We start from the raw sequence: 72,089 nt of genomic DNA, 5'->3' as shown, positions 1-72,089 counted from the left end.
TTCTAAGGTTTTATGTTTCTCATCTGGAATATGGTCCCATGCTTCACTTCCAAAAACACAAAAGTGACTTACGTATGGTTTAATTGAGCTCCATGCTTCTTTTGGAGTGATATTATTCAAAGCATTAGTAGGAGTGCAGTTTACTATCTAATTTGCACAATTAATTTCTTCTGCCCAAAAATTAAGACTAAGTCCTTTAGATTGAATCATACAATTAGCCATTTCCTTTAAGGTGCGATCCCTCCTTTCAACTACACCATTTTGTTGCGAAGTATATGGAACCATATGTTGCAATTGAATTCCATGCTCAGTGAAAAAGTTGATGAATTTGTTGTTAAAATATTCTCCACCATTATCAGATCTTAGCTTGAGAATTTGATGTCCATATTGTTTCTCAAAAAAGGCCTTAAAGGCCAAGAACATGTTAAAGACTTCACTCTTGAGTTTTAAGAAGTATACCCAAGTGCGTCTGGAGAAATCATTAATGAAAGTTAAGAAATACTTGTAGCCAGAGAATGAAACAACTAGAAGTGGACCACATAAATCACTATGCACAAGCTATAAAGGGGCTGAAGCATGCCAAGAGGCATGTTTTTCAAAATTATCTTGATGATGTTTTCTGAGTACACATCCAGAACAAACAAAATCTCTGCAAGATACCATAGGAAGACATGTCTCCATATTTTATTTACATAGATTTTGAAGGGATCGATAGTTTAAGTGACCAAATCGCTCATGCCAAAGTTTTTTCACTTCATCATTATGAGCAACAAATACCAAGGGAAGAGTTGATGACCCAAAATTGTTAAACTTATACAACCTTGTAGAATCATCAACAATGCCAATAGCTAAAATCTGTTTAAGATCTCTTAGGTCCTTAATTACAACATCATGAGGTGAAAATTCAATAGTTTTACCTTCACCTGAATGAATTATGTGATATGCAGTTAGGCGGTTGTAGGATAAAGTAGGAACACATAATACATCATTAAATTGACCATTTTCTAGATGAAAAATTTTAATACCTACAACACTAAGAGATCTGTCATCACCAACATAAATATTTTTGGTGTTACAATCATATAAAGAAGAAAACCTGGCTTTTTTTTTTTCCATTTGATAAGAAGGTCCAGAATCAATGAGCCATTCATGAGAATGAGAAGAAGAATATGCATTTAGTGCATAACCAAGCTGAGATGCTTGACAACCACATGTATAAAGTGTTATTCCCCAAGATGAAGTTGAAGTTGAAGTTGAAGAGTGGTCCAAATGGATGTTATACTTTTTCATGGCTGCGTCCAAGGCTTCCATCTTCTTAAAGCTTTTGGATTTTAAGTGGCCATCATGATTACAAAGGTTGCAATTTCTATCAGTCTTCTTCCCTTTGCTTTTATTTACCTTATCATTTTGTTGAATTGGTTTTTCATTTTGAGACTGAAATTTCTTAGGACCCTTGTTTGGTTTAGGACCATTCTTTTCAGGATGCTGCTTCTTAGGATTCTTTGAATTTGATTACTGATCGCTTGCTAAGGCTTTCTTAGAAGAATTTTCAGTATTAAGAAGACCAAGATGTAAGAGTTTTTCTTGTTCTCTAAATTAAAGAATCGCAAAAGGCATCGAAAGAAGGGAACTTGCAATCTTGTCCTTGAGAAATAAAGGCTTCTCTAGTAGAATGGAAGGTCGAAACAAACATAGAGTAGACTAGTCCTAAATTAGTAAGAATGGAATAGATAAAGCCACCATATTCTTTCTTAATTTTAACACCTTCCAAAAGAAATCTAAGGGTCTTGAACTTGGACAAAAAATTTTCAATGGAAGAAAAATGATTGGGGTCCAACATAGGCAACTCATTTTGAAGTTGATGGGCTCTAATTTCATTTTTTAATTCCAAAAGCTTTATTGAGTTGCTTCATTGCTTCATTAGGGGTATCAATTTCTGCGATATGGAATCTAAGGTCTCGAGAAATATACATCCATATCATCACATGTGCTTGATCTTGCTTATTTTCCCATTTGGCTTTCTTATCTTCATCTTTAGGTTTAGATTCTTAGCCTGAGGTTATTTGTTATGAAACCAACTCAAGAAAAAGATAGAAAAGATAGATCAATGCCTTAGAATTCAGCCTCTTCGAGGGGGAAACCTCCTTTACATTACATAAATGAAAAATTCTTTGATGATTCAAATGACAAAGCCTCCTTTCTATATATAGGAGTCTAAGGAGTCACAATATAACCCAGCCGACCTAACAATAATAATATAAGGCCACAAAAATAACAATAGAGGGATTCTATGGGGCACAGTAATAACAATATGGGGATAATAGGGGCACAACAATATTAATAAGGGGTACAACTACAATAGTAATGGGGTAATCACTAGTATTATAGGGACCCAACATGCCCCTCTCCTTCAAAAAAGTGTTGTCCTCAATGCTTGAGAAGTTCTGGATGCTTTTGTATAAAATTCTCATCCTCCCATGTGGAATCTTCAGCGGATAAGTTCTTCCACTTGATAAGATACTTCGAAATTGATCGATTTCGTAGCTGTCAAGTTCTTGTTTCTGTGACTGCTTCTAGTTCTAATATAATTTTTCCTTCCTCATCAAGTTTTGGCAATATTGTTTGAACTGGGAGCTTGTCACCAATAACCTTCTTTAAACATGAAACATGGAAAACTGGGTGCAATCGAGAAGCTGCAGGAAGCTCCAATTTGTATGCCATAGTACCAATCTTTTGCAACACCTTGTATGGACCATAATACTTTGGTGATAATTTATTATCCTTCTTAGCTTGCTTGAGGGACATTTTCTTATATGGTTGTAGCCATAGGAATACCCAATCACCTACATCAAAACTTCTTTCGCTACGATGTTGATCTACTTGTTGTTTCATTCTATTCTATGCCAACACGAGGTTATCCTTTAAGAGTTGGAGGACTTGTTGTTGATGTTCAATGTGATGTTCCACTGCTTGAACCTTAGAATTTTCTCTTAAATATGATGTGATGGATGGTGGCTGATACCCATAAAGTGCCATAAATGGGGTCATTTTTGTTGTTGTGTGGAAGGAAGTGTTATACCACCATTCAGCCAGAGGCAACCATTTGACCCATTGTGTTTGTTTATCATATACAAAGCAACGAAGATATCCTTCCAAAAATTTGTTTACTATCTCAGTTTGCCCATCAGATTGAGGATGATAAGATGAGCTATGAGCTAACTGAGTACCAAGACAAGAAAATAATTCTGTCCAAAAATTTCCAGTGAAAATGGGATCTCTGTCACTTACAATAATCTTTGGGTTTCCATGTAGCTTTTGAATTGTTTCCATAAATGTAGTAGAAACTGTACTGGCTTTAAATGGATGTGATAATGCACAAAAGTGTGCATACTTGGTAAGTCTGTCAACTACCACCATGATGACACTCTTTCCCTCAGACTTGGGTAAACTTGTGATAAAATCCATTGAAACCTCCTCCCAACGTTGGCTTGGAATGGATAAAGGTTGTAATAGACCCGGTGTCTTAATTGTTTCAACTTTATTTTGTTGGCAAACCAAACATTCCGCCACAAACTTTTGAATATCTGATTTAAGGCCATCCCAAAAAAAATCCTTCTTAACCCTGTGGTAAGTTTTTAAAAATCCTGAGTGCCCTCCTAAGGGAGAAGTGTGCATTTCCATAAGAATCTTTTGTTTTAGCTGGGAATTCTTACAGAGGTATAAGCGATCTTTGTACCATAATGAATCATTTTTCCAGCTAAATGTATCAGACATACTGGAATCTTGTTGTAACTTTTGAATAAGTGCCCACACTTCTTCGTCATTCTTCCATTCCTCCCTTGCTTCGTTTATCCAATCTGGTTGGATAATAGAAATGGCGCACAACAATGCTTCCACATCCTCATCCTTTTTTGAGAGTGCATCTGCCACCACATTTTGCTTCCCTTTTTTGTAGATGATTTCAAAGTCATAACCCAACATCTTTGTGACCCACTTTTGTTGCTCTTCAGAGGATAATCTTTGTTCTAAAAAGTATTTAAGGCTATCATGATCCGTTTTTACCTTGAAGTGTCTTCCCATTAGGTAGGGTCGCCATTTCTTAAGTGCATGGAGTATTGCCAACATTTCCTTCTCATAAATAGCTTTGTGTAAAAACTTTCCCTTGATTGGACGACTTTCAAAAGCAATGGGTCTTTCATCTTGCATTAAAACAACACCAATTCCATTTCCTGAAGCATCACATTCCACAATAAAGGTTTTTGTGAAGTCCGGTGTAGCTAAGACCGGTGCTTGGCACATTGCCTCTTTAAGATGTTCAAAGGCCTTTGTTGCTTCTGGAGTCCATGAAAATGCATCTTTCTTCAATAATGTTGTTAGAGGTGCTGCTATTCTCCCATAATTCTTAACAAACTTGCGATAATACCCTGTCAACCCGAGAAATCCTCGCAGATGCTTTATGGATGTGGGAATTTTCCATTCCTTAATGGCTTTAATTTTTCTAGGGTCTACCTTAACTCCTTCATGAGATACAATATGACCCAGATATTCCACCTCTTTGTACTCCAAAGAAACATTTGGATCTTTTTGCATATAATTGTTTCTCCTCCAATAGTTGTAGCACCCTGTCAACATGTTCAACATGATCCTTCCAAGACTTGCTGTAGATTAGTATATCATCAAAAAATACTAACACAAATTTTCTAAGGAATGGTTTGAAAATTGAATTCATCAAACCTTGAAATGTTGAAGGTGCATTGGTAAGGCCAAAAGGCATGACCAAAAATTCATAATGACCCTCATGAGTTCTAAATGCTGTTTTCAGAATGTCTTCAATCTTCATTCTGATTTGATGATATCCTGAACGAAGATCCAACTTGGTGAAGTAAATTGATCCATGCAATTCATCCAGTAATTCATCAATGACAGGAATGGGAAACTTATCTTTAATAGTGAGCTTGTTGAGCTCCCTATAATCCAGACACATGCGCCATGATCCATCCTTCTTGTGCACCAATACTACTGGAGCAGAGAAAGAACTTTGACTTGGTTGAATTATACCAGCCTCTAGCATTTCTGCAACCATACGTTCAATTTCACTCTTTTGGGCATAGGGATATTGTACGGCCTGATGTTTGGAGGAACACTTCCTGGAATCAGATGAATAGCATGATCATGATCACGAATAGGTGGGAGACCTTTGGGAGTCTCAAATACCTTGGAATGATTGTCCAAGACTTTTTGGAGATCTGGAGAAATAGATGATTCCACTGTGGAAACATCTAGCGAACATAATTGTGCAATTACACCTCTTTGTTCCTTTTTTAGAAGCTTTTTCATACCGTTAGAGCTAATTATCTTTCCCGGTTTCCCTGCAATACCCCTTAATTCAACTTCCTTTCCTTCCACAGAAAATTTCATGAAAAGTTCTTGAAAATTAAAAGCTATTGTACCCAAGGATTGTAGCCATTGGACTCCTAGTACAACATCAGCACCTCCCATTGGAATGGAAAGCATTGGGCTAGTCAATACATATTCTCCCATGGATAGCTTGATATTATGGCACTTTCCCGAGCAATTTATTGTTCCTCCATTTGCAACCATCACTTGACACTCTGGTGCTAGATATAAGAAGCAATTCAATTCTCTTGCTACCTGACAATGAATAAAATTGTGGGTACTTCCTGAATCAATCAACACTATTACCTTTTTCTTCTTGATTTGTCCTTCTATCTTGATGGTTTGAGGAGTGGTAATTCCCGCCAATGCATTACAAGATATGGTCGGATTCATTTCTTCTTTATCTAGGCTTTGTTCCTGGAGTATATCCTCTTCTTTTGACCTTTCTTGCTCCTTTTCTTCTTCCTCTTCACAATCTATGTAGAATAATTTCTTCTCAGCACACTTATGACCTTTAGTGTATTTGCTATCACAACTGTAACAAAGCCCTTTTGCTCTTTTTTCTTCCAATTTTTGTGGTGTCAACCTTATAGGTTGTGGAAGACTAGCGGCAACAACACTTCTGTCTTTATAGTTGTGAGTGGTATGCTTCCTGGTTGCCATAATTTTGCTTTCCATTTTTCTTGCTAACCTGAATGCCTTCTCTAATGAATCAGGTTCCCAAAGGTGAACATCATGTTGGATATTATCCTTTAAAGACCCTATGAACACATCAATCCTATGCTCCTCTGGAATATCTTTTACCCTTATGTTCAATTTTTGGAACTCCTCAATGTGCTCCATTATTGAACCCTTTTGTTTGAGACCTATCAATTGGCTAAAAAAAGTGTTGCTTTTTGTATCCTCATAATGTGCTATCAATTCTTCCGTAAAAATTGCCCAAGTGATAAATTGTTTACGAGATCAAAGCCATTGATACCATACAAACTGATTTGGTTCCAAATTTAAAGTTGCCATACGTACATTTTGTGTGTTTTTCACATTATTGAGATCGAAAAATTGCTCGATCTGTAATATCCATGTTGCGGGATCCTTGCCATCAAACTTCCTCATATCGATTTTTGGAATATGGTGGGTCTTTGATCCAACATTAGAGTCTATGGAATCATGATTAACATTTCTTTTGTTCTCATCATGAGTTTCCTTTACTACCCTTTCACCATTAGTGACCTTTTCTTGTAGCAACTTATTCATATTTATCTTCAATTCTTCCAGGTCTGTCTTCAAATCTATCTTCAAATCACCCATCTTAGCTTCCACGTCATTCATCTTAGCTTCTACACCTTTCTTTAAACAATCCATCTTAGCTTCTACGCTTTTCTTTAAACCATCCATCTTAGATTCTGCTCCTTTTTGTGCAAGGGACAGTTGTTGCACTTGGTATTGTAATTTTGATATATTATGTTGCATTTCTTCCTCTTCTTCATGAGTCATGCTAGAGCTTTCAGGTTCCTTACTAGGTGTTTGCATTTTCTTTCCTCGGGGCATCAGTTACCGATAAGAATGCTGTACTATGCCCTTTGAATTCCTTCAAAATAATTTTTTGAACCAAGCTTAAGAAAAAATTTAAGAAAATCTACACACCTTTTTTCACTTTGTAAGAGCTCGATATTGCATCTGATGCATCTCTGTACTTTCCAATCATCTAGATCTGAATTTGTGACCTGCAGTAGCCCTCTGTGTCCTCTTTCCATTGCCACAAGTCTGACCCAAATTGGATTCTCGAAGGAAGAGTTATGCGAAATCTCCCACAGTGACTTGATTATAGACTAGTTCAGTAGAGCGAACTTGTACGACTTGCCACGAGTCACTGTTTCGACCGTTGGATCTGAAAAATGCATAAAAGAAACTACAGTTCGTCCTCTTTCTGTACCTTCTTACGGAATTTCAATCCTATCCCAGAGAAAAAGTTAGGATGCTTTTCCCCAGGTCACCTGTTTGGAATGTAATTCAGGAGTCTGCAAAAATACCAACTTCCTCAGATCATATCTCCATAAATATAGTACGAACAACTCTGAAATTTGGACCCGAGGTTCTGCGCGATTTCTTCTCAAATGGATTTTTTTGCAACTTCTGAAACATCGCAGAAAAAAAGTTATAGCGAAAATGCCATGATGACCTGTTTGGAGCAGCGAAACCCTAGAATCCAAAGCTCTGATACCAAATGTTATGAAACCAGCTCAAGAAAAAGATAGAAAAGATAGATCAACGCCTTAGAATTCAGCCTCTTCGAGGGGGCAACCTCCTTTACATTACATAAATGAACAATTCTTCGATGATTCAAATGACAAAACCTCCTTTCTATATATAGGAGTCTAAGGAGTCACAATATAACCCAGTCGACCTAACAATAATAATATAAAGCCACAAAAATAACAATAGAGGGATTCTATGGGGCACAGTAATAACAATATGGGGATAATAGGGGCACAACAATATTAATAAGGGATACAACTACAATAGTAATGGGCTAATCACTAGTATTATAGGGACCCAACATTATTCTATAAAAGACCTTTACTTCTAATTAAATCCACAATGTAGGATAGTCAATGGAAGTAGTTGGTGTTGTCAAGAATAACTAGGCATGGAATTTCCATATTAAAATAAACTAAAGCTATATATGATGAAACTAAGTGTTCCAATGGAAATATCTCGAAAAATTATTCTGGTTAATAAAAACCGGCTCTGAAAACAACTTCCGGATAAAGAAGTTATGACTTTCTGAATAAAAGTTGTTGAAGTTGTTGACAAACTATGTGAATGTTGGGAAGTGATTTATAATGTTATATTTAAAAAAAATGCCCCCCTTTCCAGACTTAATCTAATTAGCTCACTTTAGAAAAAATATTACTTTACATGACCCACTTTTATAAATAAATGAGTCACTTGTACAATGGTATTTTATGAACTATCCACTAAATTGTAATTTAAATAAAAGATAAAGAGACTTTAGATTTATAAGTGACTCACTTTTTATAATGGATGAGAATACTTTTACATAAAATAACTTTAAAAATAAGTTGCATGTGCTTTTTGAAAAATTAACTCAATAAAAAGGAAGGCTTGAACCCAAGACATTTATTCTCATAAAGTAACTTTGGACCAAGTGAGCTAGTTTAAAGGGTTAGTAATTTTGGGAAATGAGGAAAGGAAGTTTTTTTTTTGTTTGCTCGCTGAAGCTTTGGAGTGCATGCTTGCTTGAAAAACCCCCTTTTTGCCTACAAAAAAAAAAAACCCACAACCCAAAACGAACAAGAAAAAAAAAAAAACCAAGCCTTACGACTTAGAGTTAGATTTGACCGAAAACTAAATATTTTTCTCAATGTTTTTTATTTTTCGAGATCACACTAAGACGCAGCAAAAAATAGCATATGCATGAGAAAAATCCTTTCTTGATGTTTCTAGTTTGCCCAGATCGCATAGAGTTTGAGGCAAAGAACATACACATAAATTAAAGGTAGAGATACGGTAAATAAAAAAATTATAGAGGACTATAAGTCGAAATAAACAGAGAGATAAATAACTATAACTGCAAATAAGGACGGTATACCTCCATATCTTAAAAATGACGTAGCTAGGGCTACTAGAAACCTTTTCGCATCAAACGAAAGGGGTTCCTTACTAGAACATATGCTCCTAACACAATAGAGCAATCCTCCCAGCCGAAAGCAGTAAAAAACAATAGATCTAGGAGATTACAGTCAAATGCAGTTGTACCGGCTTTGGATTTGGATCAGTAATGCATGCAACCCTCGAATAGCTCTGATACCATGTAGGAACTTATGGACACCACTCACAAACAAATCACAGATCAATACATCAATATTGTTGTCGTGGTTAAAACCCTAAAAAAGGGAAACAATCCACGACCTGAGCCAACGTAGCCACTTCAAGAAATTTATTAATGTAAAAGAAAGAAAATTTACATAAGCTTCTCTCATGAACGGTCAGCTAACAGATGTCCCTCCATGTTCTTTAAATAGAGATCATGGACCAATCGGGTGTTAAGCCATGGATCAAATGTCAGTGATACCAAGGAGAGAATGAATCGTCGGATCACTTCATGTCTTGAACATCTCATGATCGTCGGATTGTAAGTTACAAAAAGTACATACTAAAGAAGCACACTTTACCTAACTATACACTAGATCAAGTTATACTTAATTATTTCCTTTGTGTTGGAATATCCTAACAATATTATTTATTGTTATCATTTGGTAGAAGATGGTTTTAAAATTGTTGAAATTTTAATGCCTCAATAAAAGGGACACTTCGTTTTGATGGTTGATTTTTAGGCTTTTGTTGCAATAGGATAAGTTGTCTTAGGCTAAAATTTGAAAAGAGCTATATTTTTAGCCTTTAAAATAAAAATTACTTTTGGAATAATGAATCTTTCATTTACTTGTTCATTTTTTAAAATTGTTTTAGTCATATAATTTGTCCATAATTTTATGGTTGAAATATGTTAAAAGCTGAAGGTTTTTAATTACAAGGTTGAAAATTTGTCAAAATCTTAAGGTTTTTTCTGAATTATGATATTTTATCTTTAATGCTATGGTTGAAAACAATTACAATTTCAAGGTTTTTTAGAGTCAAGATATTTTATCTTTAACAAAATGGATGGAAATTGTTGGAATTATGACGATTTGAGACATGATATTTTATCTTTAACACCATGTCCGAGAATTGTTGGAATTTTATAGTTTTGCAAGTCCAAATATTTTATCTTTAACTCCATTGCTAAAATGTCAAAATTGTAACCCGTTTTTTTTGTTATTCCAAAATCAACATTTTTTAAGGGTGTTTTTTTCATCAATTTTTCAAAAAAAATGGTTTTTACTTCCATTTAAAAAAAATGTTGAAAATTTACCCTAAAACAAAACGTCGTTCTAGAATACACAATTTTCATTTTTGGGTTGTTTTTTCATGTTTTTTTGGGGGTTTTGGGCTCGAGTACTTGTTTTAAGGTAATAGTTCTCATTTGATTGGTATCTATGTTATCCATTAGAAGTGCCTTAATTGTTGCAACTTTGATTGAGATTGCAAGTATTGCAATGGTTGATGATCAATGTGCATGATTTTTTCCTTACCCATCAAGTAGCGTTTCCATTTTTTCACACTTTGCACAAATTCACACAATTCCTTCTCATATGTAGCATAGTTAATCACTGTACCATTGAAAGTTTCCAAATGAGAACAACTAGGCTTACCATGTTTCATGAGAACTGCACCCATGGCGTAGTCACTAGCATCAGTCTGAATCTCAAATGACTGTCTCAAATCTGGAAGAGAAAGTACTGGAGTTGAACTAATCTTTTCCTTCAATGCATCAAAGGATTTTTGTTGTTTTCCTCCCCACTGAAAAACATTTTCACACTTGTCAATGCATGCAAAGGAGCTGCGATTGAAGAAAAGTTAGCAATGATTTTCCTCCAATATTGGGTTGCTCCAAAAAAAATTCTTACCTCAGTAATTGTTTTGGGCCTTGGCCAATTCAAAATGACATCAACCTTGGAGGGATCTATTTTCAACTCACCTCCTCCAACAATATCACCCAAGTAAACTAAAGAAGTTTTTTCAAAATCACACTTTGACATCTTAAGGTACTTCTTTATTTAAGACATAAAGTACTTTTCTCACGTGCATGACATGTTCATCACGATATTTACTGAAAATTAAGATGTCATATAAGTAGACTATAACAAGCTCATTAAGAAATGGCCTCAACACATCATTCATCACACACATGAATGTAGCAAGAGCATTACATAAACCAAAAGACATAACTAGCCATTCAAACAAACCTTGTTTTGTTTTGAATGTTGTCTTCCAAATTCTCCATCAACAATTCTAATTTGATGGTAGCCGCCCCTTAAGTCCAAGTTAGTAAATACTTTTCATCTTTCAATTGATGAAGTAATTCATCTATTCTAGGTAGTCGGTAATTATTGTTTACCACAATTTTGTTCAACGCACGAAAGTCCACACACATGCACCATGTTCCATCCTTCTTTGGCACCAAGAAAATAGGTGAACCACATGGCAAAGAAGATGGCCAGATGATCCGTTTATCCAACAACTCTTGAATTTGATTTTTAATTTCTGCATTCTCCATCACTGACATCCTATACATGCCAATGTTAGGAAGAGGACAATCTTGCTACAACTGTATCTCATGTTGGATTCCTATCTTGGGAGGCAATCCTTTTGGTTCCTGAAACATCTCATCATATTGGTAACTACATAAACCAACTCATATTTAAATTTTAAATAAAAACCTTTAAAAGCTTCATTATCAACATCTTTCTTGGGTTTGATCGTTAGAAGCACAAAATTATTGCTTGAATTCACTAGTCTTTTCATTTGACCCACATTAACAAGTGACATATTTAGTTTCTTGCTATGAGCTCTCACAATATATTCTACTCCATATTTGAACAAATGGTATTTGTTTTCATGTCTATGGAAGATAAATTTTCTGTCATAGAGGTATGGGCTTCCCAAAACTATACCACATATGTCTGATGGAACACATCAAGCTCCACTTCATTTATGAAATTTGCAATAATGGAGAATTTCAGTTTACACATTCTAGTAACCTGAAATTGTGCATTGTCACACACCCATCCAAATGGATATGGTTTATGATGTGGAATGACTTCCAAGTTTAAACTTTTGACAATGATTTCATAGATAAGATTGGCTTGAGAGCTAGTATCGAAAAGTGTATCAAGTTTACTATGTTTTGAGATCATGCTTATGTGAAATATCTTTATCCTCTTCTTTTCATTTGGAGTTTCAATGTGGGAATTTGAAGTACTAGTGCTAGCAATGGATTCTTTTCCTTTCACCCCCACGGCTATAATTTTAGTTTCATCACCTGAATCAGATCCAAAATCCTATTGAGTGGCTGCAATCATCTTTTGTTTTCCCTTGTTGTTGAATTTCTTTGGTTTCATTTCAGGATGAAACTTCCAACAATGAGCTTCATCGTGGCCCTCTTTGGAACAATGCTTTCATGTTAATTTCTCTCCTTCCTTCCTAATAGATGCATTTTTCTTTCCCTTCCCTTTGAAACCCTTTTCTTTTCCTTTACTCCTAAATGGATTTTTACTACCTTCTTCTGGAGTGTTTTTCCCTCTTGCCTCAAGATGAGTGGCTTGCACACACACATCATCTAGATTATTGGGATTAAACATTAAGATAATATGTCTAAGGTAACTGTGTTACCCCCTATGTACTTCAACAACGTGTCTTGTGATTGCAAATCTACACCTAACATTAAAGTGCTTTTCTGAATTCTTAGGTGTAATCTTGCACATTTTGACCTTTAAGTTGTCTAAAGTTCTGCCAATTCATGATGGATTTCTGTATATAAGCTAGAGGGTAGAATTGTATTTTAATTGCAACAATGAAATCAGACCAAGAAATTGAGATATTACGATTTTTTTTTATCTCTTGTGTCTTTGATTCCCACCATACTAGTGTTGCTCCCTCCATTTTCAAGGAAGCTAACTGAAACTTATGTCATTCTCTTGAAGGTTTTAAATGTTGCAATAGACCTCCAACCAATGAATCCAATTATCAAGCTTCTCTGCATTCACTTCACCATTATACATGGGCAGTTCAAATTTAACATCAAGTTTTAGTAGAGTAAGGGTTGTGTTAGTGGAAGAGGGTTAAGATGTCCGTGAAGAAGAAGATGAAGAAGATGGTGGAGAGGGTGGAGGTTTACCTCCATTTCCATTACATCCCCCTGAAGAACCTTCTCCTTTGTGGGGTTTGGAACTTTTACCTTGAAGCCTAGTATTCCTCTCTTCATATAGGACCTTCACCATCTTTGTCATATCAAAGAAATCCTTCCTGAAGACCTTCTCATCTTATATCATGTTTGTAGGTTCTCCTTCATGAGACATACTCACTGGAGTCTCAACTGCAACTTGAGGATGAACTCACGTTGGAGATTGTGGAAACCTTTCCCTCCTTTCCATTAACCCAACTTCAGGGCTTCCAACCAGCTTCCCTTCTCCTCTTTTGAGTTTTAACCTTGTAAGCATGACATAAACTTGCAAACAGTTAAATGCTTCTTGCACAAAGAAAACCTAGTGCTCTTATACCAAAATGATCTGATTAAGAATATTAGTTTTGTTGTGTTAAGATCCTCCTCAAATTATAAATAAGATGGTATTCATGTGCTTAAGGATTCATTAGTTTTGCAAGTGAAAAATGAGTTTTTATGTTAATTTTATGAGCAATTTAACATAAAGTAGAAACTGAACATCGAAATATAAATGTATAGAACATCAACAAAAACACATTGCAATAGCAACATGATGAAGGAGTTCACCCCTCTTGGGTTAGTTGCCGAATTTTGGGCAATTTATGGAGCGAATAGTTGGGAAAACTAGGAGAAGTCATAACTTCTCCAGTTTTCAACCAAATTGGGTGTGGAAAGAGGTTAGGTATCTATTTGTTAACATTTTGGACTTATTGGAACAGGTTTTAGGAGAATTTAAGCATTATAAACACATTGTTTTACAGATTCGAGCATAATAGAGAGGCGCAAGCCATTAGAAGCTGGACCAAGGAGACGTAGCCCAAGAGGGGTGAACTCCTTCATCATGTTCCTGTTGTAATGTGTTTTTGGTGAAGTTTTGTAAATTTATATGTTGTTGTTCAGTTTCTATTTTATGTTAAATTGATCATAAAATTAACATAAAAACTTATTTTTCACTTGCAAAACTCATGAATCCTTAAGCACATGAATACAATTTTATTTTTAATCTGACGAGGATCTTAGCACAACAAAACTAATATTCTTAATCAGATCATACCCATAATTTTATTCATTGTAAGATAGCAGAAGAATTGAATTTCTTCCTATATCCAACACGAGAGTGTCAAGTGACGGTTGCAAATGGAGGAACTATAAATTGCTCTCGAAAATGCCATAATATCAAGCTAAGTATCAAGCTAACCATGGGGGTATATGTGTTGAATAGTCCAATGCTTTCCATTCCAATGGGTGGTGTTGATGTTGTACCAGGAGTCTAATGGTTACAATCTTTGGGGACGATTGCTTTCAATTTTCAAGTACGTTTCTTGATTTTTTTTTTGGGAGGGAAAGGAAGTTTAATTAAGGGATATTGTTGGGAAACCAGGAAATATAATCAACTCTAATGGCATGAAAAAGCTTATGAAGAAATAACAACATGGCGTAATTGCACAATTATGCTCACTAGGGGTTCAAACATCGAAATCATCTATTTCTCCAGATCTCCAAAATGTATTGGACAATCATTCCAAGGTGTTTGAGACTCCCAAAGGGCTCCCACCTATTAACAATCATGATCATGCATCACTTGATTCCAGGAAGTGTTCCTCCAAATATCAGGCCTTACAGATACCTTATGCCCAAAAGAGTTAAATTGAACATATGGTTGCATAAATGCTAGAGATTGGTAGAATTCAACCTAGTCAAAGTTCTTTATCTTCTCTATTAGTATTGGTGCACAAGAAGGATGGATCATGGCATATGTGTCTAGATTATAGGGAGCTCAACAAGCTCATTATTAAAGATAAATTTCCCATTCCTATCATTGATGAATTTTTGGATGAATTACATGGAGCAATTTACTTCACCAAGTTGGATCTTCATTCTGGATATCATCAAATTATAATGAAGATTGAATACATTATGAAAATAATATTCAGAACTCATGAGGGTCATTATGATTTTTTGGTCATGCCTTTTGGCCTTACTAATGCACATTCCACAGTTCAAGGTTTGATGAATTCCATTTTCAAACCCTTCCTTAGAAAATTTGTTTTAGTATTCTTTAATAATATATAAATTTACAACAAGTCTTGGAAGGATCATGTTCAACATGTTGATAGGGTGCTCAAACTACCGGAGGAGAAAAAATTATATGAAAAAACCTCCAAATGTTTCCTTGGAGTACAGGAGGTGGAATATTTGGGTCATATTGTATCTCATGAGTATGTTAAGGTAGATCGTAACAAAATTAAATCCATTAAGGAATGGAAAATCCCCACAACCATAAAAAATATTCAAGGATTTCTCGGTTTGACAGGGTATTATCACAAGTTTGTTAATAACTATGGGAGAATAGTGTCACCTCTAACATAATTACTAATAAAGATGTATTTTCTTGGACTCCATAAGAAACATAGGCCTTTGAACATCTTAAAGAGGCAATGTGCCACCAGTCTTAGCTATGCCAGACTTCACAATTTTTTTTATTGTGGAATGTGATGCTTAAGGAAATGGAATTGGTGTTTTTTTAATGCAAGAAGGAAGACTCATTGCTTTTTAAAGTCATCCAATCAAAGGAAAGTATTTTCACAAACCTTTTTATGAGAAGGAAATGTTGGCAATACTACATGTATTAAAGTAATGATGACCTTATGTAATAGGAAGACACTTCAAGGTAAAAATAGATCATGATAGTCTTAAATACTTTTTGGAGCAAAGATTATCTTCAAAGGAGCAGAAAAAATGGGTGACAAAGATGTTGGGTTATGACTTTAAAATCATCTACAAAAAAGGGACGCAAAATGTTGTTGCAAATTCACTCTCAAGAAAGGATGATGATGTGGAAGAATTTCTTTGTGCCATTTCTATCATCCAACCTGAGTGGATAACCGAAGTAAGGGATGAATGGAAGAATGATGAAGAGGTTTTGCCACTCATTCAAAAATTGTAGCAAGATCCTAGTACATATGATACATTTAGCTTGAAAAATGATTCATTATGGTACACAGATCGCTTATATCTATGTAAGAATTCCCAACTCAAACAAAAGATTCTTTTGGAATGTAGATCTCTCCCTTAGGAGGAACTTAGGATTTTTAAAAACTTACCATAGGGTTAAGACAGATATTTTTTGGGATGGCCTTAAATTTGACATTTAGAATTTTGTGATAGAATGTTTGGTTTGCCAACAAAATAAAGTTGAGACAATTAAGACCAAAATCTGTTGCAACCTTTAGCCATTCCAAGTCAAAATTGGGAGGAGGTATCAAAGAATTTTATCACAGGTATACCCAAGTCTAAAGGAAAGAGTGTCATCATGGTGGTAATTTAGATGCTTACCAAGTATGCTCACTTTTGTGCATTATCTCATCTTGTTAAATCCAATACATTTTCTACTGCATTTATGGAAAAGATTCAAAAGCTTCATGTAAATCCAAAGATTATAGTAAGTGAAAGAGATCCTATTTTCATTGGAAATTTTTGGATGAAATTATTTTCATATCTTGGTACTCAATTATCTCATAGCTCATCTTATCATCCTCAGCCTGATGGGAAAATCGAGCTAGTGAAAAAATGTTTGGAAGGATATCTTCGTTGCTTTATATCTAATAAACAAACACAATGGGTCAAGTGGTTACCTCTAGCTGAATGGTGGTATAACACTTCCTTCCATACATCAGAAAAAATGACCTCGTTTATGGAACTTTATGGAGATCATCCACAATCCATCACATCATCTTTAAGAAAAAGTTCTAAGGTTCAAGAAGTGGAATATCACATCGAGCATCAAAAACAAGTTCTCCAACTCTTAAAGGATAACCTCACTCTAGCACAAAATCAAATGAAACAATAGACAGATCAAAATCGCAATGAAAGAAATTTCGATGTAGGTGAGTGGGTATTTTTATGGCTACAACCATATAAAAAAAATCTCTCTCAAGAAATATAAGAAGGATAGTAAATTATCACGCAAGAACTATGGTCCTTACAAGGTGTTATAAAAGATTGGTACTATGGCATACAAATCGGAGTTGCTTTCATATTCCCTAGCACACCCTATTTTCCATGTGTCATGCTTAAAGAAGGTTATCTGTAACAAGCTTCCAGTTCAAATAGTGTTTCCAGAACTTGAAAAAGAAGTAAAAATCATATTTGAGCCTGAAGCAGTCACAAAAACAAGAACCCGACAAATACAAAATCGATCAATTTCAGAATTTCTCATTAAGTGGAAGAACTTACCCATTGAAGATTCCACATAGGAGGATGATAATTTTATACAGAAGCATCCAAAACTACTCAAGCATTGAGGAAAACACCTTTTGGAAGGAGAGAGGCATGATAGGTTGCTATAATACTAGTGTATCCCGCTTATTATTATTATTATTATTGTGCCCATGTAACCCCCATATTTTTATTGTTGTGCCCCATAGAAGCCCACTATTGTTATTGGTGTGCTCTCACATTATTATTGTTATGTATGCTCTGATTAGATTGTGACCCCTTAGACTCTTATATATATACAAATGAGGCCTTGTCATTTGTATCATCCAAGAATTGTTCATTTATGTAATGTAAAGCAAGCACCCCCCTCGAAGAGGATAACTTTTAAGTCGTTGATCTATCTATTTTTGAGTTAGTTGCATAACAAATTGGAAGAATGTTTTAGATCCTTAGAGCATAGTTTAGTGAACTTACAAATTTGGCATTTAGAGGCAAATTCAAAAAACTTGAGACAGTGACGAAAGAATGATTTTCAAAGGTGATAAATATTGGATTGAATTAAAGAAGAATGTTTGAGATGAAGTGAATAAATTTTATGAGAAATTTTGTTGAGCTCATACCCGATAAAATGGATTTCTGCACGAAGAATTACAATGTTAGTTTGATTGAGGATGTGTGAAAGATCTCATCTTTTTTATATATTGGATTTTGGTGAAAGAAGGAAGAATTCCAATGTGTGGATAGTACTTGAGAAAGGCCAAATCAAAAACCTGTGTTTTCAACGTTATATGTAGCTTCTCGAATAATCTTAACTCTTTGAGATATTACTCTCCATCATTGGATAGTAATAATTGGGTGTATATTTTCACAGTGGTCCATGTTGCGGGAAATTTTTGAAATAAATAGTATAAAGTATTTTTAATCCATCTGACTTCTCAAGTGGGCACTCCACCCATCATCAGGGACCAAAGATCTCATTGATATCAAGAAAATGTTGAGGAGCCTTAAATAGATAAGCATTCAAAGTGGTCGTTAATTCCAAATACTAATAAATTATATAAGAATTCAAAGTAGGCATTAAGGATTTTGAAGTAATCATTAATGAATATTAATAAATTAAGGAAGAATTCAAAGAATCCTTTACGGAATAATAATAATAATTAAAAGGGTAATTGTTAAAGGTAATAGGTTAAGGGATCTAAACAAAAGGTGAAGGGACCAAGTTAAAAGGGGTTGAAAATATTAAATTATCGAAATTAAATAAAATAAGGTGTAAACATGAGCGATAGGATTGAGAGATTCAATATAAGAAACAAACTAAAAAATAATATTCAATTAATAAGGAGGGAAAAACTCGAAGAAGGAAACTAAATTAACAATATAATTATATCTATCCAGAACTATATAAATCCAAACAAAATCAAAGGATCGAGTAGAACATAATGGAGAGAAAGGGGGCAAGGATGAAATGTTAAGTGGGGAATATTGAAGTAATGAAGAGATATAAATTAGAAATGATTAAGAAATATATATGAGAAAACATAGATGAAGAGAAAGGAATAAGACATTAAGATCCAAATGAAGGATAAAAAGGGATAAAAACAGAGGGAATAGAAGAGAGGACATGAGAGAAAGATAGTGAGGTGGGAGGGGAGGTTGCATATAAAAAAGTGATTCTATGGATAATTGGGTTCCATGAATGCCTTAGTATATAGCCATCTTCCCTATTGAAGTTGTTAGAGTGTGTTTCAATCTCAAGCACCTCAATATATATTAGTGTAGTTGTATAAGTTAAATAGTACATGAATGTTGATAGGCGTCATGAAATTACTAACATTTATTACATTACAATTACATTTGAGAAAAAACATCAAATCATATCTCCTCACATGAAAAAATTCATCATCTAATATTGTTCAACCATATTTAAGAAAATACATGTGAACGTATCTCCTTACATAGAAAAATCCATCATCTGATGTTTCTCATATATATAGATGAATCAAAATATAGACATATGATTTTAAATCAGCCTAAATCCATATCAACCCCAAATATATCAAGCACCAAGAGGGATCAAATCTCTTGAGGTGAAAACCTCTTTTTTGAGTGTAAAACTTGAGGAAAGTTTTGCACTTGAGAGGTTTGATCCCTCTCAGTGGTTAATAGATCTGGGGTTAATATGGATCTAGGCCAGTTATATCTCCCTCCATTTCTCCTTATTCGTCTCATGATATCATCCCCCCAAATTCTCTCTCTCTCTCTCTCCATATATATTTATCTCTCCCTTCCTCCCTCTAAATCTCCCTTATTCCCTCTCGCCCCCCCTCCATCTATATCTATACCTCCCTTTGTCTCTCTATCCCACCCTCCAAACAAACACTCTCTCTCTTCATATCTATTTATTTCTCACTCTCTCTCCATATCTATATATATCTCTCTCCCTCCCTCTTCCTCTTCCTCTATCTCTCTTCCCATTGCCTCTCTATGTTCCTTTTCTCTCTCCCTCTCCATCTCTCCCTCCTCACCCTCTCTCTTTCTCTACACCTTTCTCTCTTTATGTCTTTCTTCTTCCCTCCATCTCTATACCCTTCCCACTCCATTTCTCTCTCCCTCCCTCTTTCCTTCACTCTCTTTTCCTTCATCTCTCACTCACCTCCCTCTAGCTCACCCCCCATCTCTCTCTCTACCCTCCAACTCTGTCACTATCTCCCTCCTGGTCTCCTTCTCTTTCTCCTCTTCTCCCCTTTGTCCATCTCTGTGTCTCCCTCCTTCTCTCCTCTCTCACTCACTCTCTCTCCATCTATCCCTTGTTACTCCCCCTCTCTCTCCACCTCTATATATTTATGTATTTGTTCTTACCCCTCTCTCCACCTCTATATCTTTATGTTTTTGTTCTTCCCCCGCTCTCTCTCTCTCTCTCTCTCTCCCTCTCTCGCTCTCTCTCCCTCCATCTCTATCTCCTTCTCTCTCCCTTTCTCTCCCACCTCCCTCTATTTCTCCCTCCATCACACACACACACACACACACACACACACACACATAAACACTTTCTCTCTCTTCCTTCCAACTCTCTTGCTATCTCCCTCCCTCTCTCTCTCCTCCCCATCACTCTCACTCTCTATATTTCTCTCTTGCCCTCCAACTTTGTCACTATCTCCCTCCCTTCCTACCCCCTCCCCCCCTCTCGCTCCATCCATATGATCAATAATTATCACTCTATGCACAGTGATGTGTGGTTTGACGGTAACTCACATGGGCGAAGCCCGGGGAGACCGAAGTTCAAATCTCATTGAGTACAATGACCTGCTGTGGTGGTGGCTAGAGGGGCGGATTCCCCTTTCCCATGAGTCTGCTCTTGCCAAAATCATAGGAACTTAGTATACCCGACCTGCGGGTGGTTGGTTATGCTCTTGGGGTTATAGTGGCAGCTATGAGGTTTGATCCCGGGTCTCCCATAGATTAGGCTTGGCAGTTACCGATTCACCATGTGGTTAAAAAAAAAAATTATCACTCTATGTAATCAATGATAAATGTAAGTTTTAATATATTTTACATTTTAATTTTTTATTATGAAATGAGTTATGGTTTTCGGGCATGTGGTATTGATAAGACATGGTATTGGCCCATAGTTTTGTAACAAAATATATTTACAAGTTGATAATATCCACGCTAAAATGGAGGTGAATATTCATGGTTAAGAATATTATTATATTGTAAGTATTATATTTTTTGTGCTTATTAATTAAATTTAAATATAGTTATGGAATCATTACTAGTCCCAGTAGGACTCTAATGATGGATTTTTATATCGATCACTATTAGTTTAACAATGACCAATGCAAATTATAATGTTTAAATTTGAAAAATAAATATTATTTTTCAATATTGTTAAAAAACTATTTTTCAAACATTTGATTAGACCATAACTTGAAGGTCTTGTTGCAACCTTTTCACAATGCAATGTCATGTGAATAACTACCTTATATATTTCATGCCATAATTTATGGATTTGGTTGCAATATTCATGCATGATTTTTAGATATTTGTGTAGTGATTTTTTTAGAAGCTTTGTAGTAAAACCATCCAAAAATAAAATCATTGAAAATAACTTATTCTTACAAGGAGTTACTTCCCACCATTATTTATGCTTTCCTCAACACTTATGTAGGAGTAAAATTGTAAATATGTAGACTTACTCGTCACCTACTAAAATTTATACAAGTTACCACCAACTCAAAATAAAAAATGAAGATATATATATGTAAAATTATATATATATATATATATATATATATATATATATAATTTTAAATATAAATACATATACAATTTATATATATTACTTATATATATATATATATATATATAATTTTAAATATATTATTAATTTATATACTTAAAATTATATATATATATATAATATTATACCACATATAATATTATATAGTATAAAATTATATATATTATACTATACTCTATATATAGATTATATTATATTATATATATAAATATATATTATAGTATATTATATATTATATATATAATGTTTATATATATATATATATATATATATATATATAGTGGAATCATTACTAGTAGGACTCTACTAATGGATTTTTATATTGATCACTATTACTTTATAAAAATCCATTATTAGAGTTCTATTATTGATCACTATTAGTTTATAAAAATCCATTATTAGAATTCTATTAGGACAAGTAATGATTCCATAATATAAATTTTATATACATATAAATTGTATATATATAATATATATATGTAATATAATATATATATCTATATATATAGTATAATATTATGTTATATATAATATAATATATATATAATATAATATTTAAATATATAATATACTAAATAATATATATATATTTTGCATTATAGCGATGTAATAATATAAAAAAAAAATAGTAATAATATATAATTTTAAATATATTATTACTTTATATACTTAAAATTATATATATATATATATATATATATATATATATATATATATTATACTATATATAATATTATATATATATATATATATATATATATATGTATATGTAATATAATATTATATAATATATATGATATAATATATTATGTTATATAATTATTATATATATATATATCTATAATTCTAAATATAAATATATATACAATTTATATATATATATATATATATATATAATTTATATTATGGAATTATTATTAGTTTCAGAAGGACTCTAATAATAGTTTTTTATATTGATCACTATTAGTTTATAAAAATCCATTATTAGAGTTTTACTAGGACAAGTAACAATTCCATAATATAAATTGTATATATATTTATATTTAAAATTTTATATATATGTAATATATATATATATATATAACCATTATTAGAGTTCTACTGAGACTAGTAATGATTCCATAATATAAATTATATATATATAAATTGTATATATATTTATATTTAAAATTATATATATGTAATCTATATATATATAAATATATATATTCTGGAATCATTACTAGTCTCAGTGAAACTTTATTAATGGTTATATATATATATTATATTACATTACATATATATATAATTTTAAATATAAATATATATACAATTTATATATGTATAATTTATATTATGGAATCATTACTAGTCTCAGTGGGAGTCTGATAATGGTTTTTTATATTGATCACTATTAGTTTATAAAAATCCATTATTAGAGTCTTACTTGGACAAGTAATGATTCCACAATATAAATTATATATATATATATATATATATATATATATATATAAATTGTATATATATTTATATTTAAAACTATATATATATATATATATATATATATATATATATATATATATTATTATATTATTATTATGATGGAATCATTACTAGTCTCAGTAGGACTCTAGTAATGGCTTTTATGAACTAATAGTGATCAATATAAAAAACCATTATTAGGGTCCTACTGAGACTAGTAATTGATCACTATATATATATATATATATATATATATATATATATATATCATGGAATCATTATTAGTCTCAGTAAAACTCTAATAATGGTTTTTTATATTGATCACTATTAGTTCATAAAAATCCATTATTAAAAAAGTCTTACTGGGACAAGCAATGATTCCATAATATATATATATATATATATATATATATATATATATATAATGGAATCATTATTAGTCTCAGTGAGACTCTAATAATGGTTTTTTATATTGATCACTATTAGTTTATAAAAATCCATTATTAGAATCCTATTGGGACAAGTAATGATTCCATAATATAAATTATATGTATATATAAATTGTATATATCTTTATATTTAAAAAATTATATATATATATATATAATTTTAAATATATAAATTATAATATTATATAAATATATATCTTATAATCTTTTATATAAATATATATATATAAATATATATACAATTTATATAAATATAATTTGTATTATGGAATCATTACCAGTCTTAGTATGACTCTAATAATAGTTTTTTATATGGACCATTATTAGTTTATAAAGATCCATTATTAAAGTCCTACTAGGACAAGTAATGATTCCATTATATATATATATCTATATCTATATATATATATATATAAACTATATATATATTTATATTTAAAATTATATATATATATCTATCTATATATAATTTTAAATATATAAATTATAATATTATATAAATAGATATATTATAATATTATATATATATATATCTATCTATATATATATATATATATATATATATATTATTATGGAATCATTACTAGTCTTAGTAAGACTCTAATAATGGTTTTTTATATTGATCACTATTAATTTATAAAAATCTATTATTAGATTATTACTGGGACAAATAATGATTCCATAATATATATATATATATATATATATATATAAAAAAGTACAATATATATAATATTATACTATATATATATACACTAAATAATATATTACATATAAATATTATATATATATATATATATATATATATATATATATATAATTTAGATTATGTAATCATTACTAGTCCCACTGGGACTAGTAATGATTCCATAATATAAATTATATATATATAAATTGTATATATATTTATATTTAAAATTATATATATTATACTATACTATATATAGATTATATTATATTATATATATAAATATATATTATAGTATATTATATATATATTTTGTGGAATCATTACTAGTACTAGTAGGACTCTAATAATGGATTTTTATATTGATCACTATTACTTTATAAAAATCCATTATTAGAGTTCTATTATTGATCACTATTAGTTTATAAAAATCCATTATTAGAATTTTATTAGGACAAGTAATGATTCCATAATATAAATTTTATATACATATAAATTGTATATATATAATATATATATATATATATGTAATATAATATATATATCTATATATATAGTATAATATTATGTTATATATAATATAATATATATATAATATAATATTTAAATATATAATATACTAAATAATATATATATATATATATATATCGTATTGCACTGTAGCGATGTAATAATATAAAAAAAAGAATAGTAATAATATATAATTTTAAATATATTATTACTTTATATATTTAAAATTATATATATATATATATAGATATAATATTATACTATATATAATATTATATATATCATATATAATTTAATATATATATATATATATATATAATACATTATGTAATATAATATAATATAATATATATATGATATAATATATTATGTTATATAATTATTATATATATATATATATATATATATATATATATATATATAATTCTAAATATAAATATATATACAATTTATATATATATATATATATATATATATAATTTATATTATGAAATTATTACTAGTTTCAGAAGGACTCTAATAATAGTTTTTTATATTGATCACTATTAGTTTATAAAAATCCATTACTAGAGTTTTACTAGGACAAGTAACAATTCCATAATATAAATTGTATATATATTTATATTTAAAATTTTATATATATGTAATATATATATATATATCTATATATATATATATATATATATATATAACCATTATTAGAGTTCTACTGAAACTAGTAATGATTCCATAATATAAATTATATATACATATATATATATATATATAAATATAAATTGTATATATATTTATATTTAAAATTATATATATGTAATCTATCTATATATATATATATATATATATATATATATATATATTCTGGAATCATTACTAGTCTCAGTAAAACTCTATTAATAGTTATATATATATATATATTACATTACATAGATATATAATTTTAAATATAAATATATATACAATTTATATATGTATAAGTTATATTATGGAATCATTACTAGTCTTAGTGGGAGTTTAATAATGGTTTTTTATATTGATCACTATTAGTTTATAAAATCCCATTATTAGTCTTACTGGGACAAGTAATGATTCCACAATATAAATTATATATATATATATATATATATATATATAAATTGTATATATATTTATATTTAAAACTATATGTATATATATATATATATATATATATATCATGGAATCATTATTAGTCTCAGTAAGACTCTAATAATGGTTTTCTATGTTGATCACTATTAGTTCATAAAAATCCATTATTAAAAATGTCTTACTGGGACAAGCAATGATTCCATCATATATATATATCTATATCTATATCTATATCTATATCTATATATATTATGGAATCATTATTAGTCTGTGAGACTCTAATAATGGTTTTTTATATTGATCACTATTAGTTTATAAAAATCCATTATTAGAATCCTACTGGAACAAGTAATGATTCCATAATATAAATTATATATATATAAATTGTATATATATTTATATTTAAAATTATATATATATATAGATATATATATATATATATATATATAATTTTAAATATATAAATTATAATATTATATATTATATATATAATATTATAATATTATAATATATTATATTAAATATTATATTATATTATATATATAGTTTTAAATATAAATATATATACAATTTAAATAAATATAATTTGTATTATGGAATCATTACTAGTCTTAGTAGGACTCTAATAATAGTTTTTTATATGGACCACTATTAGTTTATAAAAATCCATTATTAAAGTCCTACTGGGACAAGTAATGATTCCATAATATAAATTATATATATATTATATATATATATATATATAAACTGTATATATATTTATATTTAAAATTATATATATATATCTATCTATATATATAATTTTAAATATATAAATTATAATATTATATAAATAGATATATTATAATATTTTATATATATATATATATATATAATTTTAAATATAAATATATATAAAATTTATATTATGAAATCATTATTAGTCTCAGTAAGACTCTAATAATGGTTTTTTTATATTGATCACTAATAATTTATAAAAATCCATTATTAGATTCCTACTGGGACAAGTAATGATTCCATAATATATATATATATATATATTAGTACAATATATATAATATTATACTATATATATATATATACTAAATAATATATTACATATAAATATATATATATATATATATATATATATATATATATATATAATTTAGATTATGTAATCATTACTAGTCCTACTGGGACTAGTAATTATGGATTATATACATATATATAATTTTAAATATAAATATATATACAATTTATATTATGGAATCATTACTAGTCTCAGTAGGACTCTAATAATGGATTTTTATAAACTAATAGTGATCAATATAAAAAACCATTATTAGAGTCCTACTAAGACTAATAATGATTCCATAATATATATATATATATATATATATATATATATATATATATATATTTAAAATTTTATATATTAATATAAATTATATATATATATATATATATACAATTTATATATATAATTTATATTATGGAATCATTACTAGTCTCAGTAAGACTCTAATAATGGTTTTTTATATTGATCACTATTAATTTATAAAAATCTATTATTATAGTCGTACTGAGACTAGTAATGATTCCATAATATAAATTCTATATATGTTTATATTTAAAATTATATATATATATATATAATTAATTAATTAATTGATTTTAAATATATAAATTATATATATATATATATATATATATATAATATAATATTTAAATATATAATATACTAAATAATATACTCTATATATATTATATTATATATATATAAATATATATATATATAATTTATATTATGGAATCATTATTAGTTCTTATAGGACTCTAATAATAGATTTTTGTGAACTAATAGTGTTCGATATAAAATCCCATTATTAGAGTCTTACGGGTACTAATAGTGATTCCATAATATTATATAATATATAATATTATATAATATAATATATAATATATGATATTATATATTATGGAATCATTACTAGTACCAATAAGACTCTAATATTGGATTTTTATAGACTAATAGTGATCAATATAGAAATCCATTATTAGAATCTTATTAGGAATAGTAATGATTCCATAATATATAATATATAATATTATAATATATAATATTATATTATATAATAATGTAATATTATATTTTATAATAACATATTATATCCTATTGCACTGTAGCGATGTAATCATATTAAAAAAAATTGAAAAATTCTGATCGTTTTGTCTAGTAGTATTTCCGCGGTTTGGCAATGAAAAATTTCAGGTAATTCACCAATAAATACAAAAAAAACATGTTTGATTCCAGCCAAAATAGAACCTAATACACTTTTATTGTGTAAACATTTTCCGACCTTTCCACCAATTCGAAATGTTGTCGGTAGAGGAGGAATTAAGAATAATTTTTTGTGTGAGACGAGAATTATTTTAATGTTTTTTCTACATTTTGTAGTATAGGCATTGAGTTCTCCCCGTAGGAAAAGTTGAGTGGCAGTCATAGCGTCTTCATCGAATTAATGGTCCGAAACAATTTCCATTCTCGGTATGTGGGCAAATGTATTTGATGAAACGAAGAAAGACATAGAGAAGTAATTAATGGCCACTGAAATGCATGGTGGGAAGGAATTATTGCACTGCCAAGAAAAATAAAATCATGAATGTGGCTTTGAAATCCATAAAATTTCTATCCTCTCATAAATCATGATAAGTGATCACCATTTAATATCATTGCATCAAAATATACATTTTATTATTAACATGTCAGGAGAACCAGTTGTTTTTGACATTTGTTTCAGGTATAGAGACATTTTGACAAGCTAGGTTCTCCATGTCTATAACATCATGAGACATACTAGGAAATTCTTATAGACATCTTCCAACCCTTATCCAATCCAATGGGATGGCCCACTAACCGGCTATATTTATCTGGACGTAAAGAATTAACCCTAGGAAAATTGTTCAATTTTCCATGTAGAAATGAAAATATAGTTTGAATTTTAAAAATATATCATGTTTTGTACTTTATTCATTGGAAAGTATCCAATCTAGATCCATATTAATCCCATATCTATCAAGCGTTGAGAGGGATAAAATCTCTTGAGGTGCAAAGTTCTTTTTTGAGCGAAACTTGATCCCTCTTGGTGCTAGTTAGATCCAATGTTAAGATGGATCTAGGTTGGTTTCAGTCATGTGCGGTGTCAAAAATATAAGTTGAAAATATCATTAATTTTTTCATGTTAAATATATTTAACATGTCTTTTTGTTTGGTTGTCTTTGTCGATATTCTCTTTGATATTCTATTTGACGTTTTCTTCTTTCTTCTTTTTCTTGTTCAATTGTTATTTTTAGTTCATTTCTCTTTTCATCATGTTCTTTAGTTGTCATTTCTAGTTTTTTTTCTCTCTTAATCATGTTCCTTACTTGTCATTTCCTCTCGTTTTCTCTGTTGATTTCCTATTTGTTGTGTGTCTTCTTATTTTCTTTGTTGTTTACTTCTTTCTCTATATGCTCTTTGATGTTAGCTATGATGTTCTCTTCTCTCTTATGCTTCTTGTACACTTGTCATTTCTAGTGCCTTTATTTGGTCTTCATGCTATTGATTTGTCATATCCTGTTATGAAACCAACTCACAAAAAGATAGAAAAGATAGATCAACGATTTAAAATCAGCCTCTTCAAGCGGGCAACCTCCTTTACATTAGCAAAATGAAAAATTCTTAGATGATACAAATGACAAGACCTTCTTTCTATATATAGGAGTCTATGACATTGCAATATAATCAAAGCCAACATAAAGATAATAATATAAGGGCACAACAATAACAATAGTGGGCTTCTATGGGGTACAATAATAACAATATGGGGACAATAGGGGCACAATAATAATGATAAGGACTACAATGAAAATAGTAATGGGGGAATCACTAGTATTATAGGGACCTAACATGTTGCTCTCATTCAAAAATGAGTTTTCCTCAATGCTTGAGTAGTTCTGGATGCTTCCGTATAAAATTCTCATCCTCCCATGTGGAATCTTCACTGGGTAAATTCTTCCACTTGATGAGATACTCCTAAATTGATCGATTTCGTAGCTGTAGAGTTCTTATTTCTGTGACTCCTTTAGGTTCCAATATGATTTTTCATTCCTCGTCAAGTTCTAGAAATATTTTTTGAACTCAAAGCTTTTCACCTATTGTTATGAAACCAGCTCACAAAAAGATAGAAAAGATAGATGCACGCCTTAGAAATAAGCCTCTTTGAGTGGGCAACCTCCTTTACATTACACAAATGAACATTTCTTAAATGATACAAATGACAAGACCTCCTTTCTATATATAGGAGTCTAAGGGGTCATAATATAATTAGAGCCAACATAACAATAATAATGTAAGTGCACAATAATAACAATAGTGGGCTTCTATGGGGCATAATAATAAAAATATGGGGACTACATGGGCACAACAATATAATAAGGGGGTTGTACTAATAACAATAAGGGGTTAGACTAGTAGTATAGTGACCTAACATGCCCTCTCCTTCAAAAAGTCTTGTCCTCAACGTTTCAGTAGTTCTTGCTGCTTTTGTATAAAATTCTTGTCCTCCCATGTGGAATCTTTAGCGGGTAAGTTCTTCCACTTGATGAGATACTATGAAATTGATCAAATTCGTAGTTGTCAGGTTCTTATTTCTCTGACTGCTCTAAGCTCCAAAATGACTTTTCCTTCCTCGTCAAGTTCTGGCAATATTGTTTGAACTAGGACATTCTACAAATTTTGAATGAGTGGCCACACTTCTTGGTCCTTCTTCCATTCATACTTTGCTTCATTTATCTAATCTAGTTGGATAATAGAAATGGCGCACAACAATGCTTCCACATCCTCATCCTTTCTTAGGAGTGCATCTGCCACAACATTTTGCTTCCCTTTTTTGTAGATGATTTCAAAGCCATAACCCAACATCTTTGTGGCCCATTTTTGTTTCTCTTCAAAGGATAATATTTGTTCTAAAAAGTATTTAATACTATCATGATCCATTTTTACCTTGAAGTGTCTTCCAATTAGGTAAGGTCACCATTTCTTAAGTGCGTATAACATTGCCAACGTTTCCTTCTCATAAATAGCTTTCTTGAGGGACATTTGTTTGTATGTATGTAAACATAAAAATACCCATTCACCTACATCAAAACTTCTTTCATTGTGATGTTGATATGCCTATTGTTTCATTTGATTCTGCACCAAAGTGGCGTTATCCTTTAAAAGTTGGAGAACTTGTTGTTGATGCTCGATGTGATATTTCACTGCTTGAATCTTTTTCTTCTTGAGATGTCTTTCTATAGTGAGAGTTTGAGGAGTGGTAATTTCTTCCAATGCATTACAAGATATGGTCGGATTCATTTCTTAATGCTCTATGTGATCTTTTACTTCTTGAATATTTTTCTTCTTGATATGTCCTTCTATATTGATAGTTTGAGGAGTGGTAATTCCGGCATTGCATTACAAGATATGGTCAGATTCATTTCTTGTTTCTTAATGTGGTCTTTCACTTCTTGAACCTTTTTCTTCTTGATATGTCCTTCTATCTTAAGAGTTTAAGGAGTAGTAATTCTTTCTAATGCTTTACAAGATATGGTCGGATTCATTTCTTCTTTCTCCAGGGTTGATTCCTGGTGTATATACTCTTCTTTTGACGTTTCTTGATCCTTTTCTTCCTCCTCTTCGTAATCTATATAAAATATTTTCTTCTCAGCACACTTATGACCTTTAGTGCATTTGCTATCACAATTGTAACAAAGCCCTTTTTCTCTTTTTTCTTCCAATTGTTGTGGTGTCACCCTTGTAGGTTGCGGAAGGCTAGGAGAAACAACACATCCATGTTTATAGTTGCGAGTGGTAGAATTCCTTTTGCCATAATTTTTCTTTCCACTTTCCTTGCCAACCTGAATGCCTTCTCCAATGAATCAAGTTCCCAAAGATGAACCTCATGTTGAATGTTATCCTTTAAAGTCCCTATGGAGACATCAATCCTCTGCTTTTCCAGAATATAATTTTCCCTTATATTCAATTTTTGAAAGTCCACAATGTGCTCTGCCATTGAACACTTTTGTTTGAGATTTATCAATTGGCTAAAGAAGGTGTTTCTCTTTGTATCCTCATAATGTGCTATCATTTCCTCCATGAAAATTGACCACGTGACAAGTGGTTTATGAGAACAAAGCCCTTTATACCATAAAAATTGATTTGGTTATAAATAATTAGATGCAATACATACCTTTTATAACACTGGTACACCATGTAGGTCAAAACATTTCTCCATCTGTAGTATCCAATTTACCGGATCCTTGCCATCAAACTTCCTCATTTCGCTTTTTCTTGATTTTAGGAGCTTGATCTTGAAACGACTGTAGCTCTTTAATTTCGGAGCTTTCAATTTTGAGATCGCAACTTGCAGTATTCCTCTGCGTCCTCTTTCCAATGCCACCAGTGTGATCGAAATTGGATTCTCCAAGAAAGAGTTATGTATAATCTCCCAAGATGACCTAATTATACAACTTTTCATAATAGCGAACTTCATGCCACGTGTCACTTCCTTGACCTTGATCCGGATTTAAACAGGAACGCAACAAATTACAGAGATAACCATATACATAAAGATGCAACGGAAATAATACTTCATTTCATTAATGGAAAATGCTGAAATATGCTTACAACCAGAAATGGAAATAAACCAGCTAGGGCGATGGTAGCTTATCTCTGAGAAGAGATGTGATGGCTACATGCCTCTGAACTGTGTTACAATGAGGCTCGAAGGCCTATTTATTGTTGAGAAACAATGAAAAACCCTTAACATTCCAAAACCTAACCCTAGGAGATGAAACGCCAAACTGTGGGCCCCGTTTGGGGTAAATTAGTACATCAACTTCCCGGGGTCGTAACTATGGCATATGATCTTCGTTTGACGCATACAATAGCTCGTTAGAAAGATCTATCTGAGTACTATCATTGTTGGAATGGGCAACATCGGTCCATTCCATGGACCCATGTTGCCCCTGGATTCCCCAAAAAACATCGTTTAGGGCCTCAAAACGGCTCCGGAAGTTCAGGACCCGAAAAACTGCTAAAAATAGTAAGTTGTGCTACAATTAAGGAAACTGAAAATGCTGAGAAAGACAATGGTGGGGGTCCAGGTGGACTTTGCAGGTGGCCACCAATATCCACCTGGATCAGACCTTCAGGTCTAAAAAATATATACAAAATACTACAATCCGTCCTCTTTTTGTAACGTCTTATGAAATTTCAATCTGATGCTCAAAGAGAAAGTTATGACGATTTTCCTAAGGTTACCTATTTAAGATGTAATGCGGGAGTTTGCAAAAACTCTAACTTCGTCAGATCATATATCCGAAAATATAGCGAGACAAGATCTAAAATTTGGACCCAAGGTTCAGACCAGTTTCTTCTCAAATGGGTTTTTTTTTAATCTTTTGAAACTTTGTAGTGAAAACTTTATAGCGAAAATTCCACAATGGCCTGTTTTAGATGAAATTCTGGAGCTTGCAAAAACGATAACTTCCTCAGATCATATCTCCAAAAATATAGTGAGACAAGCTCTGAAATGCAGACTCTAGGTTCAACGAGATTTCGTCTCAAATGGGTTTGATTTTTAGCTTCTGAAACATCGCAAAAATAAAGTTATAGCAAAAATGCCACGATGACCTGTTTGGAGCAACGAAAACCCTAGAATCAAAAGCTTACCAAAAGTTATGAAACCAACTCACAAAAAGATACAAAAGATAGATGAACGCCTTATAAATAAGCGTCTTCGAGGGGTAAACCTCCTTTACATTACACAAATGAACAATTCTTAGATGATACAAATGGCAAGACCTCCTTTCTATATATAGGAGTCTAAGGGGTCATAATATAATCAAAGCCGACATAACAATAATAATGTAAGGGCACAATAATAACAATAGTGGGCTTCTATGGGGCACAATAATAACAATATGAGGACTACATGGGCACAACAATATAATAATGGGGTTGTACTAATAACAATAAGGGGTTAGACTAGTAGTATAGTGACCTAACACCTATAACCTTCTTTAAGCATGAAACATTGAAAAATAGGTGCACTCAGGATGCTGCAGGAAGATCCAATTTGTATGCCATAGTACCAATCTTTTGCAACACATTGTATGGACCATAATACTTTTGTGATAATTTATTATCCTTCTTAGCTTGTTTGAGGGACATTTGTTTAGGTGGCTGTAACCGTAGGAATACCGAGTCACCTACATCAAAACTTCTTTCGCTACGATGTTGATTTGCCTGTTGTTTCATTTTATTCTACGCCATAGTGAGGTTATCCTTTAAGAGTTGGAGAATTTGTTGTTGATGCTAGATCTGATCTTCAACTGCTTGAACCTTATTATTTTCTCTTAAATATGATGTCATGTATGGTAGATAATATCCATGAAGTGCCATAAATGGGGTCATTTTTGCTGCAGTATGGAAGCAAGTGTTATACCACCATTGAGCCAGAGGCAACCATTTGGCCCATTGTGTTGTTTATTAGAGACAAAGCAATGAATATATCCTTCCAAAAATTTGTTTAGTATCTTAGCCTTCAGATTGAGGTGATAAGATGAGCTATGAGCTAAATGAGTACTAAGACAAGAAAATAATTATGTCGAAAAATTTCCAATGAAATTGGGATCTTTGTCGCTTACAATAATCTTTGGGTTTCCATGTAGCTTTTGAATTGTTTCCATAAATATAGTAGAAACTGTATTGGCTTTAAATGGATGAGATAATGCACAAAGTGTACATACTTGGTAAGTTTGTCAACTACCACCATGATGACGCTCTTTCCTTCGTACTTGGGTAAACCTATGATAAAATCCATTGAAACCTCCTCCCAGTGTTGGCTTGGAATGGATAAATGTTGTAATAAACCTGGGGTCTTAATTGTTTCAACTTTATTTTGTTGGCAAACCATACATTCCGCCACAAACTTTTGATATTTGTTTTAAGGCCATCCCAAAAAAAATTATTCTTAACCCTGTGGTAAGTTTTTAAAAATCTTGAGTGCCCTCCTAAGGGAGAAGTGTGCAATTCCATAAGAATATTTTTTTCGAGTTGATAATTCTTACCTAGGTATAAGCGATCTTTGTACCATAATGAATCATTTTTCCAGCTAAATGTATCAAATGTACTGGGATCTTGTTTGTAACTTTTAAATGAGTTCCCACACTTTTTTGACATTCTTCCATTCATCCCTTGCTTCGTTTATCCTATCTGGTTGGATAATAGAAATGCTGCAAATCAATGCTTCCACGTCTTCATCATTTCTTGAGAGTGCATCTGCCACAACATTTTTCTTCCCTTTTTTGTAAATGTTTTCAAAGTCACAACCCAACATATTTGTGACCCATTTTTGTTTCTTTTCTGAAGATAATCTTTGTTCTAAAAAGTATTTAAGACTATCATGATCCGTTTTTACCTTCAAGTGTCTTCCCCTTAGGTGAGGTCGCCATTTCTTAAGTGCATGTATTATTGCCAACATTTCCTTCTCATAAATAGCTTTGTGTAAATATTTTCCTTTGATTGGATGAATTTCGAAAGAAATGGGTATTTCTTCTTGTATTAAAACAACACTAATTCCATTTCCTAGGCATCACATTCCACAATAAAGATTTTTGTGAAGTCTGACATAGCTAAGACTAGTGCTTGGAACAGTGCCTCTTTAAGATGTTCAAAGGCCTTTGTTGCTTATCGAGTCCATGAAAATGCATATTTCTTCAATAATGTTGTTAGATGTGCTGCTATTCTCCCATAATTATTAACAAACATGTGATAATACTGAACCCGAGAAATTCTCGCAGATACTTTATGGATTTGGGGATTTTCCATTCCTTAATGGCTTTAATTTTTCTACCGTCTACCTTAACACCTTCATGAGATACAATATGACCTAGATATTCCACCTATTGTACTCCAAAGAAACATTTGGAGCTTTTTCCATATAATTCTTTCTCCTCCAATTGTTTGAGCACCCTGTCAACATGTTGAACATGATCCTTCCAAGACTTGTTGTAGATTAGTATATCATCAAAAAGTACTAACAAAAATTTTCTAAGGGTGGGTTTGAAAATGGAATTCATGAAACCTTGAAATGTCGAAGGTGCATTGGTAAGGCCAAAAGGTATGACCAAAAATTCATAATGACCCTCATGATTTTTAATTTTTTTTTCGGAATGTCTTCAGTCTTCATTATGATTTGATGATATCCTGAACGAAGATCCAACTTGGTGAAGTAAATTGATCCATGCAATTCATCAATGACAGGAATGTGAAATTTATCTTTAATAGTGATCTTGTTGAGTTCCCTATAATTTGGACACATGCGTCATGATCCATCCTTCTTGTGAACCAATACTATTATTGCAGAGAAAGAACTTTGACTAGGTTCAATTATACCAGCCTCTAGCATTTCTGCAACCATACGTTCAATTTTACTCTTTTGAGCGTAGATATATTTGTAAGGCCCGATGTTTGGAGGAACACTTCCTGGAATCAAATGAATATCATGATCATGACCACGAATAGGTAGGAGGCCTTTGGGAGTCTCAAATACCTTGGAATGATTTTCCAAGACTTTTTGGAGATCTGGAGAAATAGATGATTTCGATGTAGGAACATCTAGTGAACATAATTGTGCAATTATGTCTCATTGTTCTTTATTTAGAAGCTTTGTGATTCCATTAGAGCTGATTATCTTTCCTGGTTTCCTTGTGATACCCCTTAATTCAACTTCCTCTCCTTCCAAAAAAAATTTGATGAAAAGTTCTTGAAAATTAAAAGATATTGTACCCAAGGATTGTAACCATTGGACTCCTAGTACAACATCAACACCACCATTGGAATGGAAAGCATTAAATACATATTCTCCCATGGATAGCTTGATATTATTGCACTTACCAGAGCAATTTATGGTTCCTCCACTTGCAACCATCACTTGACACTCTGGTGTTGGATATAGGAAGAAATTCAATTCCTTCGCTATCTTACAATGAATAAAACTATGGGTACTACCTGAATCAATAAACATTATTACCCTTTTCTTCTTGATATGTCCTTCTATCTTGATAGTTTGAGGAGTGGTTATTCTGGCCAATGCATTACAAGATATGGTTGGATTCATTTATTCTCTCTTTACGGTTTGTTCCTGGTGTGTATCCTCTTCTTTTGATGTTTCTTGTTCCATCTCTTCTTCCTCTTCACAATATATGTAAAATAATTTCTTCTCGGTACACTTATAACATTTAGTGTATTTTCTATCACAACTGTAACAAAGCTCTTTTGCTGTTTTTTCTTCTAATTGTTGTGGTGTCAACCTTCTAGGTTGTGGAAGCCTAGGGGAAACAACACTTCCATCTTTATAGTTGTGATTGGTGGGCTTTCTTGTTGCCATAATTTTGCTTTCAATTTTTCTTGCCAACTTGAATGCCTTCTTCAATGAATCAGGTTCCCAAATGTGAACCTCATGTTGGATTCTATCCTTTCAAGCCCATATGAACACATCAATCCTATGCTCTTCTGGGATATCTTTTACCCTTATATTCAATTTTTGGAATTCCTCAATATGCTCCACCATTGGACCCTTTTGTATGAGATTTATCAAATGGCTAAAGAAGGTGTTTCTCTTTGTATCCTCATAATGTGCTATCATTTCATCGGTAAAAATTGACAAAGTGACAATTTGTTTATGGTATCAAATCCATCGATACCATACAAACTGATTAGGTTCCAAATATAAGGTTGCAATGCATACCTTTATGTGTTTTGCACATTATGTAGATCAAAATATTGTTCCATTTGTAGTATCCATGTTATAGATCCTTGCCATCAAACTTCCTCATATCGATATTTGGAACGTGGTTGGCCTTTACTCCAATGTTAGAGTGTATGAAATCATGATTAACATTTATTTTTCTATCATCATGAGTTTTCTAAACTACTTTTTCGCCATTAGGAAGCCTTTCTTGTAGAAGCTTTGTCAAACCTTCCTTGAAACCTTCCACATCTTTCTTCAAATTTTTTTATTTTATCATTCCTTCAATCATGATTAACATTTATTTTTTTCTCATTCCTATTTTTCTCTACTACCTTTTCTCCATTAGGAATCCTTTCTTGTAGCAACTTTGTCAAACCTTTCTTCTAACCTTCCATGTCCTTCTTCCAATCTTCAATGTTCTCTTTCATACCATCCATATTAGCTTCCATGAATTTCTTTAAACCATCCATCTTAACTTCTGTTACTTTTTGGGAGAGTGAAATTTGTTGCACTTGGTCTCATAATTTTGATATATCTTGTTGCATTTCTTCCTCTTCTTCATAAGTCATGCTAGATCTTTTAGCTTTCTTACTACGTGTTTCCATTTTCTTTCTTCGGGGCATCAATTAATGATAATTATTCTTCACTATTCCCTTTTAATTCCTTCAAACTAATTTTTCAAACCAAAGTTATGCAAAATTTTAAAATAACTACACACTTTTTTTCACTTTGTAGGAGCTTGATATTGAATCTGATGTATCTCTAAAATTTTAGGTCTCCAAGGACTGAAATTGCAAACTGTGTCAGCCCTCCGAGTCCTATTTCCAACACCACTAGTCTGATCGAAATTGCATTCTCCAATAAAGTGTTATGCCCAATATTCGAAGATGACCTAATTATACACTTTTGCAATAGGGCGAACTTGTACGAAGTACCATGTGTCATTGTTTCAACCTTCAGACCTAAAAACGATGCACGAAAACTACAGTCTGTCCCCTTTTGTGACTTCTTAGGAAATTTCAATATGATACTCAAAGAGAATGTTATGACGATTTTCCCATGGTCACCTGTTTTGGATGTAATTCGGGAGCCTGCAAGAACGCTAACTTCCTTGGATCATATGTCCGAAAATATAGTGAGACAAGATCTGAAATTAGGATCTAAGGATCCTCGAGATTTTACCTCAAATGGGTCTTTTTTTAGCTTCTAAAATGTCATAGAAAAAAGGTTATAGCAGAAATTCCATGATGAGTTGTTTTGGAGCAGCAAAACCTAGAATCTAGCCTCTGATACCAAATGTTATGAAACCAGCTCAAAAAAAGATAGAAAATATAGATCAATGATTTCAAAATCAACCTCTTCGAGGGGGAAACCTCCTTTACATTACCCAAATGAACAATTCTTGGACAATACAAATGACGAAACCTCCTTTCTATATATAGGTATTTAAGGGGCCGCAATATAATGAAAGTCAACATAATAATAATAAGATAAGGGCACAACAATAAAAATAGTGGACTTCTATGGGGCACAATAATAACAATATGGGGACAACAGGGGCACAATAATAACAATAAGGGCTACAATGATAATAGTAATGGGGGAATCACTAGTATTATAGGGACCTAACATATCCTCTAGATTATTTTGTTGATTTTATCTTTGTTGTGCATTTTCTTCTATTCTTTGTTGCATCTTTCTTTCTCTATATGCTCTTTGATGTTGTCTATGGTGTTCTCTTCTCTCTTATTCTTCTTGTACACTTGTCATTTCTAGTGCCTTTATTTGGTCTTCATGCTCTTCGTTTGTCATATCCTCTAGATTTTTTTGTTGATTTTCTCTTTATTATGCATTCTCTTCTATTCTTTATTGCCCCTTTCTTTCTCTATATGCTCTTTGATTTTATCTATGAAATTATCTTCTCTCTTCTTCTTCTTGTAAGCTTGTCATCTCTAGTACCTTTACTTGGTCTTCATGCTCTTCCTTTGTCATATACTTTAGATTTTTTTTTTGATTTTCTATTTGTTGTGAATTTTCTTCTATTCTTTGTTGCACCTTTCTTTCTCTATATGCTCTTTGATGTTGTCTTTTGCATTATCTTCTCTCTTCTTCTTCTTGTACACCTGTCACTATTATTTGTTGTGCATTTTCTTCTATTCCTTGTTGTTTCATTCTTTGTTGATATGTTATTTGATATTCTCTTTGATGCTCTCTTCTCTCTTCTTCTTCTTGTGCAATGGTCCTTTCTAGTCATTTTATCTGTCGACTTCTATTGACATGTTCTTCAAGTTCTTCAATTCTCACTGGTTGTGCATTGTCTTGTTCATATATTCCTTGATATTCTCTTTGATATGCTTTATTATTTTCACTTTGTTCCTCACTTTTATCTTTTCTTCTACCTTCTCTTTGTTCATCATACATTTCTTCCAAATTTTCCATTTGTCATTGTTGTTGTTTCCTAACATGTTCACGTGTTTGTCTTCTTATATCATCAACATGCACATTATCCATCTCGTTTTTATGAGAGGATATGGTAAAGTTAATTATTGTAACATAGAAATCAATGCATTGTCACAAATAATTATTTTTTTAATATCCACTAAAATCAATGCTTAAATCCATGCATTTAATTTAGAAACAACATAAATATGAAATCAAGATGATAAATATTTCTAAAAGATTTAGAAATCATCATAATGCTGAAATCAATGCAATTAATTTAGATGTTAAATATTTTTATAGATTTAAAAAAATTACATGACACTGAAATCAATACATTTAGTTTAGATGTTAAATATTTCTCAAAGATTTAGAAAAAAACATAATGTTGAAATCAATGCAATTAATTTAGATGTTAAATATTTCTAAAATATTTAGAAAGCAACATAATGATGAAATCAATTCATTTATTTTAGATGTTAACTATTTCTAAAAGATTTAGAAAGCAACAATACCATGGGCAAATATTGACAAGAGAAAGATAGAGAGAGGGAGGAAGTGAGGGAGAGGAGGGAAGAAAATCTTGATACCATGGGCTAATACCATGGGCCACCTATGTTGTTGATTATTATGTTATGGATCTACGCTTTTAATTAGTTTTTTACAATACCATGACTTATTAATACCACGTGCCCAAAAATCATAACTTCCTTGAAATCAATGCATTTATTTTAGATGTTAAATATTTCTAAAAGATTTAGAAATCATCATAATCCCGAAATCAATGCATTTAATTTAGATGTTAAATATTTTTTAAATATTTAGAAAGAAATGTAATGCTCAAATCAAGGCACTTAATTTAGATGTTAAATATTTTTAAAAGATATAGAAAAAACTAATGTTGAAATCAAAGCATTTAATTTAGTTAAATATTTCTAAGAGATTTAGAAAACAACATAATGTTGAAATCAATGCATTGATTTTAGACGTAAAATATTTCCAACACATTTAGAAAACAACATAATGTTGAAATCAATTAGATATTAAATATTTATAAATGATTAAATTAATGTAAAAAATATTAAAAACTAATTTAAAATCTAATTTACTAAGGATCAAAAACTAAATCTAAGAATTTAATTTACTACAGATTATAAACTAATTTATCAAAAAAGTTAATTTACTAAAGATTAAAAACTAATTTATAAAAAAAACATTCTAAAGCGAACATTATACTGAAAAAAAAAAATTATACACAAAACAAAAACATTACTTTTTTAGACCTTTTTTTTTTCAAACCATTATTTATTTAATCAAATTAATAAGTTTTTCTCTTTGATATGCTATATTAGATCAGAATATTGGCCTTGCCTCTGAATACCACTAAAATATATTCAAGTTAATGTATCTTTGTCCTCCAATGTCTCTTTGTTAGTGTCTTTGATCTTTGTAGTGAATTGTAAGAATAGTTGATCTTAAAAGTGAGTTGTAATAATAGTTGATGACAAACTTTTTTAATAGTTTGTAAAATGACACTCTTTTCAAAATGGGAAACATCATATAAAGAGCCATGCTGTTCATTTGAAATTTTATTATTTAAATATTATAAACTCTTAATTTTATTTAAAATTTAATTTAAATTTCAAAATTTGTAAAGTGTAGCTAATATTAATTTATATTAGAATAAAAATATTGGACAGTTATATCTCAATTTTTATAGTTAAAATTAATTAAAATTTGAAAACCATTAACTACACTTTCCACGACCAAAAAGCGAACAAAATAATAACTCTATAACTCATCTTTACAGATTCACTTTTTAATAAGGTCATATTTTATCTTTGCAATGAAAATTGTTATAATAGAAAAAATCCCTAATAAATTAAATAAAAATTATGTTTTGATTTATCATTCTCCACTATTTTTAAATATATTATAGTCTTAAACTTTAACATTACAACACACATCTATACATGTAGTATAAAAATTATTTATATCCTTTGAATTTCTCCCAAGCTATTCATTCGAAAATTCATTTTATTGTGGAGTTATTTTTTCCAAAAATTCAATTTACCAAAATTTTTGTGGAGTTAAACTGCGAATTGTTTTTGGTAATTTGGTAGATATCAAACCACTAGTTTGTAGAGAGATAACTAGTTTATAGAGAAAGATAAATTTGAAATTTTCAATGGTCAAATAAAGATCACTAGTTTATAAAGAAAAAACATTTGGAAATTTGAAAGGAAAAACGATTTAACGCACATATGTATACGAGAGATAATGATTATTTATATCCATTTAAATTTCTCCCCGCTATTCATTAAAAAATTCAATTTACAATGGAGCTATTTTACCAAAAATTTGATTGAGTTAAACTCAGATTTTTTTTGGTAATTTGATAAATATCAAATACGTATGAACTCGATTAAATATAATTTAACTATTATTTTTGCTATAATAATATTATTATTTTCACTACACTCGACCATCTAACACTCACTCATCTAACACTTACACATATAACATATAAGAGCTAAGACTCACTCATCTAACACTCTCACATCTAACACTCACCCATATAACTCTCTCACATCCACCGTAAATTGGGCATCTAACACTCACCCATATAACTCTCTCACATCCACCGTAAATTGGGTTGTAGAGCGCCTCTCAGCGCAATAACATTCAACTTTAATTTGAATGACAAATTGAAATAAATATCATTTATAACACTCCAAACATATTTTAAAATTAGCAAAAGCCTTTTCTTATATAATTTCAAGATTTATGTTTTTTTTTGTAATTTCTAAAAACAATTATAAAAATATATTTTAAAGATTTACAAAATCTCATTATATTTATCTTTTAAGTTTTCAAAATGTTAATTTTATTTTTATTTTTATTTTTGTATCATAGAAAAATCAATTAGCTTTCCTAATAAGTAATTACTAGTAAATTTTTGGGGGTTTACAACTTGTTTTCCTCTCTGTAAACCAAGTCTCAAATAGAGAGATTTTAGTTTTCACAGATTTCAAATTACTACAATAACCAATTCATATGTAAATTTATAAAATTAGATAATTAATAATAAAATTACCACCCAAAATACACAAAAACATAATAATTGAAACGCAAATATTTTGTTTACTACATATATATTATATATCACAATTAAAATATATTCAAAAAAATACATTAGGAATTCAAATAGATCAATCCATAGTTATATTGTGAAGTTTTTATCCATTAAGATGAGTTCATAAATATTTAAAACCATAGATACATTGTGAAGTTTTTGTCAATTGAGATGATTTCATAAATATTAAAGACCAAAAGAAAAGTGTTTTAAGATAAACAAATAATCAAATCTATGAAAAACTAAATACTATAAAAATATTCCATTTTTTTTATAGTGAAAGTAATGACTTTGTAAAAATTGTTTTTTTTGCTTTTTTTGGGCTCCAACGGAATATCATTGACATGAATCTAATACTTTAGATATATTGTTTTAAGAGCAGACTTAATTGCATTTATTTAATTTTTAATTAAATTGTCTTAATTTACCAAGAAAATGTAAAATAACAAAGAAGAATAATGTATTAATCACGTCAATTCATCACTCCATCAACCAAAATCAATCTTAAAGCACTTCAAAATGTAAAGAGAATAAAAATGTTACAAACAATAATAACATAAAACCACCCATTTAAATTAAGAGTGCTTAAGAATAAGTGAAATGAAAAGATGGTAATTTCAAAAACCTAATATGGGGCTTCTTTTCTTTTCACCAAAAATTAACAAGATTATTTAAGCACTTAATAAATGTTGACATACTTGGTGGACCAGTCACCACACTCAATAAATGTTGACATACTTGGTGGAGGAGTCATCTCTATCTAGTTTTTTGTTATAGGATTATATAGGCTTACTTGTAGTTAATGTCAAAGATAAGTTCAATGTTTTTTGTTATCGGATTATATAGGCTTACTTGTAGTTAATGTCAAAGATAAGTTTAATGATTGTAAGAATTTATTTCTTAATTGTGGGTATTACCATAATTTTTTATTTTTAATTGATATTCTTAATAAGAGCTAGCTATCACACATCTAAAGAAATAAATATTTGAACTAATTGATGAAGCTAACTTTGCCAAACATTGCATTATAAATTGTTGATTGAATGCGTGACTTAAGTAATTCACTTTGAGTGAGTAATATAGTTGTCTATTTGTATTCCTCATCTCCCTTTACCTGACATTAATATGTTTTACTACCATACAAGCATGTCTCCACTACTAGTGAGCCGCCATATCCCTAATGAGTTTGTGTGTGCTTCCCACAATATATATAGTCCTCTCAAATTCTTCTTTGTTTTGATGCACCCTTATTGGCTTGTATGTATATATTTCATGTGAATTAAGGTCTTAGGAAATATGGGTGATACAAGATTATTTTATATTTTCTTTGTGTATTAGCTTGTTGCAAAATTTTTCTTAGGTTTTCCCAGCTTTAGTTATTATAGAAATAAACTTTTAATACGTAGTGGGTGGATCTCAAAATACGTAGTGGGTGGATCTCAAAAGAAATTTCTATAAGAGAAATAATTTTTTATGTGCTAACATTATATATAACTCCATGGTAACATACGAGTTCCACCAAAAGCATAAAAATTATATCTAAATTTGCAAAGAACATTCCAACAAACATAGAAATTTCTATATACAATTAAGCACGATGCTTATGGACATAGACAACGATTTAATCATAACCCAAATTCTATCGCTCTTTTCTAAAAGGTAACAAATCCTTTTGAACTAATAAAAGGAAACATAAAACTTTAAAAAGTTACATAAATGCTAAATATGTAAGTGAAATTTTGTAAGCAATTGAGCAAGATTAAAAGACAATCTAAAATAAACTATTGAATTAAAATACTCTTAAAAAATACCAACATCACAATTACCATAATGAAATAAAGGAAATATGTGCAAACCAAAATCTTAATATGTCCTTATCCAAAACAAAAAGAAGGAACTACATTCTAAAGAAAATGCTAATTTCCATGAAGACATCAATCAATTATTTTAACTAAGTTCTTGCTTTTATAAATTCAACCAAAATTGTGCTAGATAAAATTTATTTTATACAAACATGATATGTTTAATTGATGATGCCCATTTTATTAAAAATGAACAAAATAATTTTAAAATAAACTACACAAAAGTAAAAAAAAATTCTAAGCTAATAGTATAGTTATGACATAAATTTATAAATCATGACATCCTCATTAATTGATTAGACACTCAAAAGGATTATCAAAACTATAATTGTGAAGTGTAACCAAAATTTGTTTTCATTTTACTCCCCTAAACTATTCTTTCTACCTATTTTTGTAAAATATAACTTCTACTAAACATTTCAAAACGAAATCCTTAAATAATGTCAATTAAAAATATTAAGGATAATTTAGATCTACGAAATAAAATGCTTAACCAATGTTGTTTATAAATATGATTAGTAAACAAGAAAGAGGAATAATAAATTACTGGCTTGATGGGGCCTATCTCAGGTTCAACGTTATCTGCACCAACTAATAAAACCCTAAATGCTGGCCCTTTTGGCAAAAACCTACATAGCGCACGCTACAGTCTAACCAAAACCAGTATTGGGGGATGACAGAACTAGGTGTCTGTGTGATAGGTTCATGTGGTTTATTGTGTCTTAGATCTACTTTCATGCACCCTTAAGCCTTCCGAATAGACAATTACTGTAAATGCACTTAAACAACTTCGAGATCTTCACGAAGGTTCTTAATTAGTCTTAACATGCATAAATATTACAGATCTATTATTTAGGCACGAAAAATAAGCATTAATTCAGGTAAATCATAACACAGAGTGAAGATAAATAAACTTGCAGAATTAAGAAATAATACACAAATGCATCCAAATTGGCTCACAATTGTCTTTATTAAGAATAATCGTTCAAGTACAATCTTTTTTTCCTTATGCACTTAGTTGTAGGGACCCGTGCACTCAGCCTGCGGACTTACAAATGTCTCTGCACACTTAGCTATAGGAACCTTCCCCTTTCGCTTAAGTATAGGAAATAGACCCTTCCTACCTTAGCTTGTTGCCCTTACAAATATTCTTCTCAAAACATTACTGCTTTAGACTCACTATGACTCATCTATATATAACATTTTTCTTACAATACCATGGTTTGTGGACCATGTCCGGGTCTCAAAAACCTCCTATCACCTACCTACCTAAGGGACTGAAGCCCCTTTGACTCATACTAACTTCGCACTCCGCTTCCACATTTCACAAAGACTTTACTCTTTAGATAAAATGATATTAAATTTAACTCAAAATTTTACCCTAGGGACCCTATCCCAACAGGCACCCAACACAAATTGGGTGACTTACCCTCGAGTCACTCGAATGGTGAAATAATCTTGTCCTGGACTTCGCGAAACTCCACCTTTAGCACCTGCAAATTAGCAATACTTTGCACCACGACTTGCTGCACCTCTTCGTCGAGCTTCTCTGTAGTAGGACCTTCCACTATGAGGCTCATCAACCTTTACGTCTGCTGGATGATCTTCATCTTTTCTTGAACTGATAGAGTGAGCCAGTATGCTTCCTCTATTCATGGTAGCGTCTGGGCCCTCAAGATGGCCTCCATATGTTGTAGTTCTTCAATCGTTGTCTGCAGCTATTGTCCATCCTGTCACTGAGAAAAGTGCTAGACTAGTGCCAAAGTGTGCGTAATAGACCTGATTTCATCAAACTGTTGCTTCTTCTCCGTTATATTTGTACCGATTTGCTGCAGAGTGGGGTCCTCTTGCAGAGATGCCAAAGTTCCATGGCCTGTTCAAAGAGATCTGTGCAGTCCTTGACTGTTGTATCCAAAGTGTTCATTCCTTCTTTAATTGTTGCTTCACATAGTTCCCGGACTTTTGGCGGAGTCGTTGCCTGCAACCTTAATTGTAATTCTTTGATATGCATATGTAACTCAAATCAGACTCGACCGATTTCCTCCTATGGTTCCTTGACCGCTACAGCCAACTTCCAATTTCTTTTTGGTGACTCTACGTCTTTGGGAATGTTTAGTTCTACCACCGGATTACATGCATGTGTAATGGTTGCGTCCAAGATTTGGTAGCATGTGGCCATTTCTTCCTTTTCTTTCAGTGCCTGCACCTTTTATGCGAATATTTGCTCATTTTTGGTCTTCACTTCGTTGATTACAAGAAGTGCGCCCTGCTCCATGACCCTTAATTCTTCGAATACTTGTTGATGTAATTCATGGAGTGTATGAATAGGAAGCGCCACGATATTGACACCCAATCTCCCAAGATAACCTAATTATACACTTTTGCAATAGGCAAACTTGTACGAAGTACCATGTGTCACTATTTCAACCTTCAGACCTAAAAATGATGCACAAAAACTACAGTCCGTCCTCTTTTGTAACTTAGGAAATTTCAATCTGATACTCAGAGAGAAAGTTATGATGATTTTCACAAGGTCACCTGTTTTGGATGTAATTCGGGAGCCTGCAAAAACCCTAACTTGGATCATATGTTCGAAAATATAGCGAGACAAGATCTGAAATTAGGATCTAAGGATCCTCGAGATTTTAGCTCAAATGGGTCTTTTTTAGCTTTTGAAATGTCACAGAAAAAAGGTTATAGCGGAAATTCCACGATGAGTTGTTTTGGAGCAGCAAAACCTAGAATCTAGCCTCTGATACCAAATGTTATGAAACCAGCTCAAAAAAAGATAGAAAATATAGATCAATGATTTCAAAATCAACCTCTTCGAGGGGGAAACCTCCTTTACATTACCCAAATGAACAATTCTTGGATAATACAAATGAAGAAACCTCATTTTTATATATAGGTGTCTAAGGAGCCGCAATATAATCAAAGTTGACATAACAATAATAATATAAGGGCACAACAATAACAATAGTGGACTTCTATGGGGAACAATAATAACAATATGGGGACAACAGGGGCACAATAATAACAATAAGGGCTACAATGATAATAGTAATGGGGGAATCACTAGTATTATAGGGACCTAACATATCCTCTAGATTGTTTTGTTGATTTTATCTTTGTTGTGCATTTTCTTCTATTATTTGTTGCATCTTTCTTTCTCTATATGCTCTTTGATGTTGTTAATGGCATTCTCTTCTCTCTTATTCTTATTGTACACTTGTCATTTCTAGTGACTTTATTTGGTCTTCATGCTCTTCGTTTGTCATATCCTCCAGATTATTTTGTTGGTTTTCTCTTTATTGTGCATTCTCTTCTATTCTTTATTGCCCCTTTCTTTCTCTATATGCTCTTTGATTTTATCTATGAAATTATCTTCTCTCTTCTTCTTCTTGTAAACTTGTCATTTCTAGTACCTTTATTTGGTCTTCATGCTCTTCATTTGTCATATACTTTAGATTTTTTGTTGATTTTCTCTTTGTTGTGAATTTTCTTCTATTCTTTGTTGCACCTTTCTTTCTCTATATGTTCTTTGATGTTGTCTTTTGCGTTCTCTTCTCTCTTCTTCTTCTTGTACACCTGTCAATATTATTTCTTGTGCATTTTCTTCTATTCCTTGTTGTTTCATTCTTTGCTGATATGTTATTTGATATTCTCTTTGATTCTCTCTTCTCTCTTCTTCTTCTTGTGCAATTGTCCTTTCTAGTCATTTTATCTGTCGACTTCTATTGCCATGTTCTTCAAGTTCTTCAATTTTCACTGGTTGTGCATTGTCTTGTTCATATATTCCTTGATATTCTCTTTGATATGCTTTATTATTTTCACTTTGTTCCTCACTTTTATCTTTTATTCTACCTTCTCTGTGTTCATCATACATTTCTTCCAAATTTTCCATTTGTCGTTGTTGTTGTTTCCTAACATGTTCACGTTTTTGTCTTCTTATATCATCAACATCCACATTATACATCTCGTTTTTATGAGAGGATATGGTAAAGTTAATTATTGTAACATAGAAATCAATGCATTATCACAAATAAGTATTTTTTAATATCCACTAAAATTAATGCTTAAATCCATGCATTTAATTTATAAACAACATAAACATGAAATCAAGATGATAAATATTTCTAAAAGATTTAGAAATCATCATAATGCTGAAATCAATGCAATTAATTTAGATGTTAAATATTTTTATAGATTTAAAAAAATTACATAACACTGAAATCAATACATTTAGTTTAGATGTTAAATATTTCTAAAAGATTTAGAAAAAACATAATGTTGAAATCAATGCAATTAATTTAGATGTTAAATATTTCTAAAATATTTAGAAAACAACATAATGATGAAATCAATTCATTTATTTTAGATGTTAAATATTTCTAAAAGATTTAGAAAGCAACAATACCATGGACAAATATTGACAAGAGAAAGATAGAGAGAGGGAGGAAGAGAGGGGGAGGAGGGAAGAAAATCTTGATACCATGGGCTAATACCATGGGTCATCTATGTTGTTGATTATTATGTTATGGATCTAAGCTTTTAATTAGTTTGTTACAATACCATGGCTTATTAATACCACATGCCCAAAAACCATAACTTCCTTGAAATCAATGCATTTATTTTAGATGTTAAATATTTCTAAAAGATTTAGAAATTATCATAATCTTGAAATCAATGCATTTAATTTAGATGTTAAATATTTTTTAAATATTTAGAAAGAAACATAACGGTGAAATCAAGGCATTTAATTTAGATGTTAAATATTTTTAAAAGATATAGAAAAAAACAAATGTTGAAATCAAAGCATTTAATTTAGTTGTTAAATATTTCTAAGAGATTTAGAAAACAACATAATGTTGAAATCAATGCATTGATTTTAGACGTAAAATATTTCCAACACATTTAGAAAACAACATAATGCTGAAATCAATTAGATATTAAATATTTATAAATGATTAAAATTAATGTAAAAAAGATTAAAAACTAATTTAAAATCTAATTTACTAAGGATCAAAAACTAAATCTAAGAATTTAATTTACTAAAGATTATAAACTAATTTATCAAAAAAGTTAATTTACTAAAGATTAAAAACTAATTTATAAAAGAAACATTCTAAAGCAAACATTATATTGAAAACGAAAACATTACTTTTTTAGATTGTTTTTTTTCAAACCATTATTTATTTAATCAAATTAATAAGTTTTTCTCTTTGATATACTATATGAGATCAAAATATTGGCCTTGTGTAATATCCCTAAACAAACTCGGTGTAAAACTACACAGTTGAGTAAATAGTAATTCTTTTAAAAGATTACGAATTAGTTTTGAAAACTAATTCTTGTTGTTGATAAAACTAATTGAGGGGAATATTTTAGCGAATTGCGCGTGGAACCCATTTGTCCTATATACCGGCGATAACTGATTCTGGTTATTGGAATCGAGATGAGATCGAATGGTTGGAGGTTCTTGATCTCACGATTGTTAGCCATGATTACGGTTAACAGTTACACCTTCATTTTAAAACGGAAGTACAGGTGGCTACCGAGAACGCTTTATCTGGAATAAAAGCGGGCCAAGAAGTTGGAATTCGGGGGAGGAATCCGGGGAGTTATTTTTTGAAGACCGGCCTCAGAACATTGACGGCGGAAGCATCCTATGCGGAGGTTTCTTCGTACGTGAATATGTTGCAAAAGTTAGAAGTGTGGATATAAAGAAATGCTGGCCACTGTCTGAAAGCTACTGGATGCTAGTTTAAAAGAAGGGCGAAAGCCCTCACTTCCGCAGGAGGGACAGGAGGACTTATCAAATAGTGCTGGAAGCGAAGACGCTACGGGAAAACAAAAGAGGGAATGTATTTCTTTGTTAGATGTTAATGCTGCTGAGGTTGGAAAAGCTACATAAACATGTAAAAGCAGATACGAGTAATGGCACTCGAGGTAATAAAAACCACAATGTGTCCAAAGAATTCGACAGTCACACCCAGGTAAAGAATTCAACACTTCTGTTAATGGAAAAGAAAGGTGATTTGCTAAATGATTTAGGAAATTGCAAGAACAAGGCTGAGGCAATTAGGGCCCGGATGAGGCAGCAGATCAGGCTCGAGCGCAGTCAGTCTCATAGGATCTGGTTTTGATTCTTTTCTCTGGTTTACATGAACTAATGAGTGAGCGCAGTCAGTCTCATAGGAATCTGGTTTTGATTCTTTTCTCTGTTTTACATGAACTAATGAGTGAGCGCGGTCAGTCTCATAGGAATATGGTTTTGATTCTTTTCTCTGGTTTACATGAACTAATGAGTGAGCGCAGTCAGTCTCATAGGAATCTGGTTTTGATTCTTTTCTCTGTTTTTCATGAACTAATGAGTCGGAACTCTTAGGGAGAATTATGCATTGGTGTAGGTAAACATTGTGGAAGTCAAAACAATATTTACTTGAGTATATGTACTAGCTATTTGGTATGTCATGCTTGCTCATGCAAATGAGTAGAGGTTAAAATATCTCTTTTAGAGGTTGCTTATTGAGTTGCTTATTGATTGATTAATATGACATCTAATCTTGTTTCCAAGCTTGTTGACAACGACATTGACAGGAAACGATGGCGGATGGTGCCAAAGGAAAAGTGACGTTAACATTGTGGCAGAAAAATGATTAATGGTTCATGCAGATGAGTCTGAGTTGGAAGATCATACAATGCCAGAACATTCATGCCACAAAGAATGATTGTATGTGGCGGTATGTAAGTAAAAGATTACATGAGAACTGTATTAGCCTTTAGCTAGTTATGTGATAACTTAATGATAACTCATTGTAATGATTCTATGACAATGGTTAAGGGATGGAATCCCTTATAAGCCATTTAGTGAGGGGTGAAAACCCTCACGAGCGTTTAATAATAAGAATTAAACGTTTGCTGGTTTTCACCCTACGGGGTTTCCAGGGTATATTCGTGTTCAAATGGTGTGATTGATGTGATTGCCTTATGTGTCCGTTGATAATGATGGGTCCTTAATGATGATGGTTATTTATTTGATGTGACATCCATAATGTCTTAGTACATGATTATCTAACATGGTTAAGGATATCAAGAAATGGATGCATGGATTCATGAGACAGTTTGTGTTATTACAGTGATGGTTAAAGGTATGTGACAATGGTTATGAAACTTATTGTCTTTCACTGCAATTTACTTGATGTATTATTAAATGTTATATCTAATGGTAACGAAGATTTGTGGAGTTGTGAATTGGTTATTTACTTGTGGTAATTTGTAAAAAAAAAAAATTATAACTCCCTACTTTTACATGTGAGGTTACCGGGGGTATGTGACAAGTGGTATCAGAGCTAAAGGTTGCAGTACTGGCGCCTTTGGGAATTGGTAAGCGGAAAGGATATGGAGGTACGCCATCAGTAGGCATTAACTCAGGTATGAGTTTAATTGTTCACATATTCATTTATGTAGTACACTACTTTTGGCATGATAGGTGTGATTCATGTTTATAACTGCTTTGAGTAGCAAGTAATAAAGTTGTTGCATAACTACGTTCATAACGTTAATTCCTGATGAGGATAAAAGACAATGAAACTTTTGTCACACCTAAGAACAATATTGAGTACTCATTACATTCATGAACAATATTGAACACTCATTGAGGGAAGTGACAATCAACTACCAAGTTTTGATTTGCAAATATGGCAATAACAATGATGCATTTAATGAAAAAAATTGAAGTTACAATGAACAAAAACTTAATGAGCCAATGCATGAATATAAATTAGGGGAACATCCTTGAATAGGATGAAAAATTGTTTTAAAAAGAACATTAGAAGAACCCCTTTAGATATTGAAAACATGCAATGAGTCAAGCAGCGAGACTTGATTGTCATAACTAACTTTGATTCAGTCTTGTCATGGATGCATGAAGACGATTGGTAGTTGAGATTGGTTAGTGTTGTATGACTAACCCATAGAACTTATATGCATTAATTCAATTGGACTAAGATTGTTACAATAGTGGTAAAAAAGTGAAGGTTGATTGATGTCACATGCATGGAATGTGTGTATGAAGATTTTTACTCTCTCTGTGCTATAGTCCAGTTGTTCATGAGAAGAGTTCTTAATTTTATTCACCATGAGAATGCATGATGAATAGTATATGCTTATGTCTTAATAGATTTAATGATGATTACCCTCTAATTAATTGAAATCCATTAGCATGGTATGTGCTTATGTTAATCATTACTTGTTGGGAGATAAAAACCATTGGAGCCTCGATTTAATGATGGTTGAATTTATCTCTACTATGGGAATAATGGATTTCTTATGCATGTTGCATTCCAGTGTGAAGTTAATTGTAGAGGCATGTGCAGTGAGTAACATTTCTAGGACCCATTCATGGTATAATTACATGTGATAATTACTCATAAATAGACTACCTGTGTTAATACAGTTGTCAGTAAACTCTAACTACCTTCCCCAACCATAGATGCTTCCAAAGGAAAAGGAAGCAAGGAGAAGGAAGAAGACCGTGCTGTAGGGACAGACGGAGATGGGAAAAAGAAATCGCTAAGTCTGGTGATGACCAGATAGAGCAAGCTTTGAGTGTTAGAATCTTGCAGAAGACTCTAAGTCTTGGGATGACTAGATAGCGCTCGATGTGCATGTGAGTATTCCCTTGACCATGCTTAAGAAGTTGAAAAATGATAACTATAGTGTGTTGATGTTAATGATTTTCGTAATGTCTCCTTGAACTCATTATTCTGAAATGGTCACATAGTAGAGTTATGATAGTTGTTGCATCTAGCATCAAGTAGTAACTTTGGTGCATGTGTGACACTTAGGAGATTATGCTTCTAATTGCATAAGTAGAGCAATTGCTTCCGGTAAGGGTGGTTTAATTTGTTAGTTATGCATGTTGAACCAAGGATAAGATAAGTATCTTGCTCACTTTCTTGAAGAACACGTATGAATGTTTTATATGATTTCTTAGTAGAGAAAGTATTTGAATGCATGCAATAAAAGAATGGTTCTTTTATAGATTTTCTTGGTAAAGGAAATGTGTTAAGGCATGCAGTTAAAGATTGATTATTTGGTATGTTTTCGTGGTAACGAAAATAGGTAGTTCCTATTAGAAAGACTCCACGTGAGTCTTGTGCGTGAAATGCTTGTCTCTTGTCTATAAAATCCTTGCTAAATATAGCCAAAGTATCTTCTTGAGAAAAGAGGATGAGGTATATAAATGTCCTGAGGACATAGCATGGAAGGTGGCCAAGTTTGCTTGAATTAAAATATGTATCTTTATTTGATAAAAGCTTCTTGGAATATATATATATATATATATATATATATATATATATATATATATATATATATATATATATTATATATATATATATATATATATATATATATATATATATATATATATATATATATATGCTAATTGCATTATGATTCTAGTTAGTTTCTAAGTTCTAGTGAAATGATTATGCATTACATGCATGATAAAAGATAACTAAGGATGTGCTTCTAGGCACATAGATATTCATCTCTAATTTCTTGAGGAAAGAGTATATTACATATATACATAAATATAGTCTCATCCTAAGAGTATGCATACTTCATGTATGAAGATGCAGGATTTTATGAGAATTTTCTTGAAAATAAAAATAGAGGTTCTTTCCTTAAAGACACATTAGAATAGTGTTCATACAAGAACCAAAATCCTTACTTGTTTCATGAAAAGAACTATGTGCATTGAAGTAAGGTAATTGTGTTAGGAGAACACATGTTGCATATTGGTAGCTATTGTGACTTTGGAATTATGACTCTGTGTGTACATAGAGGAAGTGATCATGTTAACTTTCTTGAAGACAACAATCTTTTGAAGAGATTGTCTTGCTAGATAAGTTGTGTTGATTGCTTGATTTTGATACATAAAGGATAAGTAAACCTTGTTTTTGTATCTTGATTTTTATGCCTAAAGATAGATATCTTTAATAATTTCTTGAAAGGGAATCTTGAGAAACCCTCACATCGGAAGATAGAAGAATGAGGTTAAAATGACTTCCTTAAGAAAGAGGTATGTAGTTTGTTGTATGAGATGATGGTAGTATGCTAGTGAAAGGCTTATATGATAAGCAATGGTATGCACAAAGATTAGTCATTATGATATAGAGTTATGATCTTTGTATGTTAGAGAGATTATGTTTAATTACATTAACAATGCATGACCCAAGCTAGCCATAGTAAACGTAAGATAATACTCCATTAATGATGATTTGAATTGGAACAACAGACTATGGCAAAATTGGGAATGCTGAGAGTATTAACTCAACTGTTGTTGACATTTATACATTAATGAGTATTTGCATATGCTTTTATACATGACAATATTGTATGCATGAACATTCTTGGAAATGGAATACGTGTTAACTGATGCATATTTATAACTAACGTTGCTGATGGGATTAAGTAGTGGTAGCTTAATGGCAACAAGAAAACTCATCACATAAATTGCTGCAATGTGAAATGCAATTATAAATGAGAAAGAATGATGTTATATGATATGCATGAATTATGTTATTTGGAAAATTTGCATGCATACAACGTGTATGATGGATATGTTTCCCATCAAACTTGATGTTGTGGACCCATGTTGGGGGTTAAGTGTAAATGCATGGTATACATGCATGTTTGTTATGCTAATGATAATGTTCATATGCTTCATTGTGTAAATTACTTTGAGAAAGAGTAATAAAAGAGAAATTTAACATGCCAGACAGTTGTGGATAGTTGGGTTGATGACAGTTACCTGCCCGGAGGGGTTGATGGTACTTGTCTGCCCGGATTGTGAAAGGCTTGAATGCCTTGGGTTGATGACAGTTACCTGCCTGGAGGGGTTGATGGTACTTGTCTGCCCGGATTGTGAAAGGCTTGAATGCCTTGGGTTGATGACAGTTACCTGCCCGGAGGGGTTGATGGTACTTGTCTGCCCGGATTGTGAAAGGCTGGAATGCCTTGGGTTGATGGTAGCTACATGCCCGGAGGGGTTGATGGTACTTGTCTGCCCAGATTTACTCTCCCTAATTCTTGAGCTGGTTGGCCAGTGGAATTCCATGTTAGACCTGGTAAGGTCTCTATCAAAGAAACTGTCTGGATGTGAAAATGACTCGGTTTGGTTGTGGAAACCAGTTCCCATGGGTTGGGAATTCTTTAGTCTATTGTGATTTTCATGGCTAAAGGAATTAACTAATCAGTTGTATGTGATGTTAAAAATAAATTCTATATATAGTTGTGTGAAATGTATTATGCACATTCAACAGGAAATGAGTTTAATGTTCAATAAGGAGTTATTGGAAATTTTAATTCCTATATCATTTTATTAATCTTGTGAAAGTCTTAGTAGGGGCTAAGACCATTTCCAAATGATGCAGTGATTGACAGTTTTGATGGTTAGAGAGCTAGGTGCTCTTTTGGTACATCTAGAAGCACTTTGCGGATGTCTTTAGTGAGAATTCGTTCAGTGTGCACGTGAGCAGTGATTCATCATTTGATGATTAGTGTTAGTGCTCTTTAAGTACTTGTAAAAGCACTGTGATTTAGAAATCATCTAGCATTGCACAATTGATTGCTAGTCAAAAGTATTTCATTTGACTCAAAATATAGTGACTAATGTGATTGAATTTGTTAGTCATATATTACAGGAATTACTTACCGTGGAGGAATGAAGAGTTTTCCAACCACTATTAAAATGCTTACACGAAAGTATTCATGGTTTTCGAAATAGATGGTAAGTAATGGTAAGTTGACACAGAGAATTGTTATCATGAATGAATAAGGGCCAAGTGGTGGCGATTAGAAGTTGCATATTTTTGCAATTACGAATGCTTATGTTTATTGATGCTTATAACTAATGATATTTCTTATGACTATATCATTACTATTTTGTTTGTCGTCTTTCCTTGGGATGAAATCGTTGATTTTAAAAGGAAAGGATCACATTTTGTGTGGTTTAAATGGTAATACCATGAGTATAATCTCAAGTTCTCAATGGAAGACGAACACCGAGGACGGTGTTCCTGTTAAGGGGGGGAGTATGTAATATCCCTAAATAAACTCGGTGTAAAACTACACAGTTGAGTAAATAGTAATTCTTTTAAAAGATTACGAATTAGTTTTGAAAACTAATTCTTGTTGTTGATAAAACTAATTGAGGGGAATATTTTAGCGAATTGCGCGTGGAACCCATTTGTCCTATATACCGGCGATAACTGATTCTGGTTATTGGAAACGAGATGAGATCAAATGGTTGGAGGTTCTTGATCTCACGATTGTTAGCCATGATTACGGTTAACAGTTACACCTTCATTTTAAAACGGAAGTACAAGTGTTGTCCAACCATCGATGGCTACCGAGAACGCTTTATCTGGAATTAAAGCGGGCCAAGAAGTTGGAATTCTGGTGGAGAATCTTAAAAAAAAACCGATCAATGTTTAGGGATCGGGAGGAATCCGGGGAGTTATTTTTGAAGACCGGCCTTAGAAAATTGACGGCAGAAGCATCCTATGCGGAGGTTTCTTCGTACGTGAATATGTTGCAAAAGTTAGAAGTGTGGATATAAAGAAATGTTGGCCACTGTCTGAAAGCTACTGGATGCTAGTTTAAAAGAAGGGCGAAATCCCTCACTTTCGCGAGAGGGACAGGAGGACTTATCAAATAGTGCTGGAAGCGAAGACGCTACCGGGAAAACAAAAGCGGGAATGTATTTCTTTGTTAGATGTTAATGCTGCTGAGGTTGGAAAAGCTACATAAACGTGTAAAAGCAGATACGAGTAATGGCACTCGAGGTAATAAAAACCACAATGTGTCCAAAGAATTCGACAGTCACACCCAGGTAAAGAATTCAACACTTCTGTTAATGGAAAAGAAAGGTGATTTGCTAAATGATTTAGGAAATTGCAAGAACAAGGCCGAGGCAATTAGGGCCCGGATGAGGCAGCAGATCAGGCTCGAGCGCAGTCAGTCTCATAGGATCTGGTTTTGATTCTTTTCTTTGGTTTACATGAACTAATGAGTGAGCGCAGTCAGTCTCATAGGAATCTGGTTTTGATTCTTTTCTCTGTTTTACATGAACTAATGAGTGAGCGCGGTCAGTCTCATAGGAATCTGGTTTTGATTCTTTTCTCTGGTTTACATGAACTAATGAGTGAGCGCAGTCAGTCTCATAGGAATCTGGTTTTGATTCTTTTCTCTGTTTTCATGAACTAATGAGTCAGAACTCTTAGTGAGAATTATGCATTGGTGTAGGTAAACATTGTGGAAGTCAAAACAATATTTACTTGAGTATATGTACTAGCTATTTGGTATGTCATGCTTGCTCATGCAAATGAGTAGAGGTTAAAATATCTCTTTTAGAGGTTGCTTATTGAGTTGCTTATTGATTGATTAATATGACATCTAATCTTGTTTCCAAGCTTGTTGACAACGACATTGACAGGAAACGATGGCGGATGGTGCCAAAGGAAAAGTGACGTTAACATTGTGGCAGAAAAATGATTAATGGTTCATGCAGATGAGTCTGAGTTGGAAGATCATACAATGCCAGAACATTCATGCCACAAAGAATGATTGTATGTGGCGGTATGTAAGTAAAAGATTACATGAGAACTGTATTAGCCTTTAGCTAGTTATGTGATAACTTAATGATAACTCATTGTAATGATTCTATGACAATGGTTAAGGGATGGAATCCCTTATAAGCCATTGAGTGAGGGGTGAAAACCCTCACGAGCGTTTAATAATAAGAATTAAATGTTTGCTGGTTTTCACCCTACGGGGTTTCCAGGGTATATCCGTGTTCAAATGGTGTGATTGATGTGATTGCCTTATGTGTCCGTTGATAATGATGGGTCCTTAATGATGATGGTTCTTTATTTGATGTGACATCCATAATGTCTTAGTACATGATTATCTAACATGGTTAAGGATATCAAGAAATGGATGCATGGATTCATGAGACAATTTGTGTTATTACAGTGATGGTTAAAGGTATGTGACAATGGTTATGAAACTTATTGTCTTTCACTGCAATTTACTTGATGTATTAGTAAATGTTATATCTAATGGTAACGAAGATTTGTGGAGTTGTGAATTGGTTATTTACTTGTGGTAATTTGTAAAAAAAAAAAATTATAACTCCCTACTTTTACATGTGAGGTTACCGGGGGTATGTGACACCTTGCCTTTGAATACCACTAAAAATATATTCAAGTTAATGTATCTTTGTCCTCCAATGTCTCTTTCTTAGTGTCTTTGATCTTTGTAGTGAATTGTAAGAATAGTTGATCTTAGAAGTGAATTGTAATAATAGTTGATGAAAGACTTTTTATAGTTTGTAAAATGATACTCCTTTCAAAATAGGAAACGTCATATAAAGAGGCTTGCTGTTCATTTGAAATTTTATTATTTAAATATTATAAACTCTTAATTTTATTTAAAATTTAAGTTAAATTTCAAAATTTGTAAAGTGTAGCTAATATTAATTTATATTAGAACAAAAATATTGGAAAATTATATCTCAACTTTTATAGTTAAAATTAATTAAAATTTGAAAATCATTAACTACACTTTCCACAACCAAAAAGCAAACAAAATAATAACTCATCTTTACAGATTCACTTTTTAATAAGGTCATATTTTATCTTTTCAGTGAAAATTGTTATAATAGAAAAAATCCCTAATAAATTAAATAAAAATTATATTTTGATATATCATTCTCCACTATTTTTAAATATATTATAGTCTTAAACTTTAACATTACAACACACATTTGTACATGTAGTATAATAATTATTAATATCCTTTTGAATTTCTCCCTAGCTATACATTCGAAAATTCATTTATTGTGGAGTTATTTTTTCCAAAAATTTGATTTACCAAAATTTTTGTGGAGTTAAACTGGGAATTGTTTTTGGTAATTTGGTAGATATCAAACCACTAGCTTGTCGAGAGATAACTAGTTTACAGAGAAAGATAAATTTGAAAATTTTCAATGGTCAAATAAGATCACTAGTTTATAAAGAAAAAACATTTGGAAATTTGAAAGGAAAAACAATTTAAAGCACATATGTACACGAGAGATAATAATTATTTATATCCATTTGAATTTCTCCCCGCTATTCATTCAAAAATTCAATTTACAATGGAGCTATCTTACCAAAATTTCATTGAGTTAAATTCAGATTTTTTTGGTAATTTGATAAATATCAAATACGTATGGGCTCGATTAAATATAATTTAACTATTATTTTTGTTGTAGTAATATTATTATTTTCACTACACTCGACCATCTAACACTCACTCATCTAACACTTACACATATAACATATAAGAGCTAAGACTCACTCATCTAACACTCTCACATCTAACACTCACCCATATAACTCTCTCACATCCACCGTAAATTGGGTTGTAGAGCGCCTCTCAGCGCAATAACGTTCAACTTTAATTTGAGTGACAAATTAAAATAAATATCATTTATAACACTCCAAACATATTTTAAAATCAGAAAAAGCCTTTTCTTATATAATTTTAGGACTTATGTTTTTTTTATAATTTCTAAAAACAATTATAAAAATATGTTTTAAATATTTACAAAATCTCTTTATATTTATTTTTTAAGTTTTCAAAATGTTAATTTTATTTTTATTTTTATTTTTGTATCATAGAAAAACCAATTAGCTTTTCTAATAAGTAATTACTAGTAAATTTTTGGGTTTACAACTTGTTTTCCTCTCTGTAAACCAAGTCTCAAATAGAAGGATCTCAATTTTCACAGATTTCATATTACTACAATAACCAATTAATATGTATATTTATAAAATTAAATAATTAATAATAAAATTACCACACAAAATACACAAAAACATAATAATTAAAAACATAATAATTGAAAAGCAAATATTTTGTTTACTACATATATATTATACATCACAATTAAAATATATTCAAAAAATTACATTAGGAATTCAAATAGATCAATCCATAGTTATATTGTGAAGTTTTTATCAATTGAGAATAAATATTTAAAACCATAGATACATTGTGAAGTTTTTGTCAATTGAGATGATTTCATAATATTAAAAACCAAAAGAAAAGTGTTTTAAGATAAACAAATAATCAAATCTATGAAAAACTAAATACTATAAAAAGATTCATATTTTTTTTTATAGTGAAGGTAATGACGTTGTAATTTTTTTTTTTGGCTCCAATCCAATGATGAATTTTTTTTTATAGTGAAGGTAATGACGTTGTAATTTTTTTTTGGGCTCCAATCAAATAGCATTGACATGAATCTAATACTTTAGATATATTGTTTTAAGAGCAAGACTTAATTGCATTTATTTAATTCTTAATTAAATTGTCTTAATTTACCAAAAAAATGCAAAATAACACAGAAGAATAATGTATTAATCGAGTCAATTCATCACTCCACAAACCAAAATCAATCTTAAAGCACTTCAAATGTAAAGAGAATAAAAATGTTACAAATAATAATAACATAAAATCACCCATTTAAATTAAGAGTGCTAAGAATAAGTGAAATGAAAAGATGGTAATTTCAAAAACCTAATATGGGGCTTCTTTTCTTTTCACCAAAAATTAACAAGATTATTTAAGCACTTAATAAATGTTGACATGTTTGGTGGACCAGTCACCACACTCAATAAATGTTGACATACTTGGTGGAGGAGTCATCTCTATCTAGTTTTTTGTTATAGGATTATATAGGCTTACTTGTAGTTAATGTCAAAGATAAGTTCAATGTTTTTTGTTATAGGATTATATAGGCTTACTTGTAGTTAATGTCAAAGATAAGTTTAATGATTGTAAGAATTTGTTTAATGATTGTCAGAATTTATTTCTTAATTGTGGGTATTACCATAATTTTTTATATTTAATTGATATTCTTAATAATTTTTTATATTTAATTGATATTCTTAATAAGAGCTAGCCATTACACATCTAAAGGAATAAATATTTGAACTAATTGATGAAGCTAACTTTGCCAAACATTGCATTATAAATTGTTGATTGAATGCGTGACTTAAGTAATTCACTTTGAGTGAGTAACATAGTTGTCTATTTCTATTCCTCATCTCTATTTACCTGACATTTCTTCATTTCTCGTAATGAATTCATAGTTTTGATTAATATGATTTACTACCATACAAGCATGTGTCCACTACTAGTGAGCCGCCATATCCCTAATGAGTTTGTGTGTGCTTCCCACAATATATATAGTCCTCTCAAATTCTTCTTTGTTTTGATGCACCCTTATTGGCTTGTATGTATATATTTCATGTGAATTCAAGTCTTAGGAAATATGGGTGATACAAGATTATTTTATATTTTATTTGTGTATTAGCTTGTTGCAAAATTTTTCTTAGGTTTTCTCAGCTTTAGCTATTATAGAAATAAACTTTAGAAATAAACTTTTAATACGTAGTGGGTGGATCTCAAAAGAAATTTCTATAAGAGAAATAATTTTTTATGTGCTAACATTATATATAACTCCATGGTAACATACGAGTTCCACCAAAAGCATAAAAATTATATCTAAATTTGCAAAGAACATTCCAACAAACATAGAAATTTCTATATACAATTAAGCACGGTGCTTATGGACATAGACAAGGATTTAATCATAACCCAAATTCTATCGCTATTTTCTAAAAGGTAACAAATCCTTTTGAACTAATAAAAGGAAACATAAAACTTTAAAAAGTTACATAAATGCTAAATATGTAAGTGAAATTTTGTAAGCAATTGAGCAAGATTAAAAGACAAACTAAAATAAACTATTGAATTAAAATACTCTTAAAAAATACCAACATCACAATTACGATAATGAAATAAAGGAAATATGTGCAAACCAAAATCTTAATATGTCCTTATCCAAAACAAAAAGAAGGAACTACATTCTAAAGAAAATGCTAATTTCCATGAAGACATTAATCAATTATTTTAACTAAGTTCTTGCTTTTATAAATTCAGCCAAAATTGTGCTACATAAAATTTATTTTATACAAACATGATATGTTTAATTGATGATGCCCATTTTATTAAAAATGAACAAAATAATTTTAAAATAAACTACACAAAAGTAAAAATAAATTCTAAGCTAATAGTATAGTTATGACATAAATTTATAAATCATGACATCCCCGTTAATTGATTAGACACTCAAAAGGATTATCAAAACTATAATTGTGAAGTGTAACCAAAATTTGTTTTCATTTTACTCCCCTAAACTATTCTTGCTACCTATTTTTGTAAAATATAACTTCTACTAAACATTACAAAACGAAATCCTTAAATAATGTCAATTAAAAATATTAAGGATAATTTAGATCTACAAAATAAAATGTTTAACCAATGTTGTTTAGAAATACGATTAGTAACCAAGAAAGAGGAATAATAAATTGTTGGCTTGATGAGGCCTGACCCAGGTTCAATGTTATCTGCACCAACCAATAAAACCCTAACTGCTGGCCCTTTTGGCAAAAACCTACATAGCACACGCTACAGTCTAACCAAAACCAGTATTGGGGGATGACAGAACTAGGTTTCTACATCCAGAGGTCTGTGTGATAGGTTCCTGTGGTTCTTGTGTCTTAGATCTACTTTCATGCACCCTTAAGCCTTCTGAATAGACAATTATTGTAAATGCACTTAAACAACTTCGAGATCTTCACGAAGGTTCTTAATTAGTCTTAACATGCATAAATATTACAGATCTACTATTTAGGCACATAAAATAAGCATTAATTCAGGTAAATCATAACACAGAGCGAAGATACATAAACTTGCATAATTAAGAAATAATACACAAATGCATCCAAATTGGCTCACAACTGCCTTTATTAAGAATAATCGTTCAAGTACAAACTTTTTTGCTTACGCACTCAGCTGTAGGGACCCATGCACTCAGCCTGCGGACTTACAAATGTCTCTGCACACTTAGCTATAGGAACCTTCCCCTTTCGCTTAAGCATAGGAAATAGACCCTTCCTGCCTTAGCTGGTTGCCCTTACAAAGATTCTTCTCAAAACATTACTGCTTTAGACTCACTATGAATATATATATATATATATATATATATATATATATATATATATATATATATATATATGATTATATATATATAGATAAACATTTTTCTTACAATACCATGGTCTGTGGACCATGTGCGGGTCTCAAAAACCTCCTATCACCTACCTACCTAAGGGACTGAAGCCCCTTTGACTCATACTAACTTCGCACTCCGCTTCCACATCTCACAAAGACTTTACGCTTTAGATAAAATAATATCAAATTTAACTCAAACGTTTACCCTGGGGACCCTATCCCAACAGGCACCCAACACAAATTGGGTGACTTACCCTCGAGTCACTCGAATGGTGCAATAATCTTGTCCTGGACTTCGCGAAACTCCACCTTTAGCACCTGCAAATCAACAATACCGTGCACCACGACTTGCTACACCTCTTTGTCGAGCTTCTCTGTAGTAGGACCCTCCACTATGAGGCTCATCAACCTTTACATCTGCTGGATGGTCTTCATCTTTTCTTGAACTAATAGAGTGAGCCAGCATGCTTCCTCTGTCCATGGCAGCATCTGGGCCCTCAAGATGGCCTCCATATGTTGTAGTTCTTCAATCGTTGTCTGCAGCTATTGTCCATCCTATCGCTGAGCAAAGTGCTAGACTAGTGCCAAAGTGTGCGTAATAGACCTGATTTCTTCAAACTGGTGTTTCTTCTCCCTTATATTTGTACCAATCTTCTGCAGAGTGGGGTCCTCTTGCAGAGAAGCCAAAGTTCCATGGACTGTTCAAAGAGATCTGTGCAGTCCTTGACTGTTGTATCCAAAGTGTTCAGTCCTTCTTTAATTGTTGCTTCACATTATTCCCGGACTTCTGGCGGGGTCGTTAGCTGCAACCTTAATTTTAATTCTTTGATATGCATATGTAACTCAAATCGGACTCGAACGATTTCCTCCTATGGTTCCTTGACCGCTACAGCCAACTTCCAAATTCTTTTTGGTGACTCTACGTCTTCGGGAATGTTGAGTTCTGCCACCAGATTACATGCATGTGTAATGGTTGCGTCCAAGATTTGGTAGCACGTGGCCATTTCTTCCTTTTCTTTCAGTGCCTGCGCCTTTTCTGCGAATATTTGCTCGTTGATGGTCTTCACTTCATTGATTACAAGAAGTGCGCACTGCTCCTTGACCCTTAATTCTTCGAATACTCCTTGATGTAATTCATGGAGTGTGTGAATGGGAAGCGCCACGATATTGACACCCAAGTCCTTGAGTTTTTCCAACTGAGTGTTTCCTTCCTCTCACTACGCTTAAGACTTAGGCTTCTTAAACTTATTGTTGGGTGCCTGTTGATTCTCTGCCACTGTCGCACCAGGTTGATTTGTACAGAAATTGATATACCACATGAAAACCCTATCCTGCAGCATTGTGACTAGCTACGCTTTCTTCATGTTATCATCATTAATCTATTATGCCTTCTACACAGCGTCCGCAATGAACCAGAATTGTTTGGGGTCTTCGCTTCCTACCCCTTTAAACATCAGCATCTTCATCATGTTCGACATGTTAAATGGTTCTTGTGGAGGTGGGTGTGGAGGTGTAGGTGTATGTAACAGAGGTGGAGGTGGCATGGAGTGGATGGATGGGGTATCCCAGGCATACCTTGACCTAATAACTGTAGCACGCTTCGCGGTGTTCTCAGAATAGTTCCTTCGTCATCGCTATCAGAAGATCCTAATAGCAGGCTGTATTCAGAGATTGATTCTTTGTTCCTTCTCTTGGTCCTTTGAAGAATATTCTCTCTACTTCACTATAGCTGATGCTCGTATTGATCACGAGCTCAGTGAGGAATCCTCCTAGGATACGATCAATCCAGTGATCAAAGACCTGTGTGATGTTATTTTCTGAAGCTTCCAAGCACTTCACTAGCTCTGGTGTCCACACAATAGGGTTGTCAAGCTTCCACATACCCTGACTATCTGCTAATCTAGACATCCACTCATGTAGTTTGCAAGGAAAGAAACATAAGAAGGGTTCAGTCTTGTCAGTGTACAGGTATCTATTCAGCCATTGTTCCTTGGATAACTAGGGGTTTCTATTCTATTGAGATACAAATGCGTGCAGCTTCTGATCAATCCACTTTTCAATTTCTTTCTTGGTAGGGAACCACTTATTTGACATCACACATTCCTCAGACAGATCCCAGTCCAAGCAATGGAACCATTTATTGGCTTGATGGGGCCTGAACCAGGTTCAGTGTTACCCATGCCAACCAACAAAACCCTAACTATTGTCCATTTCGGCAACAACCTGCGTAGCGCAGACTGTAGTCTCACTTGAAGCAGTATTGGGGGATGACATAACTAGGTTTCTACATTTAGTGGCCTGTGTGATAGGTTCCTGTAATTCTTATGTCTTAGATCTACTTTCACGCACCCTTAACCCTTCCGAACAGACAATTATTGTAAATACAATTAAACAACTTCTAGATCTTTGTGAAATTTCTTAATTAGTCTTAACATGAATAAATATTACACATCTACTATTTTCGCTCAAAAAATAAGCATTAATTCAGGTAAATCATAACATAGAGTGAAGATACATAAACTTGCAAAATTAATAAATAATACACAAATGCATCCAAATTGGCTCAAAATTGTCTTTGTTAAGAATAATCATTCAAGTACAAACTTCTTTTCCCCGCGCACTAAGCTGCAGGAGCTTATGCACTCAACCTGTAGACTTACCAAGGTCTCCACGCACTCAGCTGCAAGAGCCCTCGCCTTTCTCCGAAGTACAGGAAACAGACCTTTCCTGCCTTAGCTTCTTGCCCTTACAAAGATTCTTCTGAAAAATTTACCCCTTTAGACTCGCTATGACTCATCTATATATAGAATTTTCCTTACAATACCATGGTCTGTGGATCATGGGCTGGTCTCGAAAACCTCCTATCACCTACCCACCTAAGGGACTAAATCCCATTTCACTCATACTAGCTTCATGCTCCGCTTCCACATTTCACGGAGACTTTACACTTTATACAAAAAGATATTAAATTTTACTCAAAATTTGACCCCGGGGACCCTATCCCAGCATAAAGAAAACATTCCATGAATATGTTTCGATGAAGGTTTATGTTCTTCTTGAAATTTACATAACATTTCACAGCTATTTTATTTTTTGACAAGACCAAAAATAAAATAATAAAACTTTACAAGAAACAAGTCGTAACAACTAAGTAACCCCTAAACCTAAACTACATTCAATGACAATGAACTAGGTGAAATGATAATGCCAATGTAGTTATACATGTAAATGTGAACCTTTAATCACATGTTCCTCACAAATTTTTAACATAAGTTGGAGAAATCTAACATAAGAAAATGATATAATCTTTCTAAGCATTCTATCCATCATAAACAATAAAATAGTATTGTTATTTACAAGATTTTTTTCCTAAAAAGATTCCTTCAACAATATTTTTATTCTATCTTTATATTTAATTTGGTAAATTGGAATTTATTGAAGACAAGATATAGACATATTGGACATGTATTGAGAATCGTCTAAAACATTTCTCAACATTAGAATCTACAGAAAAATGTTAGTATTAGTGATATAAATTTTTTTATTTGTAGCATCATAACTTAGAACTCACATAGATGGGATTATGCACTTTTTAGCTCGCTTAAGGTTCTAATATGAATTTTATAGGGTTTCCGCAGTCTTTTCCATGTCCTTGATGGCTCCCCATGGGGGGATGGTGGGTACCCCTCATTTAAGTCCATTTTAGTTGGTCGATCATCCTAGATATCGTTGTGAATCAACGTTCAACAACATCCTGCTCAAGAGTCTGGCCCCTTTACACAAGCATGCTCAAGTCAACCAGAAGGGAATGGACCTACTCAAGAGCACACTACCAAGTCTCAACCAATCTCTAGTATGTCTTTTACTCAAGCTCAAGACACCCCTCTGAGTTATTGGGATATACTATTGAACAAATGGAGCATGCATTACTATGAAAATTAATTAGCCCTTGGCCATCCGAAAATACTTTGCTCAACTGGCTCAGAAAAATTTGCAGAATCAAAGGTGAAGTTGAACTCAAACTAGGTGCACAAGGCTTCTTCATAGTGATATTCAATAACATTGAATACCGAGACAACATTATGGAAAGAGGGCCTTACTTTATCAACTATGTTGTCCTGTTTCTAAAGACATGGGTTTTGCGATTCGACCCTAAAGAAGAGGATTTACTCTATCTTCTAGTGTGGATCATACTGTACTCTTTGTTGCATGAATATTGGGACCCAAAAATTTTAGTTCACATTAGCCATAATCTAGGAAAATTTGTGATGATTTTAGATATCACGAGAACTGGGCACTACACATCATATGCCAGGTTTTGTGTTTACATGGATCCCACTAAACCACTCCCAACACACATTCATCTCAGCTGGGAGGATGCCATTTGGGAGAAAACAATAAACTATGAGCAAATACCATTCATATGTTGCCATTGACATGTCTATGGCCATCTCTTCAAGGATTATCCCCAAAAACCTCCACAAGGAAAGAACAACATACTAATGCGGCCACCCAATCTAGAGAACATGGCTTCAAGAGAGTCTCACGTTGTAAGTGAACTTCCAAGAAGAAAGAAGAATCGTCAAACCCCTTAGGTACTCAAGGCAAAAATAAATTCTCCCTTCTTAAAATTTATCCAGAAGAGTATCCAACCATAGGCCACACCTAGGGAGAAACAACGGATCATGCATCATAATCGGCAAAAGAAGCATTAGCTCTATCAAATTATCCTCAAAGCACTAACGAACCCTCTAAAGAACTCCCTTCCCCAATGGAGGAATAATATCTACATGATCCAAAGCCAAAAGAGATGGAACCATCTACATGAAATTATAAAAGACATGCAATACAAAGACATTATATCTATTCCAGAGGACCAAATTCAACTAGTTATCAGAGGTTACATGTGACATCAATATGTGCTTCCACGGAAACCTAAGACTTCAAGTACCATTCATTCCCCCTCTTCATATTTCTGCATCCAAGGAATTAAAAAAAATACCACTCAAGAATTTCCCTAAGCCCTAAAGGAGCCTAAGAAGAAGCATTGGAAAAAAATAGTCATCTCTTGCAAGACTTTGGCGAATTCCTAGTTAATTCGGGATGAGTTTCCCCTATTAAAACCCTCCGCCCTCTGTTATGATCATCTCAATGATCAAAATAATTTCATGGATGTGAGAGGATTAAACAACAAATCGAAAATAGAATCTTCAAAAATCAAATTATGATGCATCAACTTGAAATTCCCCTCTTACAAGAAACCAAATGCTCTCACCAAACCCTCACTCAGATAATCCCACCAATTTGGAAAAATTGTGATTTCCTTTCTCAATGTACCTTTGGAACCTCTGGATGATTGCATATTCTTGGGAATATAGCTACGGATCATCTCAGAGACTCTTCCTCCCTCCCCATAATCCTTAATGTAGTCTTTCAACCTATCGGTTCTTCTCAATATAGATTTCTCTCTAATGTCTTTGGAGATATTCTTCCTTAATGCAAAAGATAGTTCATTTTGATTCTTGTTGTTGTTAATTACTTGGTGTCTCCTGAAACTTGGTTTATGGATGGGGATTTCAATCTGATGCGATCCCTTTCAAAAAATAAAGGGGGCATCAGAAAGATAGAGGAGGCATCAAAATCTTTTATCTTGTTCATTGGTAACTATAAAATGGTAGATGTTGAAACCAAAAACGACACCTATACCTATAATAATTAAAGAGGAGGAGCACACCAAGTTGTTTCAATGCTTGATCATTTCATAATCTCGGAATATCTTTTACTATTCGTTCTCCAGCTCGATGCCTCAATCCTCCCTAGTCACGATTCTGACCATTAACCAGTTTCTTTGCAGATGGATTGGTTGGTGTCCCCAAGGAACCAACATTTTCACTTTAATGCCTTCTCACTTTGTCATCCTAACTTTCTCACCAATATGGAAAAATTGTGGTGTGATTTAGCATCAATCACAGGAAATGTAATGTATCTCTTTCAACAAAGGTTAAAATTTGTCAAATGAGAAATCAAAGAATGCGATCAGCAAGACTTCGATAACATTTTTGAGGACAAGCTCACAATGGAAAACCAAACGAAAGAGGTCCAGCAAAGCATTATATCAATAGGAAGCACTACCCACTTAAAAAAATTAAGAGTACTCACTGGCTTCAACTACATGAGATATTGGCTCAAGAAGAGACATTTTACAAATAGAAATCAAGAATTAAATGGCTAAAATATGGAGAGAGAAACACCAAGTTTTTTCATAAATGAATGATAAATTATAGGCATCAAAACAAAATCCATCGGCTTCATGCTCACAAAAATAAATGGGTGGAGGATCATAATGACATGTCTATTCTTTTATCCAAACACTTCAACACCCTCATATCCAAACCTCTTCATAACAGAAAGTCTGATATCAAGAAAATTAATATTCCTAAGCTCATCTCAAATGAGAGTAATGCAATTCTCTTACAACCCATCTACTTGCAAGAAGTCTAAGAAATAGTAATGAGTATTCCATGGAACAAATCACTAGGCCCAAATGGATTTACAATGAAATTCTAGCAAGCATGTTGGCCTATCCTTGGCCATGATGTGTGGAAAGTTGTTGAAGACTCTAGAACGTTTGCCTCTCTTCTTCCAGCCGTTGATTCCACTTTCATTTCACTCATGCCCAAGTCTAGGAAATCCTCCACTCCCTTGGAATTTAGATCCATTTCATTATAAAATGTGATATACAAAATTACCTCCAAAATGGTTGCTAATCACTCAAACCTCTCCTCCCTAGTATCATTTCTACTGAGAAAATAGGTTATGTTGAAGGAAGACAAATTTTGGACAAAATCATTCTTATTCAAGAGTAGTTGTACTCTCTTCGTTCCACTAGAAATCCAGGTATGATTCTTAGACTTGATTATTCAAAGGATTTATATAAAGTAAGTTGGAAGTATATCTACCATGTTATTTCAGCTTATGGCTTTCATGAAATGTGGATAGCCTTGGTGATGGCCCTTATTTCAAAGGCTTTCTCCTCTATTATCGTCAATGGATCACCTTGTTATAGAAATTTTTGTGCCTTACAGCATTGAGCATGAAATGTCCATAATCTAAGGGATCCAAAGTCCCTAAACATGATGTTCCTACCCCTAGAGGAACAAGGCTAACAAACCACAGCAATTCACAGAAGTTCTCCACCAGAAACTGCTCAAAAACAAGTCAATTCAGGATCAATTCAGAGGCTCCACTAGCTGTCTGCGCTGAAATGCAAAGTCTGCACTGGCTACCTGCACTGCAACGCAGGTAGAAGCACTACCAGGGTGCACTGAGCGGGAATTGACAAATGGCAAGTTCATTCAACGAGGTGGAAAGACCCTGGAAGCTTCCAGAATCTTCTCCAATGACACTTGCCTCAAGGAATTCGACTAATGATGAGTAAGAGGCTCTTAGTCTCCAAGTGGAAGCAAGAACTGACAGAGGGAGAGGACACTAGTCAGATCTCAAGCTGACTCATCCTCTCTCCAAACATCTATATATGGATCTCTCCTCCATGAGATCTAGAGGCTGGAATTTTGTTATTGCAAAGAATTGTTGTTGGTTTGAGACTGGAATCATTGGGTGCTTAATGCTTTGAGGGAAGGTGAAGATAGGAATTTAA

The sequence above is a fragment of the Pinus tabuliformis genome, chromosome 2_2, assembly GCF_031772625.1.
Source record: "Pinus tabuliformis cultivar Carrire ecotype Pingquan chromosome 2_2, CPIR1, whole genome shotgun sequence".
Lineage (NCBI taxonomy): Eukaryota > Viridiplantae > Streptophyta > Pinopsida > Pinales > Pinaceae > Pinus > Pinus tabuliformis.
The sequence above is the reverse complement of the archived record's forward strand: the minus strand, read 5'-3'. Positions refer to the sequence as shown.